The sequence below is a fragment of the Glycine max genome, chromosome 2, assembly GCF_000004515.6.
Source record: "Glycine max cultivar Williams 82 chromosome 2, Glycine_max_v4.0, whole genome shotgun sequence".
NCBI lineage: Eukaryota > Viridiplantae > Streptophyta > Magnoliopsida > Fabales > Fabaceae > Glycine > Glycine max.
This window is the reverse complement of record NC_016089.4, coordinates 16,049,689-16,108,347: the sequence shown is the minus strand read 5'-3', so window position 1 is coordinate 16,108,347 and position 58,659 is coordinate 16,049,689. Positions and strand designations below refer to the sequence as shown.

The 58,659-nt window shown below is 32.5% G+C and overlaps 7 protein-coding genes and 2 non-coding genes across 12 annotated transcripts; 3 read left to right on the top strand and 6 right to left on the bottom strand.

Moving 5' to 3' along the window:
• Positions 1–13,972: 13,972 nt before the first annotated feature.
• Positions 13,973–18,130, bottom strand: LOC100809257 (tubby-like F-box protein 3-like). Its single transcript, NM_001255104.2, has 6 exons — positions 17,441–18,130; positions 15,971–16,058; positions 15,659–15,788; positions 15,396–15,575; positions 14,742–15,229; positions 13,973–14,390 (listed from the first exon to the last, which is right to left on the bottom strand). The coding sequence occupies exons 1-5, from the start codon at positions 17,771–17,773 to the stop codon at positions 14,758–14,760; spliced, it is 1,203 nt and encodes a 400-aa protein (NP_001242033.2). The 5' UTR covers positions 17,774–18,130; the 3' UTR covers positions 13,973–14,390; positions 14,742–14,757.
• A 5,072-nt stretch (positions 18,131–23,202) lies between these two features.
• On the top strand, positions 23,203–26,293 carry LOC100527524 (KIP1 domain-containing protein). 2 transcript variants are annotated; one of them, XM_014763166.3, is made up of 3 exons: positions 23,203–23,283; positions 23,814–23,941; positions 24,827–26,293. In XM_014763166.3, exons 2-3 carry the CDS (start codon positions 23,854–23,856, stop codon positions 26,146–26,148), a joined length of 1,410 nt encoding a protein of 469 aa, XP_014618652.1. In that variant the 5' UTR covers positions 23,203–23,283; positions 23,814–23,853; the 3' UTR covers positions 26,149–26,293. The 2 variants fall into 2 exon arrangements, with proteins under 2 accessions (XP_014618652.1, NP_001237284.2); NM_001250355.2 differs by lacking the exon at positions 23,203–23,283 and having other exon boundaries at positions 23,837–23,941; positions 24,827–26,271.
• Positions 26,294–26,675: 382 nt separating this feature from the next.
• Positions 26,676–27,633, bottom strand: LOC100808717 (classical arabinogalactan protein 26). The gene has a single exon (XM_003518900.5). The coding sequence runs from the start codon at positions 27,400–27,402 to the stop codon at positions 26,983–26,985; it is 420 nt and encodes a 139-aa protein (XP_003518948.1). The 5' UTR covers positions 27,403–27,633; the 3' UTR covers positions 26,676–26,982.
• A 1,338-nt stretch (positions 27,634–28,971) lies between these two features.
• On the top strand, positions 28,972–29,052 carry TRNAL-AAG (transfer RNA leucine (anticodon AAG)). The gene has a single exon. It is a non-coding gene; the product is annotated as a tRNA-Leu (tRNA).
• A 722-nt stretch (positions 29,053–29,774) lies between these two features.
• LOC100796340 (protease Do-like 2, chloroplastic) lies at positions 29,775–39,046 on the bottom strand. Its single transcript, XM_003520177.4, has 20 exons — positions 38,573–39,046; positions 37,376–37,426; positions 36,839–36,912; positions 36,699–36,762; positions 36,042–36,086; positions 35,107–35,214; positions 34,649–34,726; positions 34,470–34,536; positions 34,272–34,330; positions 33,646–33,745; positions 33,368–33,447; positions 33,004–33,060; positions 32,385–32,488; positions 31,446–31,533; positions 31,264–31,349; positions 31,124–31,148; positions 30,961–31,032; positions 30,711–30,761; positions 30,568–30,628; positions 29,775–30,480 (listed from the first exon to the last, which is right to left on the bottom strand). The coding sequence occupies exons 1-20, from the start codon at positions 38,888–38,890 to the stop codon at positions 30,230–30,232; spliced, it is 1,839 nt and encodes a 612-aa protein (XP_003520225.1). The 5' UTR covers positions 38,891–39,046; the 3' UTR covers positions 29,775–30,229.
• An 805-nt stretch (positions 39,047–39,851) lies between these two features.
• On the bottom strand, positions 39,852–39,923 carry TRNAP-AGG (transfer RNA proline (anticodon AGG)). Its single transcript has one exon. It is a non-coding gene; the product is annotated as a tRNA-Pro (tRNA).
• Positions 39,924–41,606: 1,683 nt separating this feature from the next.
• LOC100795821 (U1 small nuclear ribonucleoprotein C) lies at positions 41,607–44,529 on the bottom strand. 2 transcript variants are annotated; one of them, XM_003520176.5, is made up of 7 exons: positions 44,394–44,529; positions 44,256–44,300; positions 44,112–44,154; positions 43,165–43,206; positions 42,810–43,077; positions 42,058–42,330; positions 41,607–41,872 (listed from the first exon to the last, which is right to left on the bottom strand). In XM_003520176.5, exons 2-6 carry the CDS (start codon positions 44,261–44,263, stop codon positions 42,071–42,073), a joined length of 621 nt encoding a protein of 206 aa, XP_003520224.1. In that variant the 5' UTR covers positions 44,264–44,300; positions 44,394–44,529; the 3' UTR covers positions 41,607–41,872; positions 42,058–42,070. The 2 variants fall into 2 exon arrangements, with proteins under 2 accessions (XP_003520224.1, XP_014622873.1); XM_014767387.3 differs by having other exon boundaries at positions 44,256–44,499.
• Positions 44,530–45,966: 1,437 nt separating this feature from the next.
• On the bottom strand, positions 45,967–50,835 carry LOC100795288 (polycomb group protein FIE1). 2 transcript variants are annotated; one of them, XM_006575039.3, is made up of 13 exons: positions 50,478–50,835; positions 50,319–50,384; positions 50,106–50,225; positions 49,286–49,366; positions 49,118–49,210; positions 48,920–48,995; positions 47,611–47,690; positions 47,454–47,525; positions 46,890–46,949; positions 46,706–46,802; positions 46,432–46,495; positions 46,299–46,358; positions 45,967–46,204 (listed from the first exon to the last, which is right to left on the bottom strand). In XM_006575039.3, the coding sequence occupies exons 1-13, from the start codon at positions 50,679–50,681 to the stop codon at positions 46,135–46,137; spliced, it is 1,143 nt and encodes a 380-aa protein (XP_006575102.1). In that variant the 5' UTR covers positions 50,682–50,835; the 3' UTR covers positions 45,967–46,134. The 2 variants fall into 2 exon arrangements, with proteins under 2 accessions (XP_006575102.1, XP_003520223.1); XM_003520175.4 differs by having other exon boundaries at positions 50,106–50,228; positions 50,478–50,834.
• A 1,225-nt stretch (positions 50,836–52,060) lies between these two features.
• LOC100808194 (mitochondrial substrate carrier family protein ucpB) lies at positions 52,061–56,953 on the top strand. Its single transcript, XM_003518899.5, has 9 exons — positions 52,061–52,273; positions 52,426–52,539; positions 53,736–53,797; positions 53,884–54,120; positions 54,196–54,366; positions 54,478–54,527; positions 54,950–55,082; positions 56,168–56,205; positions 56,477–56,953. The coding sequence occupies exons 1-9, from the start codon at positions 52,234–52,236 to the stop codon at positions 56,571–56,573; spliced, it is 942 nt and encodes a 313-aa protein (XP_003518947.1). The 5' UTR covers positions 52,061–52,233; the 3' UTR covers positions 56,574–56,953.
• The last annotated feature ends 1,706 nt before the right edge of the window (positions 56,954–58,659 follow it).

Sequence of the window (58,659 nt, the reverse complement as noted above, 5' to 3'; positions counted from 1 at the left end):
TCATATAGGAGCTCATGACCGTGTGTAAAATTTAAGTAATTTATTTCTCTTCATATTGATTATTCTGACAAGGAGTATCTAGAAATTCTGATATCTCATTCAGAAAAAAAAAATGATATCATGTAAAATTTAATATCTTCACTTTATTCTTTTAAGAGTATGTTTCATAAACATTTATTAGTTAGCTTTTTTTTTTTGTTTTTTACTTTTGTTTGATTATATCGATAGTATTTGGTAAGAAAAAATAGTAGTAATTTGTAACATTTTGTTAGACGTTATTTCAGATGACATTTTTATAACTTTTATCCTTAATTTATTTTGGAATGATAGATGGCATGTTTGTTTATTTTATTTATTTTTAATTATTATTTGAATTTTTTTATATTACAGTTTTTATTTTGAACATTACATTATTCTTATTATTATCTAGGGTTAAATATGCTTTTAATTCCTACAATTAAGTAATGTCTAAAAAATAAATTGACTTCTTTTGGCCTCTCATTCATAGAAATGTGTAATATGTGGTTTTTATTTCAATAAACGAGAGGTTAAAGAGAAACAATTTATTTTTGAAGTACTAAAAAGTAAAAAATGAATATTGTCTTGTTTAGATGGAGTAAAAACAATTTATCCCCATTATTTATTTATTTATTTGACTGCCCCCCATTATTTATTTTATTATGTCAATAATTTTCTTCAAGATATAGATAAATAATTAGTATAACAACCTAAATATGCAATGGTGTTTAAAAGTATAAAGCGGTATAACTATGTTCTTTTTTACAAAATGGGATAACCAAGTTAATATAATGAAACTATGACGTCTATTTAAGTATATGTTATTAATTTTAACATATAATATAAAATTAATACTAGAATGTACGACCCTATTCTCCCCCACCCCCCTCTTCTTATTAAAGAATTTGTCATATATGTATCTTTTTTCGCGTTTTGTAGCGGTGTAGTTCGTTTTTTCTTCACCTGAATATCAATAATAATAATAAGATTTGAAACTAAAAATTGTAATTAAAATAGTTGATTTTAAATATAAAAAATAAAAAAATAATTAAAATTATAATTACCAATAAATATATTTGTAATCAAATACTAATAGAAGAAATTGAAAATTTTCAATTTCACAGTGAAGACGCGAACGATAGAGAATGAAAATAAACATATTGATTGCAATCTACGTCGCACACAGTTGCATGTATGTATGCATTTGCATACAGAGCTTTCTCTTTCACTTTAATGACGCATGTTTTTTAAGAAATGAATGGGAAAATGACTAATAATTTTGAGTGGCTGCATGCCGCCAATTCCCATTGCCCCAAAATTGCATATTAAATTAAGCCTTAATAATTTAATAATAACATATATCTTGGGACATAAACAAAAAAGAAATTTAATTTCATAAAACGAAACCATTGACGAAGAAAGGGCTTGCTTTGAGTTTGACAAAAGCCTCTGCCGTCTCTACCCTCTATCGCCGGCCTGCACTGTCATATCAAAGGCTGTGACACTACGTCTCCTTTCTATTTCTATCTTTAATTCCTTCAATAATATTACCGGGGCTGAAAATTACGTTTGATTCATAATTTAGATATTTGTCCCCGAGAACACAAAGATAATTACTACCCAGCAGTGCAAAAATTGAGCTGAGATTATTATAATTTAATTAAGATTTTAAATTTAAGTCTTATGTAATAATTTTAAATATTTGAAATAAAAGTTTTTTCTTATAATAATTTTATCCAACTCTCAATATGATATTCTGATATTGTGATAAAAAAAATAATTTATCTTTTTTATAAGATTAATTTTAATGAATTTATAATAAAAATATAATTTATTTAATTCTGTTTTAATAATTAAAAAAAATTACTTTTAATTTTTTAGTAAAATTAAATTACTTCTAATATGTGTATATTAAAAACTCATAATCTCCCGCTTCTAATTAATTTTATTTAATAAAAAATTATTTTTTTACTATCACAAATTAATATTAAATATTCAATATTTTGAATATATATTAAAAATTAAAGTTATGTTTGGATTACTTTTAGAAAGATGTTGACCAAAAGGTGTCAAATGTACTTTTGGAGAAGGAACATTAATATAATGTTTTTCCAAACAATTAAGGAGGATGAAGAAAAAGGAGCATCAAGACAAACATGATAAAACTACTAGAAAATTAATGTAATTTTCTCTAATACAATAATTTTGATTTAAGTATACTTTGAATATAAAACAAGATTATTTATTTCCTTTTGTTTGAGATGAATTATGAATGATCGGGAGTGTGGCTCAGGGACCGGAGTGTTCTCTTCATATGTGTTAGTTGCTTCACATTTCCATGGCTTCCACTGCACTCTAATTTCATAGTGAGGGATACGTACCTGCAAGGACTCCAACACTTTAGTTTGAATTTGATAGAGTAATAACAATTTAGGTGGTTTGATAGGCTTTTATCCTTGGATGATGCTAAGGTCACAACCTTTAGGTAATAAACAATAATGGATTAGTCCCTTCCATCAAAGACACAGGCCTTAAGGCATAGTGTCAGTCCTGTCGTATGCAAAACTTTACAACTATGTATGAACTACTTGGCATGATAATAATAGTAGTGAGATTGATAACGATGAGACATCGAGTGACAGTTCTTATGCTAAAGATGTGTGAGTGATTAACAAGGTGTGTTTGTAGGTTGTCCAATCATGGCTCGGGCTAAGTAATTGACCTTGTTATTTCTATAAAACACCTTCTAAAAAAGTTATTGATATATAAATCGCATTCAAATAAATATATATTATAGTATTTCGATAGTAAAATAATCAAATTGGCTAACTCTACATTACAATTAATGGTGAGAAAATTCGGTAAGTATGCTGGTCAGCTATAGTAATATATAAAAATCATTCAGCCATTGCTACGTATCACCATCTGTGCATGGCACAAGCCACTACCTAGTATATAAGTAATAAAGTAAAGAATAAGATAGCCATTACTAATGGAATTTTTGTGAGGTATATCATATTTATCAAATCATTGTTATTTGAGTTAATAATTGAAAGTTGCGAAGAAGATAAGATACAGGAAGATCTTTATCAATAAGTAAAAACATATCACATGAATAAATTTAATATAAAATACTTTAATTTAAATTTTAAAACATCAGATTTATATGTTATTTAACTTTTCAATTCCTACTTAAAATAGAATTTCACCTTCACACTTGAAATCTTACATTATCATTCTTAAGTAAAGAATAATATACAACAATAGAATTAAATATATGTGATATAGTGGAATGTAAAGGAATACTAATTATACAATGAATATTATGAGGAGAATCCTTTAAACATCACTTGATACAATTTCATTCTTCCTTCAATCATGCCTAAGTCTAGGGTTGAAAGGAAAGAAGAAGATGAACCTCAAAGCACTAACAGGAACAATATGATAAGATTTTTGTAAAACAATTGAGGATAGTTATCTGTAACAATTTGTTTTGTTTTCTTTTGAATTTGCTTTTCCATTTTTAATTTTTATTTTATATGTTTATATTATTAACTGGTTGTGCCTAAGGATGTAACTCCCAACTCCCAAGGTTATAACGTTTTTTTTTTATACAATTCAATGATATACCAAACTTAAACTTTAAATCTTATCCTTACTTAGACATGGTAAAACTCTTGATGGGGATTTTTTATATAACTACGTTCGTTTAGTTTTGATTGTCTTATTTAATTTTGTTTTCCTATGGCCTATGGGGATGAATTTAAAAATTGTTAAGAACAAATTTAACAAAACTCAAGGTTAAGTCATTAACGAATTTGACATAAGTAATTTGTAAAGCACATTAATGAAAATAAAATAAAATTCTACAAGCAAATTATGGTGAAACTTAAAAGTCTCCTTACGTGGTCACTTTTGTTTTTTTCTTAATCTCTTCGAGTATTTCACTATCCTTGTCTACATGCATATGTTTGAGGGGCAAGATGTATATAGAAAAAAAAATGTAAATATCCATTAGTATTTGTAGGGCCACCATATGAACCATATACGATAGGCTAGTATAGTAAGGTGGCTCGTTCCCATCAGCTTGGCAAGCTCCGAGGTTTTGCTAAGTGCGAATAAAAAATTAGAAAATATCATCATTCACGTATAACAATACTCGTTCCCATTGTTAGGATGATTAATCTAGGGTTTATTTATAACAATACTCGTGCCTGGTTTCCTTTTTCCTTTCCTCCTGTATTCCACCTTTGTTCCAACTTCCTTTTTGGCTCCTCCTTAAGGCCAGTATGCTTTTGCTTGATGTTGTATCTGCTTTTGTCTGATTGTGCTTGGTCCAACAACATGTACTCTTTGTTTTCGATACTTTGGCAAGTTTACGTGTAACTTAGTGGATCCAATGACTATGTCTTCCAGTTGTTTCTCCAGTCTCAGAACATTCTCCACTCCTTTGAATCTAACAAAGCCAAATCGGTGACTACTTTTGTCCCTCCACCGTCTGAAAATTCCCCACAAGTCTGATTCCTTCAGATCCTCTGGAAATCTAGAAAAGAAATAAGTAGTTTCATCTTTGATTGTGATATCCCTTCCCTTCGATCTCCAGGAATCTCCTCTCATGACCCTTAGTCTTCTCCTTTTTCTCACTTCATACAAATTAAACTCTTCACTGACTTATAACTTAAACGTCTTAAACAACCTCATTTTCTGAAGAAAAGAATAATCTAACCAAATAATTAGGTTGTGCAAGTGCAATAAACGGTACATAGGATAGCCACCTATATATTGGTTGAGAATGGGGAGCAAGAGTTTTCAACATGCTGGAATATTCTCAAGTAATCAACTGAACTAATTCCAAGGTTCAATTAAATTAGGAAAAGACTTCTTAGATGTAAGATATTATTTAGGCAAGAGCCCATCTTTGTTTTATGTACACTCAAAATTAGGATTTCAGGATTATATCCCAATTTAAATTAGTTCAAATTTTGTCATTTTCAACCCCAATTTATAATACATGAATCTGGGGATGGGGAAGCATTGACTACTCTTATTTGCTAGGAATAAGAAGACACCGTTCTGTTATTTCATCCATATAAGTGTCACCACGCCACAACCCAACCCATGTTATGTGGACAGTCTTTTCTAAAAGGCTAAAAAGCTTTATCTTAGTTTTTCCACTGCATGACAAATTTAAATTCGGCACGCTTATTGGAGGGTCAATCCTTCGCATTTTGTTTGACAATTCAACTTGGATATGATGAAGCATAGCATGCACAGGTTCGCTACTTCCTTGCTTCCTCACATGCAAAGATTTTCCAGTTAATTTGCCCGTAGAAAAATCCACAATCACTAACTTGTGAAAATGTTCCCCATTAACTTAGAATGAGGTGATATATTATTATATATTATCAACAACAGTGTTGTAACCTAGTCTTGATTTCTAAGATTTGCATTTAACGTAGATTTCTTATATTTTCTTTAGTATGAAGTACATGTTAGTATTAAATTAATTAACAGGATGGATTGCGTGAGAAATAAGAAAGGAATTTGGATCACAAGTTTTGTGCACCTTTGCAGGGGTCAGTGTGCTACATTATGCTGAAGGCTGAAATCAATTCCTCAATCTCTTTCTAATTGCCATGAAATACATTGCTGGCAATGATACGTATATTATTTTTCACAACTGGTGAGGGAAGATATATTATCATGGAGAAACGGTATGAAGCTTCCAAGTTCCATCAAATTGTGTGGTACATAAAGTAGTTAATAGGTAACATCATTTGTTATAATTGTAAATGTGTTGGGACCATACGTAACTAAACCTATAACTCCCAAATCTTTCTTCTCCCCCACCACCACCCACCCAAACACACGCTAATTAAAGAAAAGAAAAGAAAACGGGAATATGAAAAGGAAGGGAGTTATAAATAAAAGCTGTAGCTTCGAGTTATCAATTTCACCTGTGGATATATGCAGCATTGTGAAGCTTTTGTGTTCATTGAAGGGGCAGTGTGGTCCATAAGAGGTGGACTAGATGGCTTGTGATTCATGGATAAGGTACTTTTGGACACTCATGGACCACTTCAAAAGAGGACCACTCATTCAGGGTCTGTTGGGGACCAGTTGCTATTGACATTGACTCATTTGTGAGCCCTGCACTAGATTCATATCCTTTATCAAGGCCCATTCCACAATCAAATTTCCTTTTTTGTTCTTTAATTAACAAATTATTATTTTTCCAAATCTGGTTGAATACACTAAGTTGTCATTTTTTTAATTGTTTCCTTTGATTTGACTACCAAAACAAAGAAAATCACCGTTTTTTATTTCTAAAAGTATATAGCCTTGTTACGTTACTCTTTGATATTAAGAATAATTCAAATAATTAAGTCTCTAAATTTAATCACTTACTATCATTATCAATTTGTTCCTTAAATATATATGCTAATATTATTATTTAAGTCACACTTTATATGTGAATTTTAAACCAATTTTTTTAACTTAATTAGTGGTATTGAATTGAAGTTTTGTCAAATATTCAAAAAGAAAGTCTTATCATTTATAGTGATCTTATGTAGTTTGAATTAAATTGTCTTTAATAGAGAATATGTGATCTATATAAAAAAAAAAAGAAATTAATATGATTGACAGATTATACTTTCATGTATTTATTTGAAATTTTTTTAATATACATTTTCCGAAGAGTAAAATGATAGTTTACATAGCAGAACCATATAACGTTTGGGATTTGGAATTTCTGTAGTGAATCGTAGGTTCCATTTATTTTTTTCTTGTGGTTAGGGTACAAGTCGAACTGCTTGATATTAATGAGTAACCAGGAGCATAGCCATAACTCTTTGGTGATTTGGGATGTATTTATTTTCTTGTCTAGCACATCAACAGCTTTCCTTTTCCTTCCCTCAACTCCTCTTGAAAGTAAGTCAATGTTTGGTCTATTAATATTTAATGAGCATTTATATTTTTCTATGTCCTTACACATCCTTTTCTTTATCCTTGTTTTCTTTTTGTCCAATGAAGTGTGATAACGATGACCATGTCATTGTAGTCAAGTTGATAACCAGTACTCTGGGAAAATCGATAGCTCAGATAATTGATTGCATGTGTCGTTGGTTGCTTAATCAGCGGAAAAAGAAATCCATCTTCCTAAATAAACTTCATACTCTATATTTTTGTCCAAAAAGACATAATAAATTAGACGTAATGTATATGATTTCGTACGGATTAAAAGTGATATATTGATTAATTTCATCGGCAATAGTTTTGATACATAATTATCTACTAATGCATTTTTTGCCGATCCAAAACCACAAACCAATATGGGAAAATGAAAATCAACAAAAGGGCCTTTGTAGGTCCATTCAGATTACATTTTTGTCTCTAGGCCTAGGTAAGTCCTTTGAAGCCCTGGCCCAGAGAAACAGAGCACACACACACAGTTAATCTAAGTCGCTGCAAAAGCTTCACCAATCATCAGCAATTGTCCAATTGAGAGCAAGATATAACACTATTATTTTCTGGAAAAGGAAAATATCTACTTTTATATGTTAAGTTATAGTACCGTAGTACATATTATTAGTGTCTATTGGTTTAAGTGATAAAAAAAAGTTTATTCCTCCTTAATAATGTCTCCTTAAAAAAATCTATTAATTAAACTAATTACCATCACTTTTCCTCTTTTATTTCTCTTTTTCTTTTCCTTCTATTTTGTTCTTTCATTTGATAAATCAGGTGTTGAAGTTATATTACAATTTACAAGTCTATTTTTTTATTATTTATTTGTTTTATTTATTTATTGAGGCTGAGTTTGTAAACTAACAAAAAGAAAATGCCATTATGGTCCGGGGTGCATCAAATTACATAAATAGAAAAAGTCATTATGGTCTTAACATCTATTGATTTGATGGTATATTGAATATCATGTCCCAAATAATTCCATCCACTAGTTTCACCTTGGAATTCATATCAAATTGATCGAATGAGTAACAAATCAAGCTCATACGTGTTTTCAATTCCAATTGATTTGACCGAGAAGACAAATAAAAATGGTAAGGATTTTTTCCTTTTAAAAAAGAATTTTTTGCGGTGAGAATTAAATCGCACAAGCTGATGATGACCGTATTATTGGCATGAGGGGGGCAACATTCTACGCTCCATGTTCTATTCTGACATGGGATGTTGTGACCATGAAAAATGTGCTATAAAATGCTCATTACAACTGTTTTTCTTCTGTGTTTTTTGTCGTTTAATTTAATTTAAAACCATTTCCATTTTTGGAGCATGCATATGTTCTGTTGCTATATAAGATTGACTTATGCTTTTGTTTAATGTCTGCCATACTTATTGTTCTATTGCATGGAATTATTCAAAGGCAGCGATGATCCTCAACAAAACAACATTTGAGATTTTGCATCCAAAACAGAAGCGACAAATATGACTGAAGCCTAGCAGCATTTGCCTAACTCAAAGGCCATTGCTCCAATCTTCCCTTAATTGCTATTTTAAACCTTTTTCTTGGCGGCAGTTTTGTCCCAAACAATTAACAAATACTTGGTTTCTTCGTGGTCCGTATCTAACACCTTCACTTGAACAATTAGCTAAATAGATTTTTTTTTTCTTTGTTAACTAATGTTCTAAGAGTATTAGTTAACCTATCTTTTTTTTTTTAATAGCCAAATAGATTTATTCTTGTATAAGTCTTTAGGATATATAGTGTGTATTTGACTATGCGTCACGTCTATCTAAAATCGATTGAGTTTTACATGTTAACACAGAAGCTTGAAATAATTATTTCTCATTTTTGCATCATATCATATGTGTGTGTCTTTGGACGTTTGACGTGAAATCAAACACTCTCATAAATCGTGTTTGATTCCAATCACGCATTATGTCACTCACATTTTGCTGGTTAACTGAACTGTATTCATAGACCCAAATGACAAAATACAGCTCACCAAAGGTACAAGAGGAAGATATGCCCAAAACAAGGTGTAAGCAAACACGATTAATTAACGGCGTTTTATTCATAGGGTTGAAACTTGCAAGATTATTAAACTTGGCCTTGACTGATACTTTGGCGTCTCGTGAAAGGTGCTGTTAGCAAATATCGCGGAGATTCGATCGCAGCCATTAAAATATATTTTATTTTAAAAAAATTATAAACAGAGTTTTGGACTCCAAAGGCCCATATTTCTCCACATTTGAGTTCAATTTCATTGATGTGAAAATTTTGTTATTTTGGTTAAGTTATAATTCTAATCTTCCTTTAACTTTTTATACATGATTTTGATTTATTATTTTTTTGAAAGTTTAATTCATCTATTTTAGAATATAAATAATTTTTGTCTGATTCTTAAATTTGTGTATGTTTTACTTATTTTTATTTTCATCCAAGTGAATCTTATACTTAATATATTTATTTAAGGTACTAATGGAAAAAATTAATTAATCAAAATATAAAAAATTAAAGAAATAAATGTATACAAAATTAAGGACCGTACTAAAATTATAATTTTTTGAAAATGTGAAGGACTAAAATCACGAAAAAAACTAAAATAAAAGATCAAGAATTAAAAGAAAATAAAAATTATAATTTATTTAGATTCTTTGAATTTTAAGGTCAGCACTAGTCATGATAAGTTAGCTCATGATTCTTATCTCACTTAAACTTTTCCAAAAGTAATAAGAAGAAAGACCATGTATATAAGATTTCAAGCCACCGCCGGTGTAGTTAACTTTTATTTTTTTTAAAAAAAAGACTACATTCAAATCCATACTCTAATGATTTCAAAAGATATCTAAAAACCATAACTGTACGGTAAGTCTATTGAATTTTACAATATTTATTTTTAAAAAATAAAAGATATCATATTTTTTGTTTGAGAGATAATATAAATTTTTTTACAATTAACCGTGCATGAAAACTTATAAACTCATAATTATTAATGCATGATAACGATTTTTTAAGCCGGTATATTTTTTTAAAAAAATGATTAGTGTATTTTAAGTAATTTTTCAATACATTCTTCATTATTAATTAAAATTTATTATAAATTTTGAATATATAAATTACACTTTTCTATTTAATGAATTATATTCAAAATTTTATCATTTTTAATAAATTTTAATTAATAATATAGAAATTGTTAAAATTAAGAGAATATATTAGCATCTCATGGTAAAATATGTATTTACTACTTGGCCTTTCAAATCAATAGTAAACAATAGAAATAAAAGTACAAGTTATTAAAGTAAATACAGATATAAGTAATATAACACAGGACATGAATCCCATATTATACGGAAATAAGAATATGAAAAAAATGATTAAAAATTATAATGCACGAGATAATTATAATACTATATATAAAATTAGGATAAAAACATAAATTAAGTGAGAGAACTAATGTAATAAATTCCATCACTCAAACAAAGTTCAGTTCTAGTTAGAGTTTCAATTGTGAATTAAAAAAAATATATTGAAATTACTTTTCTTCTTAAGTGGATATATTAGATTCAACTTGGATGCCAAAGCTTCAAGTGACTCTCAAAAACGTACCTAGTATTTTAAATTAAAAATAATAATATTTAAAAACTAGTATGAATCATTGTAAGTACAATAAGTATTAAATGAAAATGAAAAATTATTAAATGTGATTAAAAGTATGTAAAGTGTCTGTGAAGTATTCAACAACACATGTGATTCCTTGGTCACACAGCTTTCGTTTTGTCTTATTATACAAGGATGCTCTTGTTCTGTAGCTTTTACACTCATCACATGTTGCACAGCAGGAGGACAAAGTTTTATTTTCAAAATCTCAATATATTTTGATTTGTTCTTGGCTTATTGCTCTTTCCTTCCTACATTAATCCATGGGATCTCTATGCAACGTTATTAAAATTGATTGATTTAGTGAAAATATTAGATTAGTGGGTCATTTGGTTCAAAGTGTATGCAAAAATTGAGTTGTTAATTCTGTTCACTTGGAGCAACAATCTTGAAGTAACAATGTTGAGAACGTTGAGTTCCCAAAGCCCAAAGGCTTGTTGCCATGGTCTATGGATAGAACTATGAACTGTCACATACTCTACATCTACACATCTGGAAAAGAAACATGGCCAAGTCATCAACATTGTTACAGATGAAAGTAGTATTGGAGAAGACATCAATGAGGCCGAACAAATTAGAAATTGTCTAGAGCTACCTCCTAGGCATGTTATTGGGCTACACATGATACAAATTTTGTAACTGATAAGTCCTAGTGCCTTGAAGAGAAAGAAAGATACAATTTAAGTGAGTAATTTTTACCTTAGGAATATTAAAATTGCTATTGAAAACGAAATATTTCTAGTTGGCTCAAGGACTACTCCGCAGATTCATCAAATAAAACATTCTGGTTACAGGTTGACAAATCTCAGCCTTCCATTTTAAATAATATTATGTCTATGGTTATTGGTTAGTTATGCACTGTGCAGGAATATTTCTCATTGTTAAGGTGTGAAAGGCAGGAATAAAAGAGGTTAGAGAGAACACTGGAAAAGAGCTGTTATTGTCAAACTTTTGGGGATAAATTTATTTTATCAGCATACTTTTGAATAAAAAATATCCAAACATGCTTTGCGTTATAACTAACTCATGTTTATCAAACTTAAATTTACACCATACTTAACATGTTTTATATTGTGAGTAGGGGTGAAAATGAGCCAAGCCAAGCTAAGCTTTACTAGGCTTGAGCTCGGCCTGAGTTGAACACGTAAGGCTTGAGCTTGGCTCATTACCTGTCATAGGTTTTTTTTTTTTAAGGCTCGGCTCGGCTTATATAAAAGTCTGGCTTGACCCACGAGCCTATTTAAAAGTCTGCTTAAAAACGTCTTTGATTAATTAATTATTTTTAAATCTAGTGAAATACTAACTAAAAAAAACTTATAAAATTTCCTATAAGTAATGTACAAATCCAAAAATAATTTACAAACAAAATCATATTGAATTCAAGTCGTTAAAGCACGAAGTATATCAAAAGAAAATAAAAAGAGCATAATATTAAAAAATGTATGGATTAAAGATGATTTGCAGAAAATGAATTTTATTCTACGTGAACAGTGTGCATGAACAGTAATAAAAACTGGAATTCTAAAATCCTAGAATTATTCTCCTCTCTGAAAAAAAACTCCCTAAACTAAAACCTTGGTGCTGTTATATAGGTTCTCAATCCCAAAGCTTACAAATCTATTTTAAGTCCAAGCCCATAAATGAAATAAAATAAAATCTGGACAAGATAAGATAAGATGAGATGAAATAAAATCTGGACGAAATAAAATCTGGATAAAATAAAATATAGATAGAATAAAATCGGGATAAGATAAGATTTGATAAAATAAAGTTATTATTATTATTAGTTAAACAAGGTGGCTTGTCAAGCTTAACAAGTTTTTTTTTATGGTTTATGCTTGGCCTTTTTATCTAAAAAGGCTTTTTAAAAAGCTTGAGCTTGACCTTTATAGTAAATAAGTCAAGCCGAGCCAAGCCTTATATAGGCCGAGCCGAAGACCCTTGACAAGCTGCTCGATTCATTTCCACCCCTAATTGTGAGGAATACATCTCTTTCCAAGGAGTGGAATACTGAAAAAAACCACTGAAGCAAACGATAAAAGCTTAAGCTGCTACATGTATGGACTTGAACTCCTTTAACTTGTATCGTAAGGCCCAAATCGTGTGCAACCCGAGTGGAAGAAAGCAAGCATTTAGTGCTGACTAATGACCAAAATCGGCCTAAAGATAATCATCTTTTGAGTAGTCATAAGGATAAAAACCAAGCTAGCAACTGAAATGCGAGCCAATGATAGATCAAAATAATAGATTACTTAATACTACTCAATAAAAATACTAAATCTAAATAAATAATATCATAGTAATGATAAATGCTTATTAGTCACACACAAAATCTTTAAATAAGAATAATGTGCCTTAACATATACATTGACTCTCCCCCTTCATTTTTACAACTTTTAAGAGACTTCATTATCTAATTATTTCTTAACAGGTTTACCTCACCAAAGAGGCTGATGATATGATATAGGAGGTTGATGTTGATGTTGAGGCCTTAGACCTTTCTCCATTAAGATGTACCATATTACCTTTTTCCACCACGTGTCCCATGCGCATAGCATAAATTGACGGATTTTTTTTAACAAATTTTCAACCCTGGCACTGTGTTTTGTACAGAGGCTACCCCACACCTAAACTATTTTCGTCTTCTTTCTTACACATTTTTATGGTATGCGCTTTCGCTGTGTAGTATCCTCTTTTTTCACATTTTTGGGTATGCGTATCCCGTGTAGTGTAGCATCTGATTCTCTTCCAACAAGCCTAAAAAAGACACTCATTTTCTCATACAAAACCCAACAATGAATCAAAGGTGTCCCATTTCAAGTATTATTTTTTAAGCATTAAATGTGGGCAAATACTACCTAATATCCTAAGAATATTTATTAAAAAACTTAAAATAAAAATATTTATATTAGATGACAAAAAAATATATTATCTGTGGGTTTTTTTTTTCACTTTTCTATGATTCACACATTAAATATTTTTCTTTTTAAAATTTTTAATTAATATTCTAAGAACACTGATTAATAAGATCCTTAATTATTATCATTTTCATTATTTTTCATGCTTTTTCGTGCTACAAGAGAGACTTCTAAAGTCTTCAAATAAAAAAACTAAAGCAACCTTTTTTTCAGTTCAAGGCATACCAAGTGATCCACCATTTTTCTCAACAACTAACACTGTTAATTAAGTTCATTTTCCATTTCATTTATTCTGTAAATGTTTTAAAAGTTCAAAGAAAGTAAATATAGTTATTTTTAGTGCGTATTATTGCTCAACAAATAGAACGTCGGAGATTATTATAAGCCCACACCAAAATTACCCTTTCCATTTGGTATTAAATGTCAATCAAGACTTGAGGGCAAAAATTTGCACTCAATTTTAGGATTTCCTTGGATGTGTTTGTCTCTTCAAATGCAGGTGTATATTGCAAAAGCCAAAGACATCAAACAAAAACAGCCAGAAAGCTCACAAACCAATCACAACCAAGGTCATCTACAAACTCAAAAAAAAAAAAAAAGAAAGAAATTTCGTCTGCAAACTGGCACACAAAAAACATAACATACAAATCAGCGCTGGTTAAATATAATGCACACAAACAACCATATATACAATAGATAAAAAGAAAGGGAAGGGGAGGGGGATTCTGAAACTTGGTTGTACTAAATAGAAAAGCAGAAAAATCTATAGTCGGTATTTGACCCGCATCACTGTTTCTGCAATTCCAATCAGCAGCACGACTGGTTAACATCTGCCAAGTAAAAAATAGCAACTTTGTGAGCCTTACATTACACAAAAGGCCTAAATGTGAACCTAATCATTATGTAAATTGTAAGGTTGACTAATTGTCACAAATAAACCCAGATACATTTTTTTTGACAATAAGGTGGCTCCAACAACATTATAACAAGTCACTCAAGAATTCCTAACTTGCATATTGACATTTTGTTGATAAAGCTCTTCTGGTTGACATATAAACGAATTCACATGCTAACATACTGAAGTTGAACCAACTAAATCCAGGTTAAAATACCGACTCTTATTAAATAATGTTTTTTGCTAGACTTATTGGTACTATTCTATTAGCACTGAGTATACCAACCTGTCTATGCCAGCAATCATTCACAAGCAATCTTGGTGTCAAAGCTGCTAAGGCATATTGCAAATGCTTGAAAGGCAGAGATTGGATACTGATAATCCATGGTGAATACATCCTTTCCAACTTTTCCAAACTGTAGAATTACATTTTCCTGAGCCTGCTCAGAAACTCCATTTTTGGGAGAAGCAACCAGCTGGAAATTTTTAACTGAAGCAACTGTCACTCGCCCATTGAAGTTCAGACACCAGCATTGAAGGTGTTCATGCCACCTTGGGGACTTGTTTCGTAATACCAGTGTCCCCTCATTTTGACAAGTCAAAGGTACTGTTGGGAGATTGTCCATCCGGGTTGATTTTGATCTAAAGAAAGGGATGGATGGAGAAGTATCAATTCTGCTATGAAGAAATTGAGTCTGTGTTGGGGCCACACCTCCAGGTTCAACAGCTGAGGCAGGGATGGCATCCATAACACATTGCATTATTCTAGGGCCCCTGTTAGTTAACATTTTGACAACTAATCAATAGACCCACCTCTTGAAAGGAAAGCTAAGAACAATCAATAACATGGAAAAATTCACCAAATATTTTCATTTACTGATTGCCAATGCAAATAATTTTATTACCCAAACAGACACTTTTGTAGTAACAACAGTAATACCTAGAGCCCAAAACATTCAGATCATATGACACATGAGCAATGGGATAGTTGCCAGCAGGAACTCTTGGAGAAACTTGCTTGAGACTAACTAGCCTGGTGGAACGAGACTTTGTAACTTTGGCTCCATAAATTGGAGGGTGTGCATCATACACTGTGAATTTGGTGCCAAGAAAGTTTGATCTAATATAAATGAGAAAAAAGAGTCATTTTTTAGGCCTGCAAGATAGTGATTAACAAGTCATGTCAAATATCAGCTAAAATACCTCAACTTTCCAATATAGGTACTACTCCCTCTTGATACATCATCACAGTTTAGAGAGATAATATAGTCAGTGTGAGTTGCACGTCGGCACTTGCGTGCAGAAAGAAGGAACTTGCCTTCATCAGTTGAGGCTGCAAGATAATAAAAATCAAAGGAAATTAGAAGAAAGGAAAAAGGAAGCTCTTCACTTAATATTATACTAGTAGTTTAGTACAAGCTACAGGGGAAAAGGATGACTGCACATCCAGCATGTATCATGATGTTTAGAAAGCAGTTAATCACACATTAAATTTAAATGTCCGGTAGTGCTCACCTTGGTTTAAACCAAGAAACAGATAATATGTTTGATTACTGCGATTTCGTTTAATATAGCATTGAAGAAGAGAGTCCCTTGGACCAGGCTGCATGATGACAATAAGAAGCAGATTAAGGCTTGGCAATAACTAGAATACTCAATAATAGTAATTCTTTCATGTTACTAATATTACAGTAAGTAGACAATCCTTATCATGTTTCAATGCAGATCTGCTTTGCTTCTTTTGTATAGTAAGAGAAACTAGAATCATATGCATGCTCTCAAATGCTATATTGGAGTTCGTTTTCATAGATGAATAAAGGTTGAAGAAAGTGTATTTAACACTGTGCACATAAGATGAAACTTTTGCATCTTAATAGGAAAAAAAAAATTGTATCAAAAGTCAATACTCATTTCATACTATTTCCACTTGAGTATAAAATTGAGCAAAGAGCAAGAACTGCAAAAATAATAATGTCTCTTCCATGCAAGCAAACATTCCAATGGATCCACCCCACCCCACCAAATGTTCTTACATCATCCTGACCTCAGGGAAAAACACATAATATCCATAGTTCTCAAAGAGGCTTAGATATACAAATATATAGAATATGACACACAGTGAAACAATAACAGCTGATCATGGGATGAAAAACAAAATGTAACAGTCACCATTTGTATACTACAGCAAGTTTTCACTTAAGCCATGTTATTTGAACAACATTTTTGCATGTCTCCTTAGGAATATCATCTCTGCCACATCCAATATGTTGTTGGTAGATATCACTAAATGATAACATGAAAAGTTGCAAAAGTGGCAGGCAACGAGGGGAGTGCAAATACTTTTTTCAACAACACAGATGCCACAAATCACAACTTTACAAGGAAGCTAATTGCAAAATAAGACTTCCATATTTCATAAATTTTACTGACTATTGATTATTGAACAATTTCAATTAGAAAAGTTTCAATTAATCAAATTCCAGCAATATTTCTTGCTCTTGCACTTACTCGCTCTTCTGCTGTAAGGAGTGGGTTGGGAATTCCCCCCACTGTCTATATAACTCAACTCAACCATGCCTGCCCAATAAATACAGGTTTTATTGATTGTAGCTTCTTCTATGCAAGGGTAGCATTAAACAGTAAATAACTTCCATAAAACAATGTAACTCGTCAATCTTCCCCAAACGAAGTAATTTGTCAAGATCACATGTATTATCATCAAGAAACCAAACTAGTTTAACTCTAAAAGTCTCTAAAACAAAGCTCTCTAAGCTTAACTCAAAAGGCTGACAAACCACACACTAATTTACAGCGTGCAGCTGAATACCGGAATCGAATTGACTAATTTACAGCCACAAACAAAACACAAATGACAAACCAAGAGTTACAAATTTAAAACACATACATCCAAAGGAGGAAGCTTGCACGAATCTAAGCATAGTATAAATTATCTACAAAATCAAAAAGGGTGGTGACAAGTGAGACCTGCTTCAAGGAAATTGGGAATGTCAGCTTGCCGGATAGTTGAGGGGACTTGACAATTTCCTTCATGATTTCTCTCCAACTGCGGCAAACTCCGGCGCAGGCGACGACATGTTTCTGGGCAGGCCAGGAATCCTCAGAGGCCTCAATTCTCATGAGCACATCCCTCAAAAGCTCAGGGGGCATGTTAGCCCAACAACTCTGCTTCAATCCATCAAGCACCACCAAACTATCCTGGGCAATAGCATCACTGTGTGACTGTGACCTGGATCTCATGCTATATCCAAACTTCACCTCAAATCCCTTCCTTTCAAGGATGATACTCCTAAACGACATCGTCAACCCCCCCTTTCTTAAAACCTCTTGCAGTCCATTCCCACTTCCCCAATTGCTCTAAACCCCTCACAAGATTAACAAAAACCCCCCAAACATGGGAAAAGGTGCGAAATTGTTAAGAAAAAGTTTTCCTTTTGTCAAAGAAACGAAGCACTAGGGGTACCCAGAGTGACATATACACATTTTTAGCCTCGATCACGCCGAATTTTCAATAAAATTGAAGGCAAAGGAAAACCCACATGAATAAATGGATAATTACTAAGACAAACCCTGAATTTGGAGTAAAAGAGAGTGAACCCCCTTCCCTCGGAACCATGTGAGGTGGAAGGGGAACCCTTGCGATGAGAGTGTGAAAAAGGAAAGGAACAAGTAAAGTAACAAGCGAAAAAAGGGTACTGAAGAATGTGGGTACGAGGGTCCCGGTCTGCTTGGGACCAAATGGTCTTATCCAATACCTATGTATGTATGGATTGGGTTTGGTGCCAACCTTCAACCCAACTTTTATTCCTCAGCTTATAACTTATGTTGTTGGTTTAATTTTTATTCACTGTCATTGTAAAAATGGTAAAGAATTTACTGTTACTCAATCAGATAGTATCATGTTTTTTAAGCTAATTACCTTGAAAATATATAAACTTATCATAGAATTCGTGATATCATGAATGTAAAAATAACAAAATATCTTAGCATGAAATCAGATCTAATATATATATATATATATATATATATATATATATATATATATATATATATATATATATATATATATATATATTATATATATATATATAAAGAAATAATTTATTCATCAGTCTCTAAACATAATAAAAACAAAATATAATGTTATTACAAATTACAATAAAATCTTCTACTAACTCATATGAATTACATTACATGATCTGTAAAAATTTTAACAGGTGAATCCTTGACTAGAGGATCTGTCACCATAAGTTTTGTAACATATATCTGATGTGGGTCTAGAACTCTTAAACCTCTTCTCTAAAAAAACATGCATTTGGTGTCAAAATGTTCCAAATATTTAGAGTTTTTATTATTTTAAGACTAACCTACTATAATAGAGTTGTCACAATATATGGTTAAAGTCATGAAGATACACTACACAAGATAAAAACTCATAAATAAAGTTCTTTAATCATATAGCTTGAAGAGCAACCTCATAAAAAGTCACATATTATGCATTTATAATTTAGGTAGTTGTAAGTGTCTAATTGACACTTCTCTAGGAAACAACTCCTCTTATTAACATACAAATTTTATTTTATGATCGTCTGAATAGCCATCTTAATCAAAATAGTTTATCACCTCAAGGCGATCAAACCTTCTGTAAGTGTGCTAATTCTCTTTGGTGTCCTGCAGATACCTCATAATTTATTTAATAGTTTATCAATGGCTAATATCAAGTTTGCTCAAGTATCTCATATTTTCCAAGCACACTTATTGCAAAAGCAATACCAAGGTGTGTACAAACTTAGGCATACATAAGACCGCCAACAACAAAAACATATGGAACATTTTTCATATTTATTTTCTCTCTACAATTTCAAGATAATGTATTAGAGATGATTCTCTCACCCTTCTAAATAGTTGTTGCACAAGGATTACGTAGTTTGGCATTGAATTTACTTATAACTCTTTAATATGGGTCTGGGACTCGCACCAAGTCTAACATCATTTTTCCTACTTGATTTCCTATAATCTGAGTACTTTTAACCCAAGTCCTATACCTGAGAATTGAGTTGCGAAGGCACAAACTTTTTTTGCATAAAAAATAGGGATTTTATCCCAAATGAATCAAGAACAAATTATAAACTTATTCATCATATAGATTTCATTAAGTTACCATCATATTTTATGGAGAGAAAAAAACAAGACAAAAAATGGAGACACAATCAAAAAACAAAAGAATAGTAATATGATACTCATTATAAACAAACCATCATTTTAATAATAATATAAAAAGAATGACTCAAAAGGAAAATCCTTTTTGTTATTATAAAGAATATACATCATTGAATCATATTATTAAATTGCAAAAGTTTTACTGAATATGATGTAACCAAATCATATATGATTTATTTATAAAGAGGCTTTAATATTAATTGATAAAAAATATAATATATAAGGAAATACCTAACTATAATAAATCCCTAGATTGATAAGTATGTTTATTTCAACATCTATAACATTAGGGACTTAAAATTACTTAAACATGCATGCCATTGAATCAATTCACTACCCGTGTGAAGAGAGAATTGATCTCCACTCCACAATGACATATTTTTCTTAGTGAAGTCTTAATGGATAAACTACACAACAAACATGGAAAGAAATAGTAGTATCACAGTGTGTTAAATCATAATGGGTTCACTCACCTGTCACATTAGGCCTACACAAAGCCACATCAACATTGATGATAACCCATTTACATTGGATCAAAATCAACATAATTCAAAAATCCAGATTTTCAAAAAGAAAAAGGGAAGAATGGAATTAAGAAAGAAATGGAAGCAAACACCATGATTCATGAAGTAATTGATGAATTCAAGGAGGATTTTCCACTCGAATTGAGCAATTCAAGATTATAATCAAGTAGTTCGTAAGAAAAATAGAGTGAGTTCTCTCACAAGCTTTAGGCTTAATTTCAAATGAGTCAAAAGTCTTTATAAAGTCAACACATTACCTATTTATAACAAGGGCCTATAGAGCTCTTAAAGCCTATTCTTAAAAGGCCCAATATAACACAAAGACTCTAGAAAATGACACCTAAAATAAAAGTCCACTAATGATTCCACACACATGATTAAGAAAAAGGTTCAACAAACGGACCAAATGCAAAAAGTGGTCAAATTACCAAAATACCCAACAAAAGCCTATTCTAATTTTGGTTTACATTGAGCCACTTTAATTCCTAGTCATATACTCCATGCTCTCCAAGTGCATTGGTCTTCCTTTTCAAGCCTCTTGGATATTGACTTAGTTAATGGTCCCAATCCCTTCCCTTCAAGTCCTACATCTTGGTCTTCAAGTCCATCCATAGGTGGATCTACAACATTCCTTTATTTTTTTTTCCATATAATTTATCCTCAAATTTGGATTACAAGTACCTACAATACAAGGAGGCAAGTCACTAACATTAAAACTATTACTAACACAACACTTAAGTGCCAAATCAATCATAGAAGCATTATCATTTAAATGTTTCAACACTTGAAATTGTCCATCCTCATTATCTTAAAGTTTAGATTTCCTCTTGGAAAGAAACTTATCCTTCCTAAAATGTACCCAAACCCAATCTCTCGTTATCAAAACCAATGGATTGCTTCCCTTGTTGGCATGTCTAGCATATTGTTCCACCTTCTTCTCAATTGTGCCTTGACCTTCTCATGTAAGTTCCTAACAAAAGTAGTTTTAGCAAGCCCATCACTATTGTTCATAGAAAAATTGTTAGGAAAAGGTAACAAATCAAAGGAAATAAAAGATTAAGACAGAGACTTCTACAAGATGTTCTATTTTTTTATAGAAAAAAATCACTAAAAAACGTGAAAATATTTTAACACACATTTTCAAAAAAGATAAGAAAGTAGTAAAATTTACTATCCTATTATAAGAAAACTCAACATGCATGTGGCAAAAGATCCTCCTAAGTTTTTAAACTTTTACCTATCAATCTCTAGGCAATTAAGATAAAGTCCTATTAACCACCTGGATTTTTCGATCCATTTGAGAATAACAAGTAGTAGAAAAGAGTAGCTTGATTCCAAGCCTTTGGCCCAAAGTTTTCCAAGAATGGCTTAAGAACTTTGTATCCTTATCCAACACAATGCTTCTAAGAAATCCATTGTCTCACCATCTCTCAAGAGAACAGATCCGCCACTATGCAAGCATCATCCACCTTATGACATTGTATGAAATGAGTCATTCTTAAAAACCTATAAACCTTAACAAAAAAATAGAATTTCTCCCCTTCTTGAATGTTTGGAGACCAAGTACAAAATTCATAGAAATGTCAATCCAAGGAGAGTTAGGAATAAGCAATGAAGTATGTAAACCACAATGCATGACTTTATATGTAGACTTTTTACATGTTAAACACTTTTTTTCAAATTTTATTCACATCATGTTTCACATGTGAAAAAAAAAATGTTAATGCCAATAGCTTGATATCTTAGCAACTCCAAAATATCTTGGCAACTTCACAAGTTTTTCAAATTAAGAGCTCTCTCATAGATCCTTTAATCACACATAATCTCCTAACTGTAAAAATAAAGTCACCATACCCAAATAATTCATTGTGAGCCCTCTTTTCACACAATGTAAACTATGTGTATTAAATACTTAAAAGAAAACTTTACCATCATATTAGTTTTTGTATTTAGATTCAACGGAACGTAACACCAATCCATCCCCTTCCTTCCTTCTGTGTTTTTACCTTGAAAAGTGTAAACTGTCCATTGAACATGGGTTCAACGGTTGTTCAAACACAGCTTAAGCCTCCATAAGCTTCATTAGGTCTTGACCATGGAATTCTTGTTGTTAGCATAGGATAGACTAGATTTTTCTTAATAAATATTTTTCGTGTTAATGTGTTGATATACTCAAGTTGTTAGATTCTGATGTATTTTGTAAACTAAATACAACTTCGTACATGCTATGTGTGTGTGGTGTACATATGTGTGCAATTTCTAATTTTTCACTTCACAGAAAATTTTAAAATGTAAATTTATATAAAATGAAGTTATATATTCTTTTATAACATATAAAGGACACAATGTTATTATAAAAATTACGAATATCTAAATTACATGTTCTTTTATAGTAACTTATAAAAGACAAATATTAGAAGATCACTAAACTATATAATTAAAAATAAATAAATAAATGATAGAGAGATAGTAGAAACTAAAATAATTTCTCAAAAGTTAAAGTTATTTAAAAAAATCCAAAACCTTAAAAATACTATTAATTACTGTACAGACTCATTTTGATTGCCACCACAATAAATTTGACTCTAGAACAGCCACCAAACACAGTCACCACATACTGATCTGTCAGGAGAAGAAGGCATTAATTTGACATATTATAAGCTCTCACGCTCCCATAGTGACAGAGCAACTAGTTCCCCCATATTTATTTGCCAAATCATAATTTTCCATAAGGGCCAATTCAATTAATTACTGCATTATTTAAGCACCATTTCACTTACTAAAAATCCGCACACAATTTTCGTGCTTTGAAAATGCTCCCATAAATTATGGCAGCGGGTTCATTGACTGAATTTGAATCTTAGTTGTACTTGCATTAGGCTCGAGGCATAGGGTTGATTCTGAAGTGTAAAATACACGTGTCACGACATCACAGGTAGAAGCTCTCAAATGAGACAAACAAAGAAATTCAAAACCGAAAACAACAGTACTATAATACTATGGTTCTATATGTAGTATCTTCATATATCTTGTTCTGCCTGAACTCTACTTCTACCACTAACTCAGGTGAGTGAGTTCTTCTCTTTCTTTCTTCTTCTACCTATATTCTCATTTTCTAACTTTTTCTTGTTTTTATTTTTGTTTTGTCTAAATAGCAATGAACTCTCTTGTTTTGTTTATTTATCTGTTGCATAGTTCGGGGAAGTTTATGTTTGTTTGTAATTTTGTGTGGTGCCTCGTAAATGACGATGAGGCGGTGTTAGTGTCTCAAGTCGGTGCATTTGTCCTTCACGCTAACTTCATATGTTTGGTTTTTTCACTTTTATATTTTATGATTTCAATCTTTATGCAGTTATTTTTACACTTTAGTATACTGTAATTATTTTTTTTCTTCTATATTTTATATTGCTACAAGTTTTGTTTTTTATTTTCTTTCTTTTTTTTTTAATTTATCGACTAAGACGTGCTAATTTCGTGATTAAGACCTGCTAATTGTTTTTGTTATTTATTATCTAATGATGATTTTTCGATCTTTGTTTGGGGAATTCTAGGTTTTCTTTTTGTTATTTTATTCTATGTTTTTTCATATATAGTAGGCTCTTGGTGTGATATCAAAGACAACAGAGGATTGCTGAAATGATGAAGAATCAACAGTCACAGTGGTGGTGGCTTGAGAGCCACAACCACACAAGACGATCCCCATGGCTTCAATCCACTCTTACAGGTATCCACTTTCTTTCTCTTATTATTGGATAAAAAAAAATTGTTATATACTTATTTTTGTTTGAGAATTAAACCAGCAAAAAATAGGCACACAAATTTGACAAACAAGTGTTAATACTTGATTAGTTGAACAGTAAGTTAAAAAAAAAATTCAAGATTTTGCTGAAATCACGCTGTTTGTGCTGCTTTGAAGGTTTTCTATAATTGAATGGTTAGTGCAAATTAGATGCACGAAAAGTCCATTCTCTTGGTAGGTTGTGTCCTTGTTTTTCAAACTCATTGAATTTGGGAAATGGATAATAAATGGCCATAACTTAAATAATCACCAACTAGTCTCATGGGTGCTGCGATGGATTGATTTTTAGAGGTAACGTTTTTCATGGCTATCATGCACTCAGTGATGTTTTTGATTGCATGAAGATTGATGGTGTGTCATGTGTTACCCACCAACCCTTATAATGAGGGCATAATATTTGAATGATTCAGTAAGGGTCCCCAATCATTCTCTCTGGTCCTTTGTTATTTTACTTTCGCGATTTGTTAATATTTATTTAGGCCTATAATTCATTCTTTGTGGCCAATGAAGTTTCGGACCCACATGTGTGTCTCTAGATAAACAAAAAATTACTTGAGAAAACGGGCCCTTTTCAAAAGAAGATACGAGTGCTTAAATAAAGAAAAGAGGAACGTAAGTACTACTAGTATAGAAAAATCAAAAGGTTTTTAGCCTTTGTTATTATTTCATGATGAGTGTTACTTTTCAAAACTTTTTTCTCTTACTGCCTTTTGACTTTGGCCTTATGCATTTGTTAATATGTAGTTTAATAATGGAACGTGATTTCATTGCTGTAAAAGGTTAATAAGTGATGTGTTTTTTTTATGGCAGAGCTAAATGAGAAGACCAAGGCAATGTTAAAGCTAATTGAAGAAGATGCAGATTCCTTTGCCCAACGTGCAGAGATGTATTACAAGAAGAGACCACAGCTTGTGAGCATGGTTGAAGATTTCTATAGGACACACCGCTCATTAGCCGAGCGGTATGATCAAGTCACTGGAATTCGCCAGCAGAAGACAGGATCACCTTTTTCTCCAATCAAGAATCATCAATCAGAGAAGTTGATGAGTTTTACACATGACAGTTATGATAGCTATTCTGAGTGTTTTGATGTAGAGGAGTCTGTGGAATCTGAAGTTGATGATCCTGAGCAAGAAGAGGAAGAGGTTACCAAATTTGATAACTGTATAGAAGAGGAGGAAGTTAAGATTGTGGCTGCAAATGATGAAGTGATGGGGCTGAGGAAAGAAATCAACAGACTTGGTGAAGAGAACAAGGATCATAAAGATCAAATTAAGGAGAAATATAACGTTTATGATGAAGTTATGGTGTTGAGGGAAGAAGTAGAAGGACTCAGAAAAGAGAATAGAGTGCAGAAGGATGAGCTCAACCAGAAAAGTATCATTTGTGGTGAAGTAATGATATTGAGGGAAGAAATAGAACGACTCAAAGAAGAGAATAGAGAGCAGAAGGATGAACTCAACCAGAAAGATATCATTTGTGGTGAAGTAATGATGTTGAGGGAAGAAATTGAAGGACTCAGAAAAGAGAATAGAGAGCAGAAAGATGAACTCAACCAGAAAAGTATCATTTGTAGTGAAGTAATGATGTTGAGGGAAGAAATAGAACGACTCAGAAAAGAGAATAGAGAGCAGAAGGATGAACTCAACCAGAAAGATATCATTTGTGGTGAAGTAATGATGTTGAGGGAAGAAATTGGACTCAGAAAAGAGAATAGAGTGCAGAAGGGTGAACTCCACCAGAAAGGTACCATTTGTGGTGACGTAATGATGTTGAGAGAAGAAATAGAACGACTCAGAAAAGAGAATAGAGTGCAAAATGATGAACTCAAGCAGAAAGGTACCATTTATGGTGAAGTAATGATGTTAAGGAAGGAGATAGAAAGAGTCAGCGAAGAGAATATGGTACAGAAGGACCATCTCATGCAAAAAGACCTAGAGAAAATAGAGGTGATTAGACACCTGAGTTTAGCTATAGATGTGCTGAAGCAGGAGAATGTAAAGATGAGAAGCTTCATTGCTAAGGAATTTACCAACAAATGGAACAACCCATTTGAGTTTAAAAAACTCATGGGATCATTATCGATGAAGTTGTTTAATGGAAAGAATCAACCTAGTATTGTAGCTCTATAGATATGGTTCAGAAAGTAAATAGCGTAGTTCTGTAGAGCAATCTTATAAAAATGTCTACGTAAATATTTTGGGGACTTATCAAGTAACCCACAATTCTTGTAAACAGTACATTCCTAATCAGAGAATCCTAGTAGACTTTCCTATACAACTAATTAATATTTTTATACATCCTTCGTTAGCGAGATATGCATATTCCTGCTGTCTCAATTTTTTAATTGTTATATCTATATTGTAGCCACCCAATGTGCCCAACTCTCCTTTTCACGCCAAAAATGTTTTCTCCTATATAATAATGCTAAGTGCCCACGTTGCAGGGTCACTAAAAGGCTCTTTTCTGCAACATCAAAGTGATTTGTGGTCCTAACTCCTAGGTCAAGGCACTTGTGATTCAATCAATTGCTGAGGCCAATGGTCAATATACATAATAAGTAGTTGAATGCCCCTACATGTCCTGAATTCTACAATATACACTAAAATTTGTAGATTACCAGATGTAAAAGAAACTAAAAAATTACAACTATAATATATACTAAAAAATGAAAGACATGTAGCATATACTAAAAATAATAGAGTAAAGCTTAGACACACCACAAGTTTCCTATTACATTACATCTCCTGAGTTATTTCTGAACTGATATAACATGAAAAAATTTATCCTCGACTGTTATTTCTACACTCAAATAACCCAGAATACCACATAGACACATAAAAATGTTTACAAATCTTAATGTTTTGGAACATTATACTACCATAGGCACTTCAACTTACCCAGAACAGTAAATGCAGTCAAAACGTGCTTCCAAAACATAACCAGAAACACCAACATCTATCTATTCACATGCCATGAAGCTGCATTATGCAAATTACCAGAATGGCAAGATGCAAAACTGAATAAAGTGGCAGGGATGCACCATGGGAAGATGGGGCCATAGCTGGCATAGACTCTGAAGGTGGAAAAGCCAAAACTGACCCTGGACTATTGGTGACATCAGGGTTGGGAGGGCTAGGACTTGAAGGAATAGTAGGAATTGAAGACTCTGATGGAGAGAAAGCAGCACGTCCAGGGGTTGGAAACAAAGGCTCAATATCTGGTGAAATGGTTGGAGAGAAGTATAGAGGGGCACCTGGCAATGTTGTTGGTGCTGCTGAGATGGTTGAAACATGCATGCTTTGTCGAGAAGCCGAGGCCAATGATGAACAATTGTATGCCATTGAGGCCATGAACATAACCAAGAATGGCCAAAAGGAAGCCATAAATGATGGCAAGATGATATCAATTGCTTTATGAGGAACTCACTCTTAATAATGAATGTGTTTCCGAGAGAAAACTGCTCTAAGTTGGAGAGTGGTGAAACTGAGGAGGAGGTTCATCATTGAAGTACATAACTTTAAAAGGGTCTACATGCACTCTACAGGAAGTGGTGGTGGGCTCCAAATGCTAGTGGCAGTTGATCATTGGAACCTTTTTTTTCTTCTTATCTTACAGCTGCACATTGCATGCTACAAGACAAAGTTGATAAGTGAATTTCCTTGTGGAGCACATGAACATTAGGTGTCCCCTAGCATAAAAATAAACATAAGAAATAAGAAGAAAAACATACATGGATTGTTACAAAAGTTAGCATACCAATTACTAGGAATATGTGAGATTTAATTTTCCCAAATGTTTTTTTATCTGAAATTTTACTTCCTTTATGCATGTCCCACCTATTTTCTAGAGACGCATTAGGGGGCCACTTATGTGCTCCACCATAGTGGCCTTCACAGAGTCCACGTGATAAGCTCTGAGTCTTAAAATAAAAATAAAAAACACTGAGAAAGAATTCAGGAATTTTCTTTTAAGGACTGCAGAAATTCTTAGGCATGAAGTAAAGTACGTTTGGCCGATTCTAACTTCCCTCTAAATCTTCAAATCAAGCAAGACCATTTATTTCACTCGAGTGAAATATAGATAAAAGAGTGCTTTATTTACACACAATGAATCATTAAAAATGTAAAATTCAACCCAGAACCTTGAATATTAAGGAACTGGTTCCTTCTAACTTTGGGTGGAAATCCAAAAGAATATACTGGTTACTTTTGTATAAAATACAAAAATAACCCAATGAGTTTAATTTTTAGTTTTTAACGTATGCAAGCTTATACAATCAAACAATTATGTATAGTAATAGTATTATTTAATAAGTGTAATTCTTTAAGTAATTATTATGAGAATCAAACATTTGATTAATGTGGCAATATAATTATTAAGTAATGATTATAGTGGCATGATTCATTTTATTTCAGCCATCCAAAAGAAATGGCATTTGGGGGTCCTCAACAGGTCAGTTGTCAGTCAAACTGTATAGCAAAAAGAAGGGGTGAAAAAATAAAATTCAGAGTAGTCCCACAGAAAAACCGTGCATACGAGTATGTACAATAATAATAAATAGGCCAAAGTAGAAATGGTATAGTAGAATGGGAATTGTTCTTTCATTCATGCATTGCATATCTTGTTTAATTTTGGGTGGTTTATTGGGTGGGTCAGTTGACGCTATTTCTTCCTTGTGAACTTACTTTGTCATTGATGGATAGCACATATGAAACAAATATTTGTTTTTGACTGTCGGGTAGTACTATAGGCATCACACTCACACTCCTTATTTATTTAATATCAAAGACTTTGTGACATGTTAGTGTGAATGGTAGGGACTAGCAAGGAAATTTCAAATATGGACACCAAAATGCAAAGATGGTGGTGCCGCTCTAAACTTATATAGTGACAACTCACTTTACACCAATTTGAGATACAATAAAATTTCATTTATCACCTATCATCAACAAGTTGAGATGGCCGAGTTGGTCTAAGGCGCCAGATTAAGGTTCTGGTCCGAAAGGGCGTGGGTTCAAATCCCACTCTCAACAAAGTCATTACTTTTTCGTGGTGTTGTATGAGAAATCAATTATTTATAGGCTTAAATATTTAAATTATTAAAATAAAATAAAAATTATAACTACGAAAATAAAAATAGTGCTGAACTGCATGGCCAAAAAGATATTTAAATCTTATTTATATTCAGATTTTTGCCACAGAACTTATTTTTTTTATGGCGTACCATAATCGAATACTCCACTCTCAAATTCCGTTACAGCGATACGCCAATTCTTTTTCAAAAAACTAAAAAAAAAAATCATATTACGGTGGTTGATTATTGATTATGAATTGAATAATCAAGCATTTCACCTTATGATGATGCAATACGCTACCAACTGGCAAAATAAGTTTCTGTAATTCTTTGAAAAGTTATAAAAAAAAAGGTAAATTGATTTGATTACATTTTCCTCTTGTCCAAATAAGAATCCGTTCAATTTTGGTTGGATTTAAATTGATTAGAGTTTTCATTGTTAAAATTGACATTTTGCTTCTTCTTTAGTTATGCCAATTAGCATACTTTAAACAAGATAATGAAGTAAGTACAAAATCTTCAGCAAAAAAAAAGAAGAAAAAGAAGTACAAAATATACATAGCCAATATAATTAATATCTATGCATACTAAAAAATCAAATTTAAAATCAATTCAAATAAATCAATCAGAACAAAAATTTAAAATTCTAAAAGACATGAAGTTCATTCAAACTGAGCACTATTAACTTCATAAATGTTAAATTGATGCCATTTAACTTCAATCAGAACAAACTTAAAATCAATGTACTGTAAAATGTTACATTGATTGCATCAAAGGCGTATACAAGTCACTCTTATGTTCACTATTTCCTTAAAAATACAGAATGCGCGTGAAAAATGTAGATATCAAACCTGAAGACATCATTTGGGTTTATCAAATCAAGAAGAGTGACAAGAAAGAATAAAACATACATGGGAAAAAATAATCACGAACTCTCTTTCCTATGGTCCTACGCCTTTCTGTTAAATAGGTTGCTTCTAACATGCCCCCAGGGTAGCATAAAACCATTCATGTGTTCACATCAAGGTTGCCCCATGTTGTTGCAGCACTTTCTCTGCAGCCCAAAATTGTGATCACTTGCTACAAATGCTGCCGCCATGAGAAATTTCACACAGATATCTTCAGATGCAAGTTTCTTATGCCCAGAGTAGTCCATCAGGGCCAAATTCATAATTTGAAACTGGGCTATCACCAAATTCCTGGTCTGCTGGTTGGTCACCTTCTACTTCTAGTGTATCGACATAAGGTTTCGAAAGATCAGAAGATCTTTCAGATGGGATTCCGTAATCACTCAGTACGGAGGGTGAAGCAGCAGCAACAGCTTCTTTCTCTAAAACAGCTACATAGCTGTCTTCAAATTCAAAACGCAGATACCTGTCTTCGCATGCTGAGAAAGAGAAAAGTAATGGAACAACCCTGAGACATATCATAAAATAAAATGAATGCACAATAGATAACGAAGGTAACAACTTACAATCGATGAGGTGTGCAAGGTGATGAATGTTTTTAATTCGAGCTCCATTGAATTTTACAACCTGAAAAAAAAAATCATTTTGGAGAAACATACATTAAGTATTGGGCATATGGGAGTCAATCTCACATGTGGAAATGACTTGCCTGCTGATTGCCCATATCTTCATAACCTATGTTGACTTCATTTGCCAAGACCTGTCAATCAGTAAGAAGCAAAGCAAAATTATACCACATAAAGCAACTAAGCATCTGATTACAAAATGCTATGACATTGTTGAATAAATAAGATAAAGGTAAATAAAAAAGTAAATGCCGAATGTGATGCATAAGAATCTCAAGAATACAATCAAGCAACATATGAAAAGTTTTTTTTTGAAGAAATTCAGCACTCAACCTGTGAAAGAATTACAATTTGCTCCCCTTTAAACTTTGCCAATGAATAACGTGCCCTTGCCAATAATTTTAGCTGGCCAAGGAAATAAAATAAAACTCAATCACAAACTAATTAGATTTCAACTTTTTGCTTTAAGGTTAACCCATACAAATTCTGCACTTACCCCTATAGAGTCTTCACATTCTTCCCTGCCAAAAGTTTTATAATGAAAGAATTAAATACTAACTCACAACACCCAACTAAGAAAAAAGGAAAGAACAAAACACTGTAAAATTTGCCAAATATATAATAAATACAACATACTCAATCAATGGCTCTGAGAGGGGTGTGAATACTAAACCAGCAATTATTAGATAGGAAGGCAGACCTTCATCAATGTGATAGGGAACCTTGAAGAGAGAAAAAAGAAGTTGCAAAACAAATAGCATTAGATCAACAATATCATGAAATTGATTGATACCAAAATTCAATGATATATCACATACCAAATGAACTCGTGAGTTTAAAACAACTTTAGTTTTCATTAATGTCCCTGCTCTGATGATACCAAGCTCTGCAGTATCACCTGCAAATCTGTATAACACCATTACTCTAGGATTCAATTTTAAGAACATCAATGGGCAACAAAAGCAAATGCCAAAGGCTCTGAAACTTGCTTCATCACAAATGAAACCCTATCAGAAGCTGGACAATAAACAACTTAATGAGTATATCCAACATAGCATGCATTAAATGATCTTCGCAGAAAAATTAACACAGAAAAATCTGGGGAATGGTTAGCAAAGTATATAAGGGCAGCCGTATATAAGAGGTTGCTTAGTTTGAGAAAATATTTTCTGTTTTCACTTTTAATTACAAAAATGTCACCTTATTTCACTTTATTTTCTGTTTTCAAAAGTTTGGATAGAAAACAGTAAAACAACTTTTTATTGTTTCTGTTTTCATGTTTGTTTTAACTAATTACGTAAACAAACTTTTGAAAACAAGGTGACATTCTTGTAATTGAAAATAAAAACAGAAAACTCCTAAGGTATTAATATTGCTGTTAGAAGTGTGTGCAGTTCATGTATCACATGATAAAATGTATTTAATTTTCATGGGTATTAGAATCCAGGAAGTTGCATCACTTATTTAAATCCTAGGGAATAGTCTTCACTATTCTGTAAACAGATGATATGCAGAACCTATGTACTACATTCTACGAGAATAAGAAAAGCTTTTCAATTCATTATCTAAATTCTCTCTCGCTCGTTTGTTCTCTCTCACTAAATTCTCCCCTTTAAATTCAGCAATTGCCAAGTCAAAAGCTCACAGATATAGCTTCTGTATAAAATCTATTAGCAAATTTAGTATGATAATACTGAAATTAAGTGAAAAACTATAAATCAAATGCAGATTTTAATTTGTGGGAATGAAACCATTACTTTTGACTAATGAGGAAGTGGAAGGCAATTCGCTCATTTGATCTGAATGGGACTGTTCCTTCACTACCAACACGAACATCATCAAAGCTGACAATCACATCACCCTGCAATGGCAAGTTTGACCAGAAATTTCATGCCTTGATCAATGGGTTTTAGAAAAGAAGAATTCATATGTAACACCCAAGGGTGAATCTTCTCCTGTATTTTACTTTAAAAGTTAATGACAAAAAATAACCAAATTATTTTTATCTGAGAGGACATGAGTGATTTCTAAACAAGGACAATAAAGAAGAAATGCACACAGAAATTGACAGTTTAGACACCTCATGGATAAGAACTTTTCAATTTTTGAACACAATCAAATTTTGTGATGATATCTAGACCCCAAAGCTAGCTCATCCTTTTGTTTCTGACAAACAAATAGCATTTCTTAAATTTGCCAGTCCCCTTTATTAGGACTCCATTCATGAAAAAATCAAATGAATTAGGCATTTAAGCATTCTACTAGACTGTAGAGAAGCCTAGAAGAATGTTTTAGAGGAATGATTCAAGGTTTTTGTTGGCAGTATTCTCATGCCGTTCAAGGACAATATCTTGCAAGTTAAAATATCCACATTACCTCCTTTAATACATTATTTGCATCAGAAGTTGGTTCAACTCTACGTACCAATACACCCTGCAAATGACAATGTGAAATATCAAAATTTAATGCCATGAAATTATTGTTGAAACTATAGGGTTTAAGCATGGGTGAAGGAAAAGACAGAAAAAGAACACTCAGAACAAGATTTTGTTAATATGGTGTGTGCACTGTAATGATGTGATACAAAATACCAACTCAATGATGTTATTAATTAGGTCAAGTTCTAGTGTAGGCATTTATGCAATCACCAACGTTCCAACAAATCATCTCCTTGCATAGGACAACTAAATTTGTAGCATAAGAACATACCACTGAAGGTTTTAGCCAAAGACATACATACCTCATTAGACTGTACTTTCAACCATGCACGTAGTGCAGGATTCTCTAGCTTCTGTATAAGTACTCCAAGGCAAGGGAAACCTAGGAGTAAAAATATGGTTTGAGACTGTCAGTATAGTTTCCATATTGTCAGGGGAAACCCTGTATTGTCTGTCTTTCACCTTAAAAAAATCAGCTTGTTTCCAGTAAAAAATACACAATCCAGTGTGCTTACTCAAATAAGACATAGTGACATGCCAAATCTATCAAATATAACCATATTCTAGAAGAGTTTCTTACCAGTATACCTGCCATTCCTTTCATAATCGGTCAAAAAATGAGATACAACAGTTGTAGGAATCACATATCCAATATTCTCAGCCTCTTCAGATCTGAGGACCTAGAGGAAATGTCCCATAAGAAAATGACCCAGAAAAAACAGATAATGTAATGAAGTTTCTGATCAGTTAGCACAAGATACACATATTATGATATGTCAAAAACCAACCCACCACCTCATGCAAGACGTTTTGGGCTTGAAGTGTGGACAATGTACAAGCATAACATACCTTGTGCTAAACTTCAACTGTTTATCTAGATGAATGGAGGGCACCAAAGATTGATTCCCTGATCACTTGGCAATAAAATCTAAATACCACATCATAAACCCACTTTCCCAAAAGCACAAGTTGTTTAGGCGAAGGCTCATGAACAAATTAATATCTAACAACATCTAGTGTAATATTATTTCTTAATTAACAGAACTGAAAAGTGGTCATTCTCTCTAGCAAGAGTATTTTAATATGTCCAAGATCACAAGTGTGTAATAATTTTCTTACAAAGCACTGAAAGCAGACCTTCCATAGCAAAGTATACAAACCAAGTAAGTAATGACACATCAACTAATTGCAGGCCAAACAATATACCTGAAATGCTACTCCAATGCACTCCCCTTGGTCATTGAATGCTGGCCCTCCGCTATTACCTAAAATTTAACAAGTTCGAGTTTATCAAGAAGATATTTCAATGACAGGTGGCAGTTATACTATATAATAGGAAAATATAGAGTAGAGAATTTTTTTTTCCAGAAGCAAATTATTTAAACTACTTCAAGACATACTAACCAGGATTTATTGCTGCATCAATTTGAATGCCCAACAAATCAGACGATCCATGAGCATATGATGTGACCTGGTTAAAATTTATTTTCCAACAACTGAGCACTAAAATTGTAAACCAAAAAAATTGATTGATTTCACATAGATGAAATGGTAAATTTCACATTCAATTGGATATATCAAACCTCTATACGAGATACAACTCCCTTTGTCACTGAAATTGTGTCTCCTCCAAGAGGATATCCCACAACAGTTACAGAATCCTTCAAGTCAGAAACAAAGCATAAATAAATTCATTGTGAACCATTTAAACAGAAATATACATGAAAATTTATACTTGTTATGGATGATGTGAAAACATTAAAGTCTAAGAGCATTATACACCACTATCAACAAAAACTAAAAAGCATAAATACTTAGAGTATTTAATAAGGGCAAATAATGAAAAAAAATAAATGCTTCATAGGAATTGTAAAGTGGCTTACAAAAAGGACCATCAATTCTTTCTAGATGGTGCCTTATATTAAGGACCAGAGGGAGTATTAGTTATTCATTTCACTTTGACTTCATTAACAAATCACCTAACTCCTTTCTTTAGGGAAAACTACAATCAAGAAATACCAAAACAAAGACAATTTTAAACCTGAAGATGTGGTAAACGTCCTAATCTGAGAGGTTCCACATCTCTCCAAAACTCCTCACTTTCTACTGAAAGCAAAGCTATATCGCAATCAACACCTCTTGCCAAAACCTGTACATTCCATTGATTCCACCAATTAGTAAAGTAAATATGTAAACATGTGCTAAATATTGATGTCTCAAAGCCTTTCCTTGTCAGTTGAATGTCATTATTTGGTAAAAAAACAAAATATACTTAATACTACTTTTATATTTTACCATGATAGGTTTTTTTTATCATTGTTTATATGATATATATAACGTTGAGAATTGAGATATATGAAATAAAGGCCATATATTTATGGTCTAAATTTTATTAACAAATATGCCCGTTTTCCATATCATCATAAATTTTAATAACAATCAAACAAATGAATCGACAAAATATGTCCATCAAGAACTAACTTTTTTGAATCATGAAAACCATTTTATTTGTCCTACTGTTCTTAAATTCTTGAAAAGGATCATTACAAGTTATCTGAATTGCAATAATAAAACCCATAAACTTATAAGGGCTTGCACCACCCTTACAAGTTGCAATTGCATGTGATTGGCATTGACTTGTACTTTCCTAAATTTTACCATTTATAACCAACTTTTACCCGTGCAGGGGTGATGTGTACTCTAAATTTGATACATTTAATTTTTTTTTTAACTTTGTATAACTTAGAATATAAACCCAAGAAATAACAACTTTTCCTACACTTGCAAATTTTAACAAACTAATTTGCTGATACTTTTTGTTGTTGATACTCTCTGGTTTTAGTGTGATATCAAGGATAAATGAGACAATCCTGCAGAGCCAGATAAGTCAAGCAAATTGTTCTTTGACATCCAAACTTTGACCAGATAATAGAATAATGAGAAAAAACTAGGGCAATTCCTTTGCAGGAAACACACCTTAGCCACATATTTTGAGTCATCCCCTCTTTTCTTGACTTTGACCTGCAATCATCCCAAGGAAATGGTAACAATTGAATCTCCTTAACTTGCTTTACACATCACACCTTAGAATTAATCAGATAAAGTAGAAACATTAAAGGATACAAACTTAAAGTTTTAGTTTTACCAGGCATGTTATTCATAGCTCAGATCTACAAATTTGCAATGTGTTAGTACTTAACACAAGTTATTGAGCCAATAGGCATTGTCAATTTCCTTAACAAAGAAAAGTTCTATCAATTACATCTTCGATGATTTTTATTTTCTTCATTCTGAAATATCAGGAAATTGACTTATTGAAGGCAAGCATTAGTGTAACAGTAAGGCGGTACTTTGTAACATGGAGGCCACCAGTTCAAATCTTGGAAATAGCCTCTCAGCTTGCAACGGTAAGGCTATGTACAATTGTACATCTACCCTACCCAAACCCCACTAGGTGGGAAGCTCGTGTGTTGGCTTGCCCTTTTTATATAATTTCTCTTAGCTATCCACTTTTGGTTGGCTATTTTATAAATAAGGTCCATTTGGCAACATAAGAACTTGTCATAAACTCATTAATAAATTTGTATTACAAAATCTACAATATACTGGAGATAGGATAATTCAGGAAAATACCTGTGTATCATGTTCCACACAGTGTGCATTCGTTAATAGTTTCCTATCTCCAATCATAAATGCACTGCACAAGATGTGGTCTGTAAGATTACGAAATAAGAACTCTTACTACTCTACAGTCAAGGTTTTCAAAATCTTGCCTTCCAGTACTTGTGTATTGTCTCTGTTTTTGCCAAGGAAGTGAATAATCTGGGGCAGTATGGGTGCAGTATACCTAAAGATGGTACAGGAACAAGATACTTTAAGACAAAATGCATACAAGAGCGATGCAAAAAAAAAGTATACCACAACAATATTATACGAAATTAACATGATGATGATTGCTCCGTGTAAAGAATAAGAGATACTGTTTGAAGGGACTGTAAAGGGTAAAACTATGGGCGGTATAGAAAAGAGTCTATCTTGACATTAGGTGAGGTGTCAACTGTCAAATCATATTATGATTAAATGAATGATAATTCAGAAGCTTGAAATCATTAGATAATCTAAAGACATCCAAGAATGCTCCCTACCAAGGACATGAACCAGCCAGAACACGTACACACAGATAGAGGCATGAGATAAATAGCATTTTTAGGGTTTGGAATTTGAAATTTGAGGTGCACTTCCTCCAAATACAATGGTTTGAGACAAAATAAAAATAATTCTTAACCGCAAATATAAGAGTTGAACTTCACCTTCACAACTGCATTAAGGAAAGCCGAATCTTGTAAAATACTCTGTTCAACCTGAAATCATATAATTATTTGAAGTTAGGAGAATCATGCAAGGAGAAATAATCACTTTGGCTCAAGTATCTCTTAAATACCACCAGAAAAAAGAACTGCCACTTTCATAGAATATGTCCTTCTCTAATATTTGTTTTAAATGCCTCTTCTGACATTATATCCATCCCCTCATTTCCCCGCCACAGTTACAGGGTGGCATTCTATGCCTAAAATGGGAAATTACTCTTTAATGGCCAAAATCCTAAAACTAAAAGTAAAGAGAAGGCAAATTCCAGAGGAGGGATTCTTGGTATAGGACATCACCATTCCAGCAAATGTTTACTAAATTGATCAACATCCAACATATTTTAACCAAAACAACCATTTGGGTTTTGTAATTACAATATACCAATGACTAACACACACCAGTGGAAATTTCCCCATTCCCAGGTTGGGACTCAGGAAGCATGCAACCAGCAATCAAATTCAAGACCTATTTGTCAATGGTGTTGAGTCCCACCAGTCGAGCCAACTCTCATTCCCCAGCACATTCATATTTTCAACTCAATTATCAGGTATGCAGCTGATAGCAATTCAGCAACAGAACACAGGCCATTTCAGCAGGTCATAACAGAATTAGTTACCCAGTATGCAATAGTGCAATTCTGTTAGGCAAATATTCTCACTAGTAGACAAACAATTATATGTATAAATAAGCACTAAGTGAATGGAAATGAAGGAGAAGAATTATGAAATACTTGTTAGTGTAGTTTAGCATAGCTACCTAGTTACTATTCATAACAGCAGCACAACCACAAAATCAAGCCTTTATGTTTCCACAACACAAAATAGTGATTAAATTTGGATACCATGTTTTTTTTTTATCGGCAAATGTTAATTGTTAGTTTAGTAGTTTTTGTTACCACGGGAATCGAACCTGCAACCTCAAACTTAACTTCCTCAACACAACAAGTTATACTACTACTACTAGGGTATGTTTAAAGGGGAAGGAGGGACAATTCTTCCATCCAAACACACCCGAAGTGAAACCTCAGTTCTTACATGTTCACTGCGTAGCCGCCACAATAACACCTTAAAATGTTTAAAGCAGATACATTTAATGGATTTCAGCATTAAAAAATAAAAAGGGTAGGCATGTTAGTGTACCTGCTGATCCTTGGAGTCGAAGATAAGGTCCTTATTTTTCCTCTGAATGCCAAAAGGTTTAGAAGAAGTTGGTTGGGATTCGAGCACATTCCCTCTTGCAGGTCTCTCATCTTTTGACTGCTTCTTGTGCCCTGCACCTTCCTTTTTTCGATTGGATTTGGAGGAAGAAGAGGAGGAGGAGGAGGAGGAGACTCGGAGTGGGTGATTATTGCAATGGAAAGAGGCGACGATGGGTCTGTGTCTGAGTGAGTAGCGGAATTTAACTGTGGAGAACAGCACGGAGGATAAGGAAGTGCAACTCGATAGTGCAACCGCCATTTTCACAACTCACAACACAATGAGTTTGAGTTCAGTGTTGTTGGCGCAGCAACACAGCATAGCATGTGTTGTCCAGGTTGAGTTCATGTTTTGGTTCCTTTTTCTTATCCTCTCTTCTGCTTCCAACTCCCCAATATCCTATCCTACGTCCAAATGATTTTAATTTTAAGTTGTTTTAAATATATTTTTGGTTATTGCAGTTATCGTTTTTTATTTTTTATTTTTGTAAAAAAAAATTAATTCTTATAAATTATATTTGTTTATTTTTAGTCTTAAAAATTTTAAATAACATTATGAACGATACAAAAATCGTTATCTAAATCGTTATAAAGACCAAAAATAATTTACAATAATAAAAACAAAAAAATAATTTTATAAGGACTAAAAATAAAAAAATATTAAATTAAAAAGATTAAAAAAATATTTAAGTTTTAACCGAATATATTGTTTTTCGCATGTTTCTTTCTTCAAAAAATAATCCTGTTTGAGCCATAGGACATTAAATATGAATAACTCTTAAAAGAGATCCAAATTTGATTCACTGCGAGCCTAACCTATCCATTTCCCTAAATTCAACCCCGTTGGTATTGTCTTTCTTGTTTACATGTTTTTATTGTCAACATCTTATTAATTTTAGCATTTGTTTTTAAAAATAATTTGTTTATCGATAAATGATTCTTAAAAATAAATTTTTTCTTAGCAAATTCTTTTTAGCACACTTTTAATATTAATTAAAAGTTATTGAAACTTATAAAATTTTATTAAGATTATGTAAGTCTCTTCTTTTACTATTAGTATTATTATTATGATGTGTACAATGATATAATAAAAACGTTATTAAAAGACATAAAAATATTGATAATTTACTTTTTTGTAAGTTATTTAAATTATTTTATACTTTTATACACAGGGAATGCATGTGAACACTTTTACTTTTATCACTCAAAACAAAATAAGATGTGGGGCATTCCGAGAATTGAACTCGGGACCTCTCGCACCCTAAGCGAGAATCATACCACTAGACCAAATGCCCAATTATTTTTTATAGCAGTATTTACAGTATTAATTACTACAGTAGTGAGCCAGTGATGCACATGTGTTCATTTATTTATTTGTAGCTCTGCAGAGTGAAGACTTATTAGTTTATCATTTTAAAAAATAATTTTGATTCTTAAAATTTATTTGTCCCTTAAATACTTTTCAGCTTTTAAAACGTTTGTCTTTAAAAATACAATACTTTAAGAAAAGGTTTTAATATATTAGTGGGTTTGTGAATTTTTTGAAATTTTTTAGTTAAGTCTTTGATCTTCTACAATCTTGTAATTGAGTCTTTAAAATTAGTGTATAACAATTTTTCTTAATTAAAAATGCTCAAATAGTTTAAGAACTTAAAACCCAAAGAAAACAAAAGATGAGGTTGAAAAAACATTTCTCAGCTATTTTTAATTTTTAGTTTTCAAAAACACTTATTTTGAAAACTTAACAAAGTTTTAGATAAAAAATTAATTGTTGAATAATGTAAATTTATCTTTTAAAACAATTTTTAAAATAAAGTGAGAAAAGAATCTAACTAACCCTTTCTAAACTTTTCCCCCGACATCCTGGTATAAGTCCGTTGAATGTTTGTGAAAAATAAACTTTATAAAGAGGTACATTCTAAAAACTTTTTTTGGTCAAATTACAGCTCATTGTGCTTTAAAATTATATCTAGAAATTAATTAATCAAGTGTAAATTTTTGCTTTAATTCCCGAGATTGTAAATATTACTTCAATCTTTCAATTCGAAAAATATTACAAAATTTTATTCACCTTAGTCCTTTTCTACTTAATTGAAATTTTTTCTCCTCGGACCAAAGTGAAAATTTCGTCCTTGGTAATCACTTCGATTGAGACTTTCGGTTGAGAACGGTGTTATATCCACGAAGAAAATGGTTATCGAAATTATGCGCGCTATATTTAGATTAATGTGACATCATAATTAGGTGAAAACGGAACTTTCAGCCACAGGCTAAAGTTAAAAATTTTGGGGAGAAGATTTCCTGGACGTCCATGCAAAAGATTGTTCATACATATAGAGGTCTTTCGCATGGGATATGATATGACTTGATTGAACCTATGGTTGATGAGAATTTTTTCTAGGCCAATGAAAAGCTGAAGCCAAACATGCAAATGAAAATTGGTACAATCCATTTCAGGAACCCAAGCCATAACTATATACAAGGGGGCACCTAGGTGCTGCACAGTCCTTTGACCCATGTGGAGAATCTTAAGACCAACAGAAGTATTTTTTTTTAATAATTATTGTAATCCAAGAAATGAATCTCCATATTTCATCATTGTCTGACATACCATATAATTCATTGGTAAGACACAAGTAATTATTTCTGAAATATTTTACGAATGAACTTTTGAACAACAGCATATGCTTCAAGAGGACAAAGGAACTTCAACTTTCTGAAGTATTTTAATATTGCCAGGGGAAATATTATTTCCTAATAACTTAATCACAATAATGAAAGCATAATCAATATAAAAAGTTACAACAATATCAAAATACATAATTTGAAATCAAGACATCAATGCACTTTTGTTCTTGATTAAACATGCAATGCTTTTGTTAGGGAACTCAAATCCAATAACACATGATATGAAATTATGATTTTTTTTCCCAAATCTACATTTATCACTAATAAAACTCAGATTAAAAACAAATTAATTGCAGAATAGAACCTATCATCAGCAAGTCATGTCAAAATAAAAAAGTTCTAGTAATTGGCACTTAGATATAAATCTGTCATCTGGGACCAAAAACATAACACATAAAAAATTTCTTGCATTCAAGCTGCTGGACATGCTACATACCAATGATTACTCTATATATGATCACAAATGGAGAGTCCTAATTTGATGAACAGCTGGTAGGGAGAGCACAAATAGCTCTAGCCATAAGACTCTAATGGAGATAAGATTATGCAGAGTGACCTGCATAACACAAATAAAATAGTAAAGAATGTTGATTAGTAGAAATTCAATGAATACTTGATCCCAGCAAATACTATGCTTTCTCCCTGAGTTACGGTTGGAAATAGCAAAGAAAAGGCAGAAAAACTTTATTGAACAAGTATTGTATTAGTGTAAAATCCAATAATCAATATAAAATAACATACCAGTTCAACCAGGTCAGTGATTACCCTCAGGTGCTTGAGCACTGGCATTGTAATTATCATAACTTCCAGATGATGGTGCCGGAGGATTGGCTTGATACATTGCTGATGATACCATAGAGGGAGCACCATTGGAAGCTGGAGCAGCAGTGCTTCCAGGAACTGCTGGAGGGGGAGCTAATGAAGGGGGCCTTGGTATGGTATTTAGTTGACCTGGTGCCTGGGGAGCACCAGGTGGAGGTAACATTGGAGGCATGGTAGGTGCAGAAACATATCCTGTGAACTCCAATTGAAAATCGCTTACATCAGATGTTGTGTAATAAAAGAACTAGCTTGAACTTGGCTCCCAATTTTTTCAGAACTTTCAGCATTAGAATAGAAGTTGCAGCTTTAAACATAAAATTCTAACTAAAGAAACAGATAAAAACAGATAGGTTTTCTAGTCCAAAACTTATTTTATTTATTTATAATAGTGCTTTCTAATACAGAAAAGCCAACGAAAGAAGTACCATATATTTAAAAGGAAATTTAAATAACAAGGCAATTGCAATAGTAGAAACCAAAATCAATTTGTTGTTAGCTATTGGGATATGCATAATGAGAGTCATTGTTAAGAGAATAAATCAAAGAATCACATGTCTGCATGTAAAATGAAAAGACATGAATATGACAGACCAAGCCAGATTTAATATTTCAATAAGAGGAGATGGAAGTTTTATGAAAATCACAAAAGGAATGGGCAAGATCAAATTCACCTGGTGCACCAGGAGGTCTAGGAAAGACAGGTGGTCTCATCCCTGGCATTAGTGGTTGGCTTCCAGGTATTTGTGCATTTCCAGGAATAGGCAATCTTGGTGGTGGCAATACAGGAGGAAGGTTAGGCCTCTGAACCATTAGATGATTATAAGCCACACCAACCTGCTGAAACGCTGCAGCTTGCCCAAGATGTTCTTTGATCCTTTGATCAATTAAACTTTGTGTTTGTTGTTCTTCAAATTGCTGGTAGTAGGTCCTCACATTTGCCTGAAAGCATGAACAGACATTAAATGTCATGAATATGCTGTACAATGTAATGCATTTATTTCAAGAAATGAGAAACATTCATGGTACCTTGTGTTTGTAACCTGCATTGTGCTGCTTTCTAACAGATGGCTGCAATAGCACACAAACAACATTAGCAACGTATTGATGCCTAGTGTGGCTAACAAACCTTAATGATTCGGTTCCTCTACTGTTATTAACGTGCAATTTGGTCCCCCAATAATTTTATTGAAGTTAACCCCCCAACTTTTTTCAATAGCCACAATAAAATCCTTTCATCAGTTTTCCTTTACCTAAAACCTTAAAGGCAAATGTTAATCAGTGTCTTAAGGTACTGATTAAGGAACAAAAAGGAGAAAAATATTTATTGGGATACACAAAATTGCGCTACTCATGAGTTTTTTTACGCTCTTCTGTGTTTTTCACAATAAATATTTTATCTTTTTAGTTTCTTAACCAATGCCCTAAGGGCATGGGATAGCAAGACCCAACCTTAAAATCCTCATTTTCTACTTAAAATCTCCACAAATAGAACAGATTAAATCATTTTAAACCCTCTTACACTCAAAACTCACCAATAAAAACATTATTTTTCACCCAAAATCAGAAAAAATCACAAATTTCCTCTTTCCTTAAAACCCTGGCTTGACTTCATACAAAATACTCCACATTTCCAGAACCTGAACCATTAAAATCAGTTCTTATCCCAAATTAGTTTCAAACCCCCAACTACTCAAGTTAAAAAATGAGGATTTGTGGGGGGTTTCATGTACAAAATTAGAGCCATAACAGAGGGGCCACTAGCCCACTACACATGAGAATCCCGCATGACAAAGGAAACACTTCACATTCAGTTTGCAATTGCACCTATTATTGCTGGGTTGAGACTCTTTCTAGCTGTCTATGACCATGATTGAAACAATAAGCTATTTTCATATGCATTTTACTGACAAATTCAGTAGACTAAACTAACTCGAAGTGAAAGGGAAACGAAATCGGTGAGGGAAACAACTTACAGAATCGTGGGTCAAATAGGTGTCGCAGTAGTCACAGTAGTACCTGCAATGCAAAATCAAACAAAAAGAAAATGAATACCATGGATTCAATGAAACGTGAAATACAAAGGAATGGACGATTTTTCAGCAAGGAAGTTAATGTACCGAGGCATGGCTGATTCAATGACGACGACGACTCCCGCCAAAACCCTAGCAGTGGAGCAAATTATTATAAAAAAAGAAGTGAAAGAAAGTTAAAACCCTAAAAATGTAAAAGAGGAGTGAATGGCGGACGATAACAACTTGAGGAAAGAAAAGTAGAAGAAGCAGTGGTCGATTAAAGCGTGGATGCTATGCCCAGTCTGCCCAAGTTTCTGGATTCCATTGCCACTCACCAGAGCTAATTATTTATGCGCTTATTTCATCGTAATTTTTTATTATTTATGCGCTTATTTCATCGTAATTTTTTTATTGAGTAAATTATACTCATGCTTCCTTTTTTTTCTAAATTATATTTGACATCACTCACTTTTACATAAAAAAAAAATCCTAATTGTTTAGTTCGTATTATACTAGATCCTTATTCTTAAACACCTAAAAATATTTTAACACGCTTTTTTTCTTTTCTTTTTTCTCTAATTGAACGTGAATATAACTTTTTATTGAACGTGAACTCACGTTTTTAATATGTGTTTTTGTTAGATGTGTTCTCAATCATTTCTATTAATTGAATATGATTTTTTACTTCAAATTTTAGTATTTTGCCTTTGCATTTGTGTTTTTGACTCTTTTTTTAAAAATATTTATTTTTTATAACTAAGTGTTTGATATAATGTTTCAATCAAAAGTTGTATCTTCTTCAAGTATTAACAACAATAAAGTAAGAGTCAAATATTAACGGAAAAACTGTTATTACCTTAAGAAATGTTTATTCACATGGTCAATTGTTAATTTATTATTGAATATTTAACCAAGATGTTAAGCCAATTTTATCTGCTCATATATTTCAATTAACCTTAGTAATTAACATTAACAGAAGGAAAATAAAAATAATGTAAAAAAAATAAATAAAGGTATCAAGTGCAATTTGAGAAAAAAATACCAAAGGTGCGAGAGTAACAAAAATATTAGAGTAATTTTGTCTGTTCTCAATTGACATCAGTTAATAACATTAACAGACAGGGGTAAACATAACATAAAAAAAGAAAGAAGTATCATGTGCAATTTGAGAAAGAAATACAGAAAGTATCAAGGCTTCCTTAAATTCAACATAGACCAAGGCAATGTTTGAAGATCATCAGGACTTCGGAGTTGGAATTTGTATCAATAAGGACCATAACTATCAATTTGATTATGTTCCAATCTGTATTTCCCATCTTATTACTAATGAAATGAAATAGTCTTCTTCGTCTAAAAAAAAAGTGTCAGAAAATACTATATTCCTAACATTAATTTGGTGTGTGAGAACTACTTTTCCATCGGAATGACAAAATCACAATACAATGGTTACATGTAATAGCAATTGTCTGCAGCTTCCCGAGAATTGGAGACTTGATTGAGGTTAACGTTTGAGCACGTCAAATGGCTTGCACACACTATTGTTCCTAGGAGCACTTAATATCTGTTTTACATTCAAAGCCTTTGGCCATCGGCCAAAAAAATTGTTTTGGCAAAAATTTGGAACGGTCTTATGGTAAGAAAAAATCAATTAATTTTTCATGGTGAAGCTAATGCAACAAGTAGTTATTTATACCTTTTCATAATATCACCATTATTATGTGGAGTAGAATTGATTGTGTTATGATATGGTGATTTGCAGGAAGTGAAGGCATTGACAAGCTTTTGTCTTCTGAAAAGGTTAGTAGAGATGGTGGTGTTGGTAGTAGATGACTTTCTCCATTGCCAAATCTCATAAACGAGGAATCATACAGAACTTCAAAACAAACATTAACTTTGCTTGAGGAAGCACCCGCGGATTCACACACTTACTTAATGACTTAATCAGTGATATTGGTACATCAGATTTGTATAGTAGGTAGATAACTTAGTCTGAGGAGTTTGTAACATCATCCCAGCGCCATATTGTGCCATCCTCACAGCAACTCAATATAGTACTACAACATAACACAAGAAACAACTACAATTTAAAACAAAAAAACAACATTGCCTCAAAATTGTGAGCGGCAACATCAATATATGAAGAATTACCTTCCATCAAAGGACGTAGCAGTCTGCCTGATTGGAGATTTTGATTGAGGGTGTGACAACCTGAACAAGGTGACACAAAATAAGAATTTCATAAAATAAAAACGATTGAAAAAATCTTGGTAGATAAACGAACCTTGCAACAAGTACAGGAGGACTTGACTGCAATTCCCAAACAAAAATCTTCCCTTCCCTGTTACCTGGCGGACCCAGAAAATGTAAAAAGTGAATATAAAATAAAATTAAAATCTTGAAAGTACAAACTTGCCAGTGAAAGAACTAGTCCAAATTGTCAGAAATCTGTTATGAACAAATTGTGAAATAAATAGATCATGCCACTGTAGCAAAAAAACTGCACATGCTAGAGAAAATAATCAATGTAAAAAAAAATTGCAATTAGATAAGCTTACCTACTGCGGCTATGTTGAAATGGAAATCACAAGAAAACTTGATGAACCAGATATCACACTCGGGAACAGGGTATTTCTGAAGGATGTCAACTACACCCTAAACATCCAAAAAAAAAAAAAACTGAAGCTGATTAAAAGTTACACATTAAAAAATAATTAAGAAAAGATAATGATTATAACTAACCTCCCCTGGAGTTTGTTCCTTCACTTTAGGTTCCCACAAGATAATTTCATTGTCAACACTCTGGAATCATAACATAATCCGTTACTTAAGGAATTGGTAAGTAACTTCATGAATAAGAGAAAATTCAAATTAAGAAATACTACTATGCTTATGATTCAGTTCTCAAAATGGAGGACTTGTCCAAAAACCTTTAAAACTTTTTTATCTTATTAAACATTTTTTGTGTGAAAGAAACTTCATTAAATATGATTTCCCAATTCCCACTTAAACTGAGCAACAAGGAAAAGTATAGAAACATCAACACAACAAAGCTACCCATGCTTGTCTACTAAAGAAAGTACTCAAAACACATGCACTGAGCACCACAGTGATACCATAAAATTCTTAATAATTAATTTACTGTTTCAATAGCTACTGATTTTTCAACAGTACCCTTGAAGCGCATTTCAAACTCTTGAAGTAGTAGAAGTCATAAATTCCAGCTAAGGAACAGTTTTTTCCATCACAACAAACTTAACATTAAATTTCCACCTGGTAGTAGATGGATACTGAGCAATCACTCACCTTTGAGAGGATAAAATCACCCAGCCACCTATTACAATCAACATAATTTAAATGAACTGAAGCATTGTATACCTGAAATTAGGTATTGCTAGAATTAGAAATAAGAAATTAGAAAATATTCATGATTGATATGTACCAAAAATAAACTGTTACTTACAGGAAACTGGACATATTTTGTGGGAAACTTAGAAGGAAGATCTGTCCATGTAAATGATTTTTCTACATATGTCCAGAACTCTGCAGTAACATAACAAACATGATGGATTAAAATGAAAAGGACAATAATACAATTGGTACACTAAAAAAAATTCACATGCATAAATGGTGTATATTTTGGTTTGGGAACAGGACACTGCTACAGGGTGGGACTGGGACCAAACTATAAAATCATCAACTCAACTACATATTTTAATTGATTCAGTGCATAAACAGAATGGGGCATCATGTTCCACACAAGAATTTTCCAAGCGATTACAAAAATAATTGTTACTTGCAGCTTCCATATTATCATGAAACAAATATCAAAGATACCAAAAACAACTTATCAAATCCATTAAGAAGATTTGATTATGTGTAGGATAGGTCCAATAGGATAGATGCATAAACTGAGGTGAACGAAGATCAGGGAACCATTAATAGTCTTTCAAAAGATTGACACAATGGTGTCATTTGATCCATGTAGCCAACTCCACCTATTGGGAAAAGACACTTTTCTTAATCCTGTATTTTCATTATACTGATGAAATAGCTATGATTGTTTCAGATCGGCATCTTACCAACCTAGTACCAATAGTTAGATAATAAAGTTGCATCATTAATAAGTATCAATAAATTGCACCATCATTCAACAATCAAACAGTTGCACAAAATTGCAAATGCTAAGAGGTTATGCAATATTCCTTGGCTGTAATATCATTCCAATAAACAACTTCTAGAATTTATGCCGTTGACTAGAAACTGAATTATAACCTATCAATTTCTCAATCTTTTCAATTTAAAAATCTTTTTCTTAAAAGTTAAACTAATCTGCGAATGGTACTTAGTAGTACATTATTTTACAAATTTTTATTTTCTGAATCTGATAATCAAATAGTGTTTACATGGCAAAAAGAAATTAATGTTTAAAAAACTGAACTGGTCATTGAATTGGTTAAGACACTAGTTCATGATTCATTGGTCCAATCGTGACCAAAGTTCAAACTGAACTGTTTACGTTACAGTTGACGCTTACACAAGTATTTCACTGATTGTCTGGTCAATGACAAGAACAGTAATAATTATTTATGAAAAAAAAATTCTGTAATTTTGCCTGATTTAGTTTTTTTATCTTTTCTAAGATTATGGTGTGGTACCATCCATTACATTATGGGAAATATAGTGAAACTTGACTAGATGATTCAAGACAAACAAAAGTGACCAATGATATAATAGCAGCAGCGCAGCAAACATCAAACTAAATAGCTTACCCTTCATAGACCATATTTTTACAGTATTATCCATGCCACAACTAGCAATACTATATATGTCTGATGGGTGAAAATCCTACAGTAAGCAACAAAAAGTCAGTTGGGCTAATCTCCAAAATCTAAATCTTATATTATCACCAAGAATAGGTAATTAAGCACGAAAAAGGGGGAGAAACATCAGGTGAAGAATACACTTACAACACTTAGGACTTCATTACGATGTCCTCCAGCTCCCGCAAATATTAAAATGCATATTCCAGTATGAACATTCCATAACCGGACAGATTCATCCTGATCAACATTAGATGTCATTGAATGAAAAACAAGGGATTTTTTAAATAGTGAAAATATGGAGAAGCCATTTACTTTGCTTGCAGAGATCACAAGTGATGGCTTTAATGTTTGGGTCCTGATTTCATTTACGGAGTCTCCATGGCCAACAAAACTCTGCAGTGAGGAGGACATCATGTCAGTTAGCAGCAGGGATTAGTACAAAATCAATATATTTTCAACATTATTGAATTCAAAAAATTATTTAAGACTTTTAGCAAGTGGTAATTCTAACAAAAACTCTAGATTAACAACCAACACTGGGCACATTCGAGCAGAGTTATCAATGGTGGATGGCAGCACACAGTGGAAGGCCAAAATTCTGCCATATAAACACGCCATTGTGGCAGCCATAGCGGGCCTCCCTTCACAAATTGCTTATGGCAGTTGACAAAAAAACGGCATGCCATTTCGCCATGGCGGCCATAGTGCTGCCATTTAACAACATTGCATTTGAATAAAAATATAATTAAGCATTTACGGTATTCAATACAAACTTAGGATGCATCAGGGTAAACAACTTAATTAAGCACCAGCTCAGAGAAGAGCTTATTAGCGAACTTGACTGTGAAAGTTACTAAATTAAGCTAAAAAAATACCTTATTTTGATAGGATTTTCTGTTAAGCTTATTGAAATAAACTAAAAAAAGAACGTATAGTATCATAGTAATGTCATGAGCCGTTTTCCTAAGCTCAAACTAGACTCAAACATGGACACCAACATTCTGCTTGAGTGCTTATATCATACAATAAACCCATAACCTCTTATAAATGCTTCCTAAATGCAAAAATATTTATTCATCTGGTACATATGCTTCGAGTATGATGAGTTCAGTACTATAAATGAGTAAAATACCTTGTGTATCTTCTCACTGCCAGCATCAATGACTCGCATGACCCCATTGATTCCTCCAGCCACAACAAATGGGGTGCCATCAACATTGCACGCCCAACTCACTGTGTAAAAAGACTCATCCTTCTGGTGTTACATAAAAACATGTAAAAACAGAAACAATTTTCTAGAGAAATGAAACCCTAACTTAAAAGAGGGTAGAGTAGACCGACATACATCTTCGTCTACATAAGATTGCAAAACAGCAATAACTCCTCCTTCAAGACATTGATAAACAGTGACCTGAGGAATGAATGAAGAATTAAAAAAGGCATTGATAAATAAAAAGGTTGAAACTTGGGGGATGAAAAGAAAAAGGAGTGGTGGAGGGGGTACCCTATTGCCACCAACAGTGGCGAAAACGTTGAAGTAGCGGGAGTCAATGAAGTTGAAAATGACGGCATATAGAGGGCGCTTTCCCTCTTGGAGGCGATTGGTGACTCTGTATTCCCTCTTCTTCGAACAAGTCAAGGATCCCACCACTGGGTCACATCCCAAACCTAAACCAACCGACTTCCCCGTTGCCGTTTCACCCACCATCTACTCTTCTATTTTTCTCTGCTTCGCTTCCCTACACGCAACAAAGATACTACTGTAATCTGGTTTCGAGTTTTCAAAACAAAAACCTGCGTAAGGGACCACGCAACACAAAATCAAGCATATCACTCCTACTTTGTTGCTTCCAAAACTATGCTCCCCCTTAAATAATATTTTTTTTTTTTAATCAACTTATTTTTCACTCCAAGGTTAAAGACTTATTCCGAAATAGTAAGTTTCATTCAAGGAATTAACTTCGTGTTTAGAAAACAAAAGATTATTAAATTATAAGGAGAAAAAAATTGATTCACATTTATTAAACAAATAAGATAACATCATATAACGTTCTAAGTGTATCTTACACTTACATTTGGAAACAATATTACTTGAGTATGCTAAAGTTATTATAAGATTATGGATAGTATCATTACATTGCTTTATTTTTACCAAGAAAAAATCAATTGTTTAATTATGATTCAAATTTAATATTATTGATCAAGTTAGAACAACACACATCAATTAATACACACACCATGATCTTACAGATAATTAAAAGTATATTTTTTTATAAGTTTAATTTTTCAAAAGTTTAATGTGATTTTATAAGATGATTATAGTAAAAATTAACAGCCTTTCAAGTAAAACTTAGTTCAAAACACTTAAGTAAAATTTAAGTTTTGAAACATGATTGAAAGGAAAAATTTGTGTAAAAGCAATCAATTAAATTTTTAATAGATTAGTTAGCCATCAAGTTAATGAATATTTCATATTATTAACATGATAATCAAATTTTATTATGCGTAAAAAAAAGTCAAAATAAATTAACATGATAATCTAAAATTAACTATCATCATTTTTATGAAAGTGAATTCAATTATCTATAGTATCACTAAAATTCTATTTAGTTGACAATTTTTCTAAAAAAAATTATGTGGCGTCAAAGGACTAATTGAGTAGTCCCGATGGAGTAAATTACTTTCATTAGTGTTCTAGCTTATTACCATATAAAAGCTCTTTACATTTATTAGTGTACAAACTATTTATTTATTTTATTAAAAATTATTTATTATATTTTTATAACAATGTCATTAAATGATTCTTTCTCAATAAATTCACTTTATTTAAAATAAAAATTTTCAATAAAATTTATACTTTATTTATTTTCTTTCCACTCTCTTATATATTTTTCTATTATTGAATTGAATATATCGTCGGTTTCATCAATAAATTAAAAAAATATTTTTTATTTATATCCATAATATTAATACAAAATATTTATCAATGTTATTAATAATTAATCTTAAAAAACTTCAATTTCTTTTTTTTTTCTAATAACTTTTTCTATAGTCTAGATATATTTTTGCGGAGAAATTGATGGTTAATTCATTTAGTATTTGTCTAGTTGTTATTCTTCTCTTCCCCGAATCCGCAGGTGCAGGTGTTTTTATTCACCTCATTTTTTTTGTGCCCAGTTTCGAATCACGAATAAAAAGAACAAAGATCTGTTGAAGCATTTCACCACCCCCACCAAGAGCAACCCGGAAAAAGCTATAATATGTCTGGGAATTCGACCTCCAATAATTCGCCACCTTCAGGTTATGTTTGCTTCTATTCCTTTAACCCATTTCCATCAATTTCAACAAAACAAATTCGTTTTTTAAAGATAATAGCAACGAGTACCCCTGCTTTCTTTTGCACTACCAAGTTGTAATTTTGAATGATGGGTATTGAGAAAAAAATGTGTCAGGATCCGGAAATGATAAGAAGCAGAACTGGGCTGCGTCACCTTCCACTGTTTTCAACCACTTTGCTACAAGTGGACTTTCCGTGGCGGTTGCAACTGCAATTACTCACCCTTTAGGTGCTTTGCTTCTCTACGTGTCCCTTCCAATTACTTTCTGTCAAGGGCTGATTGGATATTACTTTTGGTTTTCAAAGTTGTGTTTTTGTCTTTTTCACCTACATTGCCTTGTTGAATCAATTAAGTGCTGTGATCCTGTTTTGTGCATACTTGCAAATTGAATTCGTTTATTTGTTTAGTGCAAACTGTAGATCAGTATAGAACTCCGTTTTTCCTTTTCTTTCTGGGTAGTTATGCTACACAAGACATACATGACACATGGCAGCAGATTGGCCCTTCAATGATACGATTAGTTTTGTCCTTCAATGGCCAATTTGATTTCTTTCTAAGGACCAAATTGACGCTGAAATGTGGCATTAGAAGGCCATTTTGATGTCATGTGTATCCTTTACGGATAGAGTTTGAGAGTGATTCATTTTTTGTGAAAAGCAAAGAAGAATGTTACTGAACAATAATAATACATAACCGATCTGATAGGCGAGTCAATGACGTGAGCACGAGCCAAGTACATATCCAATCAGATAAAGAGACTGGACTGGTCACATGTCCGGTTACTGGTTCAACCGGTCGGACTAACTGGTCCAAGTTTAATAACACTTGTGCTACACACTTTTGCCACTTTGCTAAATTTATAATCTAAAATGCAATTGCATCTAAACTTTAGGCCTCCCTTTTGCCATCATCCATTACAAACATTTCCTATATGCTATAATCTTACTTCAATCCTGTTATGAACATTAGGCCTCAAGTTATAAACATGTTTGTGCCTGTTTGTTGCGAAACGAACATTTCCTATGTAAAGGATAGAATAACTCAAGTATGTTAAAAGTGTACTGACAAAGTGTGCACAAATTAAACTGGATAAGTGCTACTATTTGGTGCTAGACTGTTTGAGCCTCTGCACCTTATCTCTTTGGAGGATTGATTTGATATATTTATAAATGAAAGAACAATGCGATGTTGCATATATATTTTGAGGACTGAGTTAGGTGTTTATTCTATTATTTTGGGTGGCCATACTTCACAAATGGCAAGCCATATTGGAATTTTTTTGAAGTATCAAATGAAGTCTACAGCTGTAATGAAAATTTTATCTTTAGATTGGTGAAGATTACATGAGATTGAACCCTTGCATATGTTGAGAAGTAACAAATTATTAAAAATATCTATTTAACATGTTCCTACATACCATGCAGATGTATTGAAAGTAAGGCTACAAATGCAACTTGTTGGCCAGACAGGTCCTTTGAGTGGAATGGTAGTTTGCTGTGTATGGCCTTTCCCTTTTAGACCTTAGTTATCACATTATAATACAAAACTTTTATGAGCTGAGCGTTTGTTCAGGGAAAGTTATTTTTAAGCGCGGTGAAAAATGAAGGACCAAAGTCTTTGTATCAGGGTCTGACACCTGCATTAACAAGGTCATTTGTTTATGGAGGACTTCGCTTAGGCCTGTATGAACCCTCTAAGTATGCCTGTGATCTTGCTTTTGGCTCCTCCAATGTTTTAGTTAAAATTGCTTCGGGAATGTTTGCTGGAGCCATTTCGACTGCACTGACCAATCCAATGGAAGTTCTCAAGGTGAGGTATCATATCTTTTAGAAGTATATTAAATATTTTCTTCCTTTTTCTTCAAAATCATATTCCCACAATCAGGTGCGTTTGCAAATGAATCCAGACATGAGAAAGAGTGGACCGATTATAGAGCTTCGGAGGACTGTATCTGAAGAGGGAATCAAAGCTTTGTGGAAAGGGGTGGGCCCTGCCATGGCCAGAGCAGCTGCCTTGACTGCATCCCAGCTGGCTACATATGATGAAACCAAGCAGGTCAACTTTTAAAAAGTCGTTTTGTTTTTCTCTCCCCCCCTTTTATTTTTGTCTTTGCTATCAACCCTTTTATTGCCTTTTAATCATTTGTTTTATTTTCTTATTATCCAGATTTTAGTAAGATGGACATCTCTTAAAGAAGGATTTCCTCTACATCTGATGTATGGCACTGCTGCCAATTTTATTTCTTTTTTACATCTTTTCTGATGCAAACTGATTCAAAGTAAATGGAATATGGTTAAAGCCAGAATATTGACCAAATCATGGGTGACAACTTTAGAATAATGAAGACTGAATAAATTTGAACAAGAAATTTAAATTATTAATCTGAATAAATTAAATAAGAACTTGATTTAAAATTGATTTTATTGCGTATTGAAACTAAAGTACATATCTTCTTATGAAAGTTGTCTAACCTGTTTTGTTCATCTGGCAAACTGAAACAGTCTTTTTTCTAGATTGGCACACCATACAACTCTGGATTAATTTGAACTTGTGCCTTCACATTTTATCATTATTCTGAAATCATTTTTTTACCATTATCTTACCTAGCTTAAGTAATTGTGGTTTGTTCCTTGTATAGCTCAAGCACTGTTGCTGGCATACTGAGCACCCTTGTAACTGCACCGATAGATATGGTTAAAACACGTCTTATGCTACAACGAGAAGCCAAGGAAATTAGAATCTATAAAGGAGGATTTCATTGTGCATACCAGGTATTATTTTTCTTCTTCTTTTCTACCAGTCTTCTGCTTCTTTACCCAATTAGACATGGTTCTATTGTTGCCCAATAGAGATTTATTTGTCATTGTTCAGACCTTCTTCACAAACTTTTGGCTGAATCCTGAAAAAAAATTAAGGAAAGAGGCATTTAAATGTAATGATGATGACTACTTGATTGTAGGAGGGTTTAAAGGACATGACTCAATTTGGTCTAAAATGGGACATAGCTTAATATTATAGTGTCATGTGAAACAACTCCCTAACTTTCAAGTGCCAGATGTGAGGGACTAAAGGGATTTGGGAAATAAGATTTTTTAACTATTTCCTAGTGGAACTTGTAAAAAATAGAAAACTATTTCTTTAGAGGAGGCCATACTTATACATCTAAAATAGTTTGAGTTTGGAAACATTAACAGCAATTGACCTTTAAATCAATTCATTCATGTGGCTGTGTATATTTAGTCTTCTATTAACTTCGTTCGTGTGAGATTATACTGTCTTTGCAATTTGATATGTTACCTTCATTAAACTCTTTTTAACAAGGATTTTTTAAGCCAGCATTTTGGACTCCTGTAAAATTTTAGTTTATCTTACTTTGAAAGGTTGACTATAGTTGATAATTTGGCACTGTGCCTTGCAAGTTCTATGCTACTTTCATGCATTCCTCCAGTATGGCTTGGCTTTCCTGATTCCTTTTTCTGGGAGAATAAGCATGCAGTGGCAGCTTATGTAATACCCAAAAGGTCCTAGATGAATGATTTGCATTGTATTTTGGTTTAGAAAATTCTTGACCTCCCTCCCATGCCCGAATGCCCATAATGAAGAATGTTATTCAAGAAAGAGTGAAAGACACCGCCATAAAGTTATTTACCAATAAAAAGAAGCCCTAAATCGATTCTCTCTTTCCCACTTCTCTGAATGGGTTTAAAGAATCAAAGTCGGATGAAATTATTTACTTTGATAGTTTGCAATAATGATAGTAATGAAAGGCTTTCTCAAACCCTAACTATGAATATCATGTTTACATTCACTATAAATTTCCATTGTTGTTTAATGAATTTCTCATGTTTGGTACCAGGTACTGCTTACAGAGGGTCCAAGGGGACTTTACAAAGGGTGAGTTTATAGCATTCTTGCATGTAACTTGTCTGTTGGCTTTCTTTCACATCATCTAAAAACTTTTATAATTATTGACTTCTTGAGAATTATCACAAATCACAACTACTGTCTTTATGATTCTCTAAAGTTACTTTTTTTGTCACTGCTTGGAGAATAGATAACATCAGACGCACATAAAAAACTAAACTTGCTCCTATTTTTGTTGGGGTCTGGGAGCTTGCATAACTTTGTTTGCATATTAATTTATTTATTTGTTACCTTTTGTCAGGGGCTTTGCAATATTTGCAAGACTAGGGCCACAAACCACAATTACATTTATATTATGTGAGGAGCTAAGGAAACATGCTGGATTGAAGGCAATGTAGTGACAGGAATCTCCACTGGTGGCTATTGCCTACACCAACTAACCATTATGATTATTGAAATGCTGGAGAACTAATCCTTTTGCAAACAAAATCCCTCCCCATTTGGGGGAATTATTTTTGGTAGTTATTTTCATTATTTGCACCAGTGATTCGAGGTTCAATCCCCGGGGAACCAGATCACATTTTTTGAGTTGCAATTTATGCAAACGATATTAATAGATTCATTACTCTAGCATGCAGTTGCCATGGTTTTTTTCCCCTCCCTTTTCCCATTTACTGCAGTGTGGTCCTGGCCACAGTTAGAGACGCAGGATTGTTGTACTTCCAACCTGTATTACTACCACCATTGTATTAACAAAAGGGTATTGATTGTTTTCGTATGTGTGATTTTGATGTGAAGATGATTTTTCTCAGCTCAAATAGTGATTCCTTATCTTTTTGGTTCTTGTTTTGTATTCAATGTTGATAAGCTATTTAATTGCTGGGAGTTTTGGTCGAGTAAGTACATTTTTGGAGAAATTGTGTCAAGATACAGACACGTATTATAACTTGACAGAAATTCTGATTGGAATTTTGGGTGCATCCAACTCATCTAATTGTTGAGGAAGTTTCTTTCTTTAGTCTGGTTTCCGTCGTAGTGTTTAGTAATGATAGTGTTACGTCTAAGGTCCTCTCAGTTACCAGTGTAAAGCAGATGATGCCTCTGATTCACGATTATACTCTATATATTAGTATTTTGTACTGTCAAGTTTCTTCTGCATATACTCTGAATAGTTATTTTGACGGCGTTATTTTGCGTCTGATATAATCCGAATGATGTCGTCACTAACTTTCTCTCAATTACCAGGACAAAATAATGTTTTACCATAGAAACTGTTTGATTTTTTTTCTTTTCCTTCTATTTGACTTAAATTTGAATGTTTGATTTTTACATATTAGAGTAAAAAAATTACACTCTCTACTAATAAGAAATTATTGTTACTATGACTCTTGCATGCATTATAGTACAAGTCAATGAATCTATGATACTTGGTGGTTTAATGATTGGATAGTAATATAATACATTTTATATTGAATAAAATTTAATATAATTATTCCACTAAAAAAATAAACATAATTATTTATAAATAACTAACTAGTATTTTGAATGAAATGTTAGAAGTGTTTTATAACTCAATTTTAAAACAGTTTTAATTCAATTTTTTAAAATGTATTTATTTTTTATTTTAGTTGTAAAATAAATTAATAGATTTTTTTTCATTTTTTTCTTAATGAATCACATAGTGCTATTATCACTTATCATTGTTTTCATTGTTTTGTTCATCATTGTTATCACTATCAACCAAAACTATCTTTATTATTGCTAAAATCAAATATATTTATCATTTTTATCATTGTCTTAGCTATTTTTATCACTTTCTCATTCATTGTCACTATCATTTATCATCGTCATCACAAATTTTATTACCACTAGTTTAGTCTTGTGGTCATTGTTATTACAATACTATTACTCATATTAAGGGCTTTCATAATGTTGTCACTACTATTATAAGTTCACTATTATGTTGTGGCATTAACTATTGTCTCTTCTACGTGTCACCAAATGAGGTCAAATTGTAGTCATTGTCAATATTATTATCATAATTACCATTGTTGTTATCACAATTTATAGTCTTTGTAAATATCATCATCATTACTACCAACCATATCATAGGCATCACTAACGCTACCACCACCATTTTTAATCCACTATTATTATTATTGTCATTCCTACCATAAAAATTATTATTGTCACAATTATGTGTCACTAAATGTGGTTGAAGAAAAAAAAATGATTGAAGTGATTAAAATATTTGTTTTAATGTTTGAAAGTTTTTAAACTTAAATCTGAGGATGCTCCAGATCAAGCCAAAGGAAGAATGCTTTCGGTATTACACTTACTAGCATGAGGTGTTGTTTTGTATTGTTACTTTTATTGCAATTAATTTGCGTTAGCACTCAACACAAATAAAATCATAAAATTTTATAATTTTTAATAAATTTTAGCAAATAAAAAAATGTGTTGCAAACATTAAATGCATTAATT

Excerpts from the sequence above, each read along its gene's own strand:
- LOC100809257 (NM_001255104.2), bottom strand. The coding sequence starts at position 17,773 with ATGTCGTTTAGGAGTATCATCCTTGAAAGGAAGGGATTTGAGGTGAAG. Across the intron at positions 16,059-17,440 it reads TCCCAATTTCCTTGAAGCAG|CCTGGTCCAAGGGACTCTCT; the intron begins GTCTCACTTGTC and ends GTCATCATGCAG. Across the intron at positions 15,230-15,395 it reads CTGAATGTTTTGGGCTCTAG|GGGCCCTAGAATAATGCAAT; the intron begins GTATTACTGTTG and ends GTTAACTAACAG.
- LOC100527524 (XM_014763166.3), top strand. The coding sequence starts at position 23,854 with ATGATGAAGAATCAACAGTCACAGTGGTGGTGGCTTGAGAGCCACAAC. Across the intron at positions 23,942-24,826 it reads GCTTCAATCCACTCTTACAG|AGCTAAATGAGAAGACCAAG; the intron begins GTATCCACTTTC and ends TTTTTATGGCAG.
- LOC100808717 (XM_003518900.5), bottom strand. The coding sequence starts at position 27,402 with ATGGCTTCCTTTTGGCCATTCTTGGTTATGTTCATGGCCTCAATGGCA.
- LOC100796340 (XM_003520177.4), bottom strand. The coding sequence starts at position 38,890 with ATGGCGGTTGCACTATCGAGTTGCACTTCCTTATCCTCCGTGCTGTTC. Across the intron at positions 36,763-36,838 it reads CAATACACAAGTACTGGAAG|TGCATTTATGATTGGAGATA; the intron begins GCAAGATTTTGA and ends CATCTTGTGCAG. Across the intron at positions 31,350-31,445 it reads TAAACTCACGAGTTCATTTG|GTTCCCTATCACATTGATGA; the intron begins GTATGTGATATA and ends TCTCTCTTCAAG.
- LOC100795821 (XM_003520176.5), bottom strand. Across the intron at positions 43,207-44,111 it reads CCTATTTGACCCACGATTCT|CCATCTGTTAGAAAGCAGCA; the intron begins GTAAGTTGTTTC and ends GTGCTATTGCAG. Across the intron at positions 43,078-43,164 it reads ATGCAGGTTACAAACACAAG|GCAAATGTGAGGACCTACTA; the intron begins GTACCATGAATG and ends TCATGCTTTCAG.
- LOC100795288 (XM_003520175.4), bottom strand. The coding sequence starts at position 50,681 with ATGGTGGGTGAAACGGCAACGGGGAAGTCGGTTGGTTTAGGTTTGGGA. Across the intron at positions 49,367-50,105 it reads GCAGTGAGAAGATACACAAG|AGTTTTGTTGGCCATGGAGA; the intron begins GTATTTTACTCA and ends TCCTCACTGCAG. Across the intron at positions 49,211-49,285 it reads TTGTGATCTCTGCAAGCAAA|GATGAATCTGTCCGGTTATG; the intron begins GTAAATGGCTTC and ends AATGTTGATCAG.
- LOC100808194 (XM_003518899.5), top strand. The coding sequence starts at position 52,234 with ATGTCTGGGAATTCGACCTCCAATAATTCGCCACCTTCAG. Across the intron at positions 52,540-53,735 it reads TGCAATTACTCACCCTTTAG|ATGTATTGAAAGTAAGGCTA; the intron begins GTGCTTTGCTTC and ends CATACCATGCAG. Across the intron at positions 53,798-53,883 it reads CAGGTCCTTTGAGTGGAATG|GGAAAGTTATTTTTAAGCGC; the intron begins GTAGTTTGCTGT and ends GCGTTTGTTCAG.